General features: G+C 46.2%; 1 protein-coding gene across 1 annotated transcript; it reads left to right on the forward strand.

The window, feature by feature from the left end:
- The first annotated feature begins 3733 nt into the window (after positions 1-3733).
- On the forward strand, positions 3734-59442 carry GPR137B (G protein-coupled receptor 137B). Its single transcript, NM_001191481.1, has 7 exons — positions 3734-4232; positions 29322-29371; positions 34388-34610; positions 37745-37894; positions 41343-41471; positions 56970-57094; positions 58592-59442. The coding sequence occupies exons 1-7, from the start codon at positions 3864-3866 to the stop codon at positions 58704-58706; spliced, it is 1161 nt and encodes a 386-aa protein (NP_001178410.1). The 5' UTR covers positions 3734-3863; the 3' UTR covers positions 58707-59442.
- Positions 59443-60948: the final 1506 nt, after the last annotated feature.

Below are 60948 nucleotides of genomic sequence, written 5' to 3' on the forward strand. Positions count from 1 at the left end.
TGAAAGCTGTGGGGTGGAGTGGCTGATGCTAAGTCCAGAAGGCTTAAGAAGTGATTGTGGTTGTGTTAGTTACTCAGTCACGTCTGACTCTTTGCTCTTCTGTCCAAGGAATTCTCCAGGTAAGAATACTGGAGTAGGTAGCCATTCTCTTCACTAGGGGATCTTCCCCATCCAGGGATCAGACCCCGGTCTCCTGCTTTGCGGTCAGATTCTTTACCATCTGAGCCACCGGGGAGCTCCTTGGCAGGATCTTAAATTCTAGTTACAGGCAATCTGGAAACCAGAGACTTTCACTGACTATGCTAAAATCGTATCTTATCTTTTGCAACCACCACTAAACCAAAAGAGAGGTTATGTGGGTTCCTGACTTAAAATATCCAACTTTAATCACAAACTTCTCTTGTCTCTCATGGATGGTTAGGGGACCAATTGGAAAGAATAAGAATTGGGAGATTATGAGGGCCTGAGGACTCAATTCCTTGCTGTGTCATATGCATGCTATATTATATTTGTGTTAATAATATATTAAATAAATTTACCCAAGTTAATAATAACAACAATAATAATAAAAGATGAGATCATTCAGTTCAGTCACTCAGTTGTGTCTGACTCTTTGCGACCCCATGAATCGCAGCACGCCAGGCCTCCCTGTCCATCACCAACTCCCAGAGTTCACTGAAACTCATGTCCATTGAGTGGGTGATGCCATCCAGCTATCTCATCCTCTGTCGTCCCCTTCTCCTCCTGCCCCAATCCCTCCTAGCATCAGAGTCTTTTCCAATGAGTCAACTCTTCGCATGAGGTGGCCAAAGTACTGAAGTTTCAGCTTTAGCATCATTCCTTCCAAAGAAATCCCAGGGCTGATCTCCTTCAGGATGGACTGGTTGGATCTCCTTGCAGTCCAAGGAACTCTCAAGAATCTTCTCCAACACCACAGTTCAAAAGCATCAATTCTTCGGCGCTCAGCTTTCTTCACAGTCCAACTCTCACATCCATACATGACCACAGGAAAAACCATAGCCTTGACTAGATGAACCTTTGTTGGCAAAGTAATGCCTCTGCTTTTGAATATCCTATCTAGGTTGGTCATAACTTTCCTTCCAAGGAGTAAGCATCTTTTAATTTCATGGCTGCAGTCACCATCTGTAGTGATTTTGGAGCCCCCCAAAATAAAGTCTGACACTGTTTCCACTGTTTCCCCATCTATTTCCCATGAAGTGATGGGACCAGATGCCATGATCTTCATTTTCTGAATGTTGAGCTTTAAGCCAACTTTTTCACTCTCCTCTTTCACTTTCATCAACAGGCTTTTGAGTTCCTCTTCACTTTCTGCCATAAGGGTGGTGTCATCTGCATATCTGAGGTTACTGATATTTCTCCCAGCAATCTTGATTCCAGCTTGTGCTTCTTCCAGCCCAGTGTTTCTCATGATGCATAGAAGTTAAATAAGCAGGTGACAATATACAACCTGGACGTACTCCTTTTCCTATTTGGAACCAGGCTGTTGTTCCATGTCCAGTTGTAACTGTTGCTTGATGAGATCATTAGAGTGGGTCCTAATCTAACATGACTGGTCAAAGTGAAAGTCGCTCATCTGTGTCCAACTGTTTGCAACCCCATGGACTATACAGTCCATGGAATTTTTCAAGCCAGAATACTAGAGTGGGTAGCCTTTCCCTTCTCCCGGGGATCTTCCCAGCCTAGGGATCGAACCCAGGTCTCCCACATTGCAGGTGGATTCTTTACCAGTTGAGCCACAAGGGAAGCCCAAGAATACTGGAGTGGGTAGCCTATCCCTTCACCAGCAGATCTTCCCAACCCAGGAATCGAACCAGGGTCTACTGCATTGCAGGTGGATTGTTTACCAACTGAGCTATCAGGGAAGCCCTGGAGTTAGTATATAAAGAGGAAATTTGGATACAGAACACATATGAAGACGAAGGTATCTTTGCATAACTGTCACTCACTTCACTTGTTTCTTAATAGTGGTGGTTTACCCACTAAGTTGTGTCCGACTGTTGCGACCCAATGGACTATAACATGCCAGGCTCCTCTGTTCATGGGGATTCTCCAGGCAAGAATACTTAAGTGGGTTGCCATTTCCTTCTCCAGGGGACCTTCCCCACCCAGAGATAGAACCCAGGTCACCTGCCTTGCAGGTGGTCTCCTGCATTGTCGGCAGATTCTTTACCAACAGAGCCACCAGGAAAACCTTGTTTCTTCAACCCACCCTATACTGAGTCCATGGTGATGTGGTTAGAAAAGGCTCTCTGGAGGAAGTAACCAACCCCCTTACAGAAGAATAGGATTTGGCCAACTGTTGGAGTCAGGGGTGGAAAGCTTTCCTTGGCAACAGTAGTTAAGAGGTGTTAACATTCATTTAACACCTCTTAAGGGACAAGTCAATGAGGTGAGCTAGGGTAGGAGTTTGAACTTTATCCTCAGAACAATGACGGCAAGAGAGAAAGGGAAAGGAGAGAGTAACTAGAAAAGGAGCTTGACACCAAAGGCACCTGATGAAGCACCGGAAACTTAAGAGCAGGGTGCAAGAACTAAATAATTGGTTGGAAACGCACGGCTGGTCTATGTTCCACCGGTGCGGGGCCGGGAGGGGGAGGACGCTGTTTGAAAGAGAACACACGATTAGGAACAAAGTCGACTATTAACTTGAGATGAGAAAATAAATCACAAGATATTACTGGAGTCTTGGAGATACCGGTCTCTTTCTTCTGTTTACCGAAACCGCTTGCCTAGAACGGCTTCCAGAGGGCAGCTTGGCGAGCCAGCTCCACGGCACTCTACAACTCCAGCACCCCTAAGGTGATGGTAGAGAGGCCCCCTGGGGATGTAGACTGAGTCATGACCTCCGAGGAGCGACTCCTCTGCCACGGCCAAACGAGAGGGCTTGTCTGTCTGATGCGCAGACCGCCCTGCTGCACGGGTGGCAGGGGTTGCATCGGAATCAGAGGCGGTCACCCCCACTCTGAAGTCGGGGGGCTCCCTCCGAGGCTGCCCTAGCTGCTTTCCCGGGAGGTGAGGGGTGAGCATCCCCACCCCGCCGCGGGAGCACCGTGTGGGGCGCTCCCTGTGGCTCTCCGGGAGGAAAGAGCCGTGCTTACCACCGAGACCAGGCGGCAGTCATAGGGACCATTCTTTTCCTCACTCGGCGTATACAAACCTGACCTCAAAAACACAAACCCTGTCTTTGGCATTTCTGGATTTAGAAATAAACATCACTCCAGTATGAAAAAGGAAAAACGGCAGTGACTTCATTGCCACAGAGTCGTAAAGTTTTATTTTGAAAGTAAAAAAAAAATGTTTTTTGTAACGTTTGTCGCTGTTGAAATAAAATAACTTCTTGTTGCAAAACAACAAGTAACCATCAGCGGAGAGCGCGAAGCGCGGGCATCTGTCCGGTGGGCGACGCTGCAGCGGGTGGTTCTGCGGGGGCTACAGGCGGGCGGCGCGGGGGCGCGCGGGGCGGGGGGTGGGGCCGAGCAGGAGGGGTGCGGAGCGCGCGGGGCAGGGGGCGGGGCTCCGGGGGCCTGGCGGCCGGGCAGGGGGCGGGCCGGGGGGCGCGGCGCTGGGGGCGGTGTTCGGGGGGGGGGGGCGCGCAGGGCAGAGCCGGGGCGCGCGGGGCTGGCGGGCGCGCGGGGGCGGCGGGCGCGGCGCTGCCAATCGCAGACAAAGGCCGCCCCAGTGAATCATGTGGTGCCGGGGGAGGAAGTGCGGCTTGTTTTCTTTCCTCCAGTCGCCCGGCTCCGGGTTGAGCGCGATGCGCGGAGACCCCCGCGGGGGTGGCGGCGGCCGCGAGCCCAGATGAAGCCGGAGCGTCCGGGCCGCGCCGCAGCGCCCCTGGCCCGATGGAGGCCCAGCCGTGGGACCCCCTCCGCAACGACTCGCTGCCGCCCACACTGACCCCGGCCGTGCCCCCCTACGTGAAGCTCGGCCTCACTATCGTCTACACCGTGTTCTACTCGCTGCTCTTCGTGTTCATCTACGTGCAGCTCTGGCTGGTGCTGCGCTATCGCCACAAGCGGCTCAGCTACCAGAGCGTCTTCCTCTTCCTCTGCCTCTTCTGGGCCTCCCTGCGGACCGTCCTCTTCTCCTTCTACTTCAAAGACTTCGTGGCGGCCAACGCGCTCAGCCCCTTCGTCTTCTGGCTGCTCTACTGCTTCCCCGTGTGCCTCCAGTTCTTCACCCTTACGCTGATGAACTTGTATTTCACGCAGGTGAGTCGCGGGAGGCCGCCCCCGCCGGCGGGAGACACCTGGAGGGTGCTCACCTGGCGGGGGCGATGGCAGCCGCGGGAGCGGGTCACAGAGCCCTGGGGCTAAGTGTGTGTGTGCGGGGTGTGTGGAAAGCATTGATTCTGGGGTGGTCCGAGCCCTGTCCTACTGCAGGCCTTTGTCCCAGGTAACGCCGTCTCATTCCCGAAGGAGGAGAAGGGGAAGGGAAAGGAGAGTGAGGGCTGGCGGCCGCCCGTCATCCTCTGCCCGCAAGTCGGCATCACTCAGCGCGCAGGGCGCGGCAGCATCTCCGTGCACACATCAGACTCGGTACTGATGGGAGATGTGCCCACCAAGGAGACTGGCACTCCAGTTTCCCCTCTGTCCCCTCGTCCCAAAGCATCTGACCACCAGCCTGGAAAAACCGCTGCCACCTTGGCCTCCAGATTGGGGCCAGACGCTGGCTTTTTTGAGGACAGAGTGGGACGGCCCTGGTTTGGATGAAATGTTTGGAGCCTCCAGTATGGGAGCCCTGCTGAAGGGCAGCCTGCTCACTCATTCCACAGGATTGCTACACAGCCGTCGCGGTTGCACCTAGCTCCCGAGCTGATGCCTCGAGAGCTCAGGGTTTCCCTGAGCTCATCTGAGAGGCCCCGAGAAAAAGCCATAAGTTTCCTGGCGCCCTTTTACAGGCACTGCGGAGTCGATTTATGAGCAGATTGTTAATAAGCTAATGGGAGAACGTGCGAATTGACTTGGCTGCTGTGACGCTTGACTTAAGTACAGTAATTGGAAAGTGTCTTGCAAAGAGCGTGTAAAGTATTGTATAAACGTGTAATAGCACAATACTGTCATCAGCAGCAGCATCTCTGCTTCCCATTAGCTTTCCAAGCACTAAAATGTCCATTTTCACTAGGACCCTGTCCAGGGGGAAGGCCAACGATGATCTGGTAAGGGGAGTTTAAGAACTGTCGCTTGGCTAGACGCTTTGTGCCAGCAAGCATTACATTCCTTTTAATAGTGTCCTTATTTATTAAAAGAAAATGCTGTTGGGACTTCACCTTCCAATGCAGGGGGTGCAAGTTCAATCCCTAGTTGGGGACCTAAGATTCCACATGCCTTGCAGCCAAAAATCCAAAACATAAAACAGAAGCAGTATTGTAACAAATTCAGTAAAAACTTTAAAAGTGGCCCACATCCAAAAAAATCTTAAAAAGAAAAAAAAATGCTGTTGTTGGAAAAAAAAAAAAGGAAGAAAAGGTAGAATAAGAATTACTTTGGTGTAAAGGGAGCCTCTGATCAACAATTTGGAGGAAACACTTTTGGCTAAAAGCTAGCATAAGTAGCAATTGTAATTTTATCAAAAGGTATCTATAGATAAAGCAGTCTCCTCCGTCCAGTGTATTAGCATATTTTCCAGTCCACGAGTCGTGTATGTCATCTGTCCAAATACAGCTTTTAAATCCAAAAACCAGTTCAGGCAGTCAGCTACAGTGCAGACACTCTGACTGCTTTTTTTTTTTTTTTATTGGATCCAAAGTGGGTGATTCCAGTAAGATTCAGAAGTCAGGTATGTTGATGTTCCTTCAAGAACTGTGACAATGGTCTGATGGCATGTTGTGGTCAGGTCCCTTTTTGAGAAGGAAAAAGGACAACTTAGAGCACGGCCATGGCTGTCTGGTAGTCACATGCAAAATTTGCCCTCAGAGCTGGATTAGGCGCAGAGCCACACATTTTCTGCACCATCTGCTGGTTGGCGAGTAAATGCTGAATGAGGGAAAGAGTGACCAGGCCGACAGCCTCGCAAGCCGAGAGGCCACAAGCCACCACCCTGGCTTCTTGATGACTCCCAGGTCTTGTTTTCTTTATATCTCCAGGGTGGCTGGCAGGAGGAGGTGGTACTAACTGCTGGCATCACAGACACCCTGGCAGATGAGCTGTTCCCTGGCTTCCTGCAAATAGTCTGATACTTTCAGGGTGTTTTAAAGGGGTCGCCCTTTGACTCCCAGCTCCAACATCCCTCTCCCCCCACCCCTCTCATGTGCCTTCTGTTAGGCCAGGTCTTCAACCACTGGAATGGCCGGGGGAGCATTAAGGATTACTGCGGCTTAAGCCCCCTCTTAGAGCATGTAAATCAGATTTTGGAGGCTGGTGGGTAGTGGCTTACAATGAAGAACCCTGTGCTGTATGCTAGGCACGGTTCTGAGAGGTCTTATTTATTCTTCCCAACTACCCTCTGAAGGAAGGATGGATGGTGTCCCCGTTTTTCAGAGGAAGGCCAGGGAGGTTATATATGACTCCCTCAGGGTCACACAGCCAGTGAGCCCTAGAGCCAGGAATCACACCCATGTCTGTGACATCAGAGTGCCAGGCTTGTCCTTCATGGTACAGTATTTGAAACCTCTTACAGTGGGAAAGCATACCCTCCTCTGAATGTCATATCGTGTCCTCTGGGAGCTTGGCATCCAGTTGAGGAGATGCCAAGTATACCTCCAACACAGGTGAGTAATAAGTCAAGGGATTTAAGGGAGAGTATATTTCAGTTTCGAAGACTGCAGGAGATTCCTCTCTCCAGCTCCTGGTGGGACTGGTTCAGTCGTTAGCAGGCTCTGTGTGTATATGTCTGGCTCCGAGTGTCTGGGCTCTCCTTGAAGCCCCAGGCATTGAGTTGTTTCCAGCTCCAGGCCCTGCTGGGTCCAGCAGACTCCTGCTCAGCTCCTGCTGCTCTAGGAGTTTGCAGGGCCGAGGTTGGAGTGGAGACATATACTCCAGAATCTGTTCTTCTAGCTCAGTGCTCATTTGCTTTTTAAAGGTGTCTTAGAGGAGGCAGGACCCTGAGACCTGAGGTGCACAGGGGTCTCTGTGCATGAGGTGTGGTAAGCCCTCCGCCCACCAGGCTGTATGGTAGAGGCACCAGGGCCAGGGCTGCCAGCTTCTGGGCCAGTGAAGTCCCCTGTGAGGCAGGTCTGTCTGCAGAACTGGGTCAGAGGGTCCTGGCAGCTCAGTCACACCTGGGTGGGTATGTCCCCCAGCTGTCCCCCCCTAGAATTTTGGGCCTGGACCTCAGACTCCTGGGGTTCCTGGGTGTGAATGAGTGTGGTGGGCTCAGCTTCCCCCTGGTGCAGCCTCGTCTTAAGCCCTGAGGCAGACTCCTACCATTACAGGCTGGTTTGAGGAAGGAAAAGAAGTGAACCCTCCCATGGGAAGGAGGTGGTTTGATTAACAGACAATGACGTAGGAGCCAGCACCTACTGTGCCTTAAGAGTGTGGGTGGGAGGATGCAGGGGCTTTCCTGTGGGCGCCTGAGGCTCTTGCTGGGGGCCAGGGAGTCATGGTGGGGGTTGGATCTCATGGTGGGGGTCTGGGGGTAACGTTGGGGGTTGGAATTCATAGTGGGGGTCTGGGGGTCATGTTGGATGTTGGAGCTCACGGTGGGGGATCTGGGGGTCAGGTTGGGTGTTGGAGCTAATGGTTAGGGTCTGGGGGTCATGGTGGATTTTGGAGCTAATGGTGGGGGTCTGGGGGTCATGATGGTGTTAGATCTCATGGTGGGAGTCTGGGGGTCAAGGTGGGGGTTGGAACTCATGGTGTAGGCCTAGTTGTCATGATGGGTGTTGCATCTCATGGTGGGATCCTAGGGGTCATGGTGGGGGTTAGAGTTCACAGTGAGAGCTTGGGACTCATGGTGGCCAGGGAGTCGTGGTGAGCTTGCAAAGACCTGTGACTCAGGGGACGGAGCCTAAGGAGCCAGCCCTCCTTGGGCTCTCTGGGCAGAGCTGGGTTACTGACCTGCTGTAGGACAAGGGTGCTCCTAGTACCCTCCCTCCGGGTTGGAGCAGGTTAAAGGAGGTGCCGTTGGCACTGCATCCCTTATCCCCTCCTCTCCCTCAGTTGAGATGCTCTGTCTGCATCTTTTAATAGCCAGAGCCCAGACTCTGGCCAAACCGCAGTCCTGAAGGTCAGGCCCCAGCACTGGCTCGGCCCTTCATTACCCACTGTGTCACTGAAATGACTTTTCCCTCCAACCTGCAACCTTCATGTTTGTCGAATGGCAGTGGCACCTGGCCTCGCCTTGGGAAGAGGTTGGAAGTCACTGGTTCCTCACGGCTGCAGCTCCTGACCCCAAGAGCTGATGGGCCTGGGTGGTCCAGAAGCTCCACCTTCATTCTGCACACAGCCAACCGAGGCCTCGAGGATCCTGGTGACTTGTCCAGGGTCCCTAGCTAGGCACGCAGAGCCAGGAAGAGTGCTAGCTGCACACAACAACCCCCCGCCTCCCCTGGCCCCTTGAAATGCATCCTGGTCCTTATCTCTGCTGACAGGAAACAAGGAGGCATCTGAAAATCTAATCCGGGGACCCTGTCTTCACCTGCATCGGGAAAAGGGAGGAGGAGGTGGTGACCTCAGGCATGAGTGGATCTCGCTGTGGTTCTTGGCAGTCCATTTCATCACGAACGTTTACTGAATCTGTTGTGTGCCAGGCCCTCATCTAGGAGTTGTGAAGAGGGAAGCTTCTAGGCCTCTTGGTGATTATGAAGGAGTAAGAAGCTTAGGAACACACAGGGCAAGAGTTTGTTGGTCCCCAGGGATTTTATTTCAGAACTGGGGCCACACGGTCACACAGGGGCGGGGAATCCTCACGTCTGCACCACGTGTGGCCTCCTGACCCGTGCACCGGCTCCTTGTGGTCGCCGAGTGGGCTCGCAGCTGCCAGAGCTGTGTTTGTGGTATGTGTGTGTACACACCTGTAGTGTGTCCATGCACGCACGCACAGGTTCACAGGTTCCTTACTAGCGTTCAGTTTACCATTTACCACCAGCAGCCCCCAGGAAGTCAACTCCTAATTTTACTGCTAAAAACCCCCACCGCCTAAAAGCAGCTTTCTAATTTTACAGCCCAGTCTCCTCAGGTCTTTCCTCGAAGCCCTCACTCTTTGTTTTCTCTTCCCTGACTCTTGGCTGCTTCTGTGTAGTAGGGCAGCAGCATCAGGGGAACGAAATTTCACGCCTTCGGCCCTTGTGGGAAAAGTTGGCCTCCTCTCAGCGTATCTGAGGGGCTTTCCCAGTGGCTCAGCGGGTAAAGAATCTGCCTGCAGTGCAGGAGACACAGGAGAGGCAGGTTCGATCCCTGGGTCAGGAAGATCCCTTGGAGAAGGAAATAGTAACCCTCTCCAGTATTCTTGCCTGAAAAATCTCAGGGACTGAGGAGCCTGGCGGGCTCTGATCCAAAGGGTCGCAGAGAGTCGGACACGCCTGAGAGACTAAACACGCATACAGAGGCGGACGGGACTGAGAGCCTGAGTTTGGGTCCCCACACTCTAAAGCCTGTAGGGTTTTGCTGCATCCTTCTGCTTTCCTGACTCTCCCGCGGTCAGACAAGCAGGAACTAGCAGGGAGGCAGAAAGAGAGCACTGTGCTAAGGCTCTTGGTTGCTCAGGTGGGTTGTGCTGGCATGTCCAGCGGCAGTGCCCTCCCCACCAGAGGGCTGTGCTGGGCCCCATTTTCCGGTCCCCAGAGCCATCAGCTCGGGGGCGCGGGGTGAAGCACCGAGGGGCGGGACGATCGGAGAGCAGCATCGATGAAATTGACAGCCCCTCATCCGAATGACATCCCTGTCTTAGGTTTTTGAGAACAACATCGTATGTGATCCAAAATCTGCTGTCGTCCCCCGATTTCTGATTGCCTTGCAGCTCCAGGGCGAGGAGAGAAGCCTCTTGGTTGTGGGTCTGACGGGTCGATTTTCTCCAGACGGATGGGGTCAGCACACAGTGCTGACCATCCCTGGCACGTATGCGCCCCTGGAGGTCTACGGAGGCTTGTAAATATTTTACTTTTGATTTATCCCATGGCTGAAGCTTAGAGTCTGTTAACCTCTGAGGACAGATGACCCCGTGGTTGTAGTGTCTCGTTTCCTTAAACTTGGGTGTGGAAAGCACAGGAAAGGAAGTCGTGATGGTATCCATGTCAATATTTTAGGCCTTGTAGCTACACATGATCTCTGTTGCGTAATTTTTTTTTTTTTAAGACATCTCTTTAAACAGATTTTTTAAAAAAAGCTGTTCTAAGCTCGTAGGCCATAGGATAACAGATTGCAGGCTGGGCTCAGTTCATGGGACAAACTTTGGACAAGTCCAGTGTGTGTCACCTTGCTGTTTCGGGGGCAGGTCCTTCGGGCACTTTGGAAACAAGCCATGCCATGCCGTGGCTTCTTGTCTCCAGGTTACAGAGTGTAATTTACTCAGCGAACACATCAGTCACCTGTGCGCAGGTGTCCGGGGTCAGAGACAGCTGGATTTGTGCCCCCAGGGGCCACAGACTGTAGGGGAAGACAGAAACAAACAGAGCTGCATGCCACCCACGGGGTCCTCTCCCCGCCTGCAGAGCCTGGGGAAACACAGGTGAGGGGCCTTGGGCTGGACGTCTTATGATGTCCTCCGCTCCCCGCCTTTTAATGACACACCCACCAGCGAGGCTACATAGTGTGTAAAACACAGGGTAAATGTCTACATGGGCTGAAATCAGCTCCCTGGCCTGCACCCTGCCTCATATACCCTCCCCCGGCTACCCAGACCTAAGAGATGCCAGAGGTCGCACTGCCCGTCAGGTGATGTGACGGTCCGTGGGTGGTGTGTGACCAGGAGTGGAGGCACGTGGGCTGAATGGGAGCCTGGCTGGCCCCTGAACCCCGATCCTGAGTCACACAGTCTGCGGACATGAATTTGGAGATTCATTTCATTCACTCGACAAGTATGTTCTTAAAATTGGGGTGACATTCACATGCTGTAAAATTAACCATTTTAATATGTACGACTTAGTGTGGCCTTTAGTGCAGTGACATTTTTATGCAATGGTCACTGCTGATCAGTTCCAGAAAATCTTCATCACTCCAGAAACACCCTCCATGCTCATTCAGCAGTCAGTCCACTTTCCCCGCTCACCCCAGCCCCTGGCAAACACCCGTCTGCTCTGGATGTGCATGCGTGCGTGCATGCTAAGTCGCTTCAGTTGTGTTCGACTCTTTGTGACCCTGTGGACTGTAGTCTACCAGGCTCCTCCGTCCATGGAAGTCTCCGGGGAAGAATACTGGAGTGCGTTGCCATGCCCTCCACCAGGGGATCTTCCTGAATCAGGGGTCAAACCCGAATCTCTTATGTCTCCTGCATTGGCAGGCAGGTTCTTTACCACTAGTGCTACCTGGGAGGCCCCCTGTTCTGGATACTTCATATCAGAGGGTCATACACTAAGTGGCCTTTTGTGTCTGGCTTCTCTCACTTAGCATGATGTCTCCAGGGTTCATCCGTGTCATAGCTCCTTCTTTTTTAAGGCTGGATGGTATGCCACCGTAAGCATCTTCCACAGTTCACTTATGTGCTGATCCTTGGAGGGACACTTGACACATTCTTCTGAGGCCTGTTATTCCCTGCAGGCTGTGCAGACTGGGTAATGGTCACATGTAGTTCCTGCCTTCAGGGAACTTGACCTTGAGTGGGGAGAACAGACCACGTAAGTTCTGTCTCTGTGGTGCCAGCGGCCCCTGTGACTTAGTGACAGTCCTTACGGTGGTGACACCATAAGTAAGATGTTTCCGATGGAAGGTTGGGGCCTTAATTCACTCCATCATCTCTGTAATTCTGCCTGCAGGACACACACTTGACAAAGAACAGGTGGCTCTGCTACTTGTTGTCATTGTTTAGTCGCTAAGTCGTGTCTGACTCTTCTGCAACCCCATGGACTATAGCCTGCCAGGCTCCTCTCTCCATGGGGTTTCCCAGACAGGAATATTGGAGTGGGTTGCCATGTCCTTCTCCATGGGATCTTCCCAACCTGGGGATCAAACCTGCAGGATTTCCGGCACTGGCACTGGGGAAGCCCCTTGCTACTGTTAGTGTAAGTCACATCCTTTTACCCTCCTTTGTTCGCAGCTTCCTGGGATCCAGGCCACCACCAGGGATGCAGAGGCGGGAGGGCTGGCCCCAACCCTTGGGGCCCCTGTGAGTGGTGTCCCCCTCCCACGACACACTGCTCTTCACAGGGTTGGTGGCACTCGTTGCTTCCTCTTGAGTCGTCCCTACTTGGGTTGGGATGTTCTCAGTTCCCATCCTTGCTTCTTTTTTTAATTTTTATTTTCAAATTTTTTGGCCATGCCACACGGCATGTGGGATCTTAGTTCCCCAACCAGGGTTTGAACCCACACCGCCCTGCATTGGAAGCACAGAGTCTTAACCACTGGACCACCAGAGAAGTTCCCCTTCATTGCCTCTGATGGGATGTGAGTTTGTCCCCCTCTGCCCTGGTCGCTGTCGAATGTGTCTCTGTCTGGTATCCCGCAGTGAGTTGGGGGCAGCCTAGCTGCAGACCTGTGTCTGCTCCCATGAGCAATTTCTGTCACCACATTCCTTCTCTTGGAGGGGGTCCCACTGGCAGTTCTCTGGGCAGGATACTGGAGCGTCCTCTGACCCTGTCTAAGTCTGTTGGCTCCTACAACGGAACACTGCAGACTGGGGCAGCTTCAACACCAGATATTTCTTTTCTTTTTCTTTCTTTCTTTTTTTTTTTATAATCAATCCATTGCTTTCTTTTTTAATTTTTATTTCATATTTGAGGATAGCTGATTTACAATGTCACGTCAGTTTCAGGTCTACAGCAAAGTGTTTCAGTTATACATATATGTGTATCTATTCATTTTTCAAGTTCTTTTCCCATTTAAGTTATTACAGAATATTGAATAGCATTCCCTGTGCTATACAGTAGGCCCTAGTTAATTATCTGTTTTATATACAGTGGTATGTATATGTTAAGCCCAAACTCCTCTAATTTATCTCTCTCCTCCCAGCCTTTCCCCTTTGGTAACCATACGTTTGTTTTCTAAATCAGTGAGTCTGTTTCCATTTTGTAAATAAGTTCTTTTGTATCTCTTTTTTATTTAGATTCCACATACAAGTGATGTCAGATATTTGTCTCCCTGTCTGACTCAGTATGATAATCTCTAGATCCATCTATGTTGCTGTAAATGTCATTTTCCATTCTTTTTTATGATTGAGTAGAACTCCATTGTGTATACATACCACATCTTCTTTATCCATTCATTTGTCTGTGGACATTTAGGTTACTTCCATGTCTTGATGATGGGGTGCGTGTATCTTTTTGAATTCTTTTTTTTTTCCCAGATATATGCCCAGGAGTGGGATTGCCGGGTCATATGATAGCTCTGTTCTTAGTTTTTTAAGGAACCTCCATACTGTTTACCGTAGAGGCTGCACCAATTTACATTCCCACCAGCAGTGTAGGGGCATTCCCTTTTCTCCACCCTCTCTCCAGCATTTATTGTTTGTAGACTTTTTGATAGTCATCTAAGGACGGGGTGTAGCAGGGTCAGGTTCTAGCAAGGGCCTCTCCCTGCCTGCGGACGGCTGACCTCTCATCGTGTCCTCACGTGGTAGAGAGCCGAGAGAGGGCTCCTTGAGTTCCTTTGGTAAGAGCACAGCTCAGAGCCCTGACCTTCTAACACCATCACCCTGGGGGTTAGGATTTCAACTTGTGAATTTCCAGGGGATGCAAAGTTCAAAATAAATACCACCCTGCTCCCAGCAAGGACAAGAGAATTCTCAGAATTCTCCTTCCTTCCGAGGCAGAAAGTTATTTTCTGCAGGAAAAAAATAAACCTGAGGCTTCTTCGCTGTTAACCTATTTTGTAGTTATACATCATTTGCTTCGAGGATCAGGGTCCAGTGCTGAGACAGCATGATGCTGCTGTAGCCACACCAAAACCATCCTCCTAGAGCCTTGGGGTCTGGCTGGCTGGTAACCCATCTAGGCTTCCCGGGTGGAGAAATGTATCCCGCCATGCAATGTCATCTTATTTAAGCACATGTAGAACAATTACGGGCAGGGCCCTGGCTGGTAAACTGTGAACTGGGATGATGGCAGGAGCAATTCAGAAACACATAACCATGATGGTACCTTGCGTGGCCACAGCCCTTCCCATTCATGAGCCCCGGGAGGGAGATGTATACCAGGAAGGCTCATGGGCCTTGTTCCGTCTCCATCCGCACCAGTGAGGGGACCCGGGGAAGCCCTAGGGGTGGCTGGCCCCACATCCCTTCCCTCCTTTGCAACAGTGTGGGCCCATCCCCAATTGAAGCAAGACTGCCAGTCCCTGTGGGGCTGCCCTCTTGAGAATTTTGCGTCACAGTTTGAAAAGCAGAAGTCACTGTGAGGAACTCTAGTTCTGACCCTCTTATCTTACGAGAATCACTGAGGCCCAGGAGGGTAAAGAGAGTTTATCAGGGACGAGAAGAAAAGCAGGTTCAGGGAATTCCTGAAAGTCCAGCGGTTAGGACTCAGCGCTTTCACTGCCAAGAGTCCAGGTTCAGTCCTTGGGGAACTAAGATGCAGTAAGCCGAGTGCAGCCAACAACAAAAATGGCAAGTTCACGGCAGTCTGGCCAGCCCCACACCTGGACGCAGGTGTTTGTGTGGCGAGAGAGGCCACTGGAAAAAGCAGGGCAACTGAAGGCAGGTTTGGTGCTGTGTTAGGTGACTCTGAGCGTGTTTGGACGAGTGTACCCTCCAAGGCCTTAAGATGGTCACCAGCCCTCATGGGTGGTGCCTGAGGGCCTGACTTGGCCACTGTGGAGCCAAGAGCTTGCAGGGCAGCCTGGAGGGTGTTGCACGGGTAGATGGAGCCGCAGTTCAGTTGATGGGGACAGGGAGGCTCTGGTGAGCCGCTGGGGCAGGGCTGGAGGAGAGGGGAGCTTGGCTGAACCACTGGGAACTAGAGGAGGAGAGGCGCTTTCAGGAAGGAAGGGGGCAGGTGGAGACACCCTTCTCCACTGAGACCTCGTCCCTTCATTTATGAGGGGGCCCTGAGAGGGGTCGGGGGTAGGTATGAGGCTGGGCTCCTGCCTGCTTGGGGCTCCCAGGCTGACTGTGGGGGTGGGATGCAAATATGCATGAACCTAAGGAGGGCTGTCAGCTGCTGGCTCAGCAGCGCAGGACAGGACTGGCGGGAAAGCTCTCAGGAGGGCGGGTGAAGGCTGAGGATGCTTCCAGGGAGTTCTGGGCTTTACTGAAGCTCAGAGAAGAGGCAGCGCCATTGTTGATCCCGAGATCACATGTGAAACATCATTCTCAGTCATGTCCGACTGTCTGTGACCCCATGGACTGTAGCCCTCCAGGCTCCTCTGTCCACAGGATTCTTCAGGAAGAATACTGGAGTGGGTTGCCATTTCCTCCTCCAGGAGATCTTCCTAACCCAGAGATCAAACCCCTGTCTCCTGCATTGGCAGGTGAGTTTTTACCACTGAGTCACCTGAGAAGCCCCTCGCTTATGAAAGCAGATCACCTAAGAGGGGCTCTGTGTCCCAAGGGTCAGTGTGAGACTGGGCAGTGAGCAGGACTCGCTCCTTGAACCCTGCACTTGCCAAGTTCAAAGGCAGGAGGTGACAGGGTGAAGACCTGACCTTGGGAGCCAGTCACCTCCCTAGGGGCCTGTCACACCCAGCCAGGTGGGGACACAGAGCATGCCTTGGCTCCTGTGCCCAGAATGACATGATGTGGACAGCCATACTCCTTTTTCTGTCATGGGGTTCCATGGTTTTAAAATTAAAAAAAAAAATTTTTATTGATTTACAATGTTGTTTTAGCTATTGGTAGGAATGCAAACTGGGACAGCCACTATGAAGAACAGAGTGGAGATTTCTTAAAAAACTGGGACTAGAACGGCCATGTGACCCAGCAATCCCAACGCTGGGCATACACCCCGAGGAAATTAGAATTGAAAGAGAAACATGTACCCCAATGTTCATTGTAACACTATTTACAATAGCTAAGACATGGAAGCAACCTAGATATCCATTGGCAGATGAATGGATAAGGAAGTTGTGGTACATATATGCAATGGAATATTACTTAGCTATAAAAAGGAATGCATTTGAGTCAGTTCTAATGAGGTGGATGAACCTGATGCCATTATACAGAGTGAAGTAAGTCAGAAAAAGAAAGACAAATACTGTATATTAACATACATATATAGAATTTAGAAAGACGGTACCGATGATCCAACATGAAGAGCAGCAAAGGAGACACGGACATAAAGAACAGACTTTTGGACTCAGTGGGAGAAGGCGAGGGTGGGATGATTTGAGAGAATAGCATTGAAACATGTACATTACTATATGTAAAATAGATGACCAGTGCAAGTTCAATGCATGAAGCGCTCAAAACCTGTGCTCTGGAAAAACCCAGAGGGATAGGGTAGGGAGGAAGGTGGGAGTGGATTCAGAAATGGGGAGGGGGCACATGTGTACCTGTGGCTGGTTCATGTTGATGTATGGCAAAAACCGTCACATTATTGCAAAGTAATTCTTCTCCAATTAAAATTAATTAATTAAAAAAATGTGTTTCAAGTGTAGAGCAAACTGATTCCATTTTATGTAGATCTGTTCTTTTTCAAATTCTTTTCCCATTTAGGTTATTACAGAGTACTGAGTAGAGTTCCCCGTGCTATGTCATAGGTCTTTGGTGGTTGTCTGTTTCATATATCCTGTGGCTTTAAACACATGGCCAGTGTCCGCTGACGTAGAGACGTCACCCCTGCCCTTGAGGTCTCAGAGAGGAGACCTGAAATGCTGGACCCGTCTTGCTCTTCTTAAGGGATTGCTACAGAAAGGGAGACATCTGCATTTGGATTCAGCAGACTCCAGAAATGAACAAAATGCAGGTCGAGCCACCCTGCTCTGGTGAATGAGGATGCTCAGCATGTGGAAACACAGACTAATGACTGTCAGCCAGGGAGCCTGGGGCCTCAGGCTTTGCATAATTTCCCCAATATATCAGGAAGTGGGCAGCGCAGAGGGATCACGAGCACACATGGTGAATGTGTCAGTGGTTCCTAGCCTTTTTGAGTATGAAAGTGCCTTTTATGGTCAAGAGAGCATTTATGATCACAGTTTGGTAGTTGTGCGCTTAGAGTCGTGGTTTGAGAGCAAATGCCGGGACTAATAATAATCAGATCAGCAGAGGCCACACACGTAAACACTGAGAAGGTGTCTGATAGGTGAGCGCTCTGTGTGAATTCACCTCGTCCTCAGAGAAACCTATGAGATGGGCACGATTATTAGTTTCATTTTACAGATGAGGTTCTTGAAGCACAGAGAGGTTAGGTAACTTTTCTAAAGTCACACAGCTGATCACTGGTAGAGTCAGGATTCAAGCCCAGGGAAACCAGCTCCAGAGTCCACACTTCTTTAAAGTTTTTGTTTTTTTTTTTGGTGTGTGTGTGTGTGTGCTTAGTCACTCAGTCATATCTGACTCTTTGTCATGGTGACCCTGTGGACTATAGTCTGTCAAGCCGTTCTGTCCATGGAATTTTCCAGGCAAGGATATTGGAGTGGGCTGCCATTTCCTTCTCCAGGGTATCTTCCTGACCCCAGGCTCGAACCTGGGTCTCCCACTTCGAAGGTGGATTCTTTACCATCTGAATCCTGAGGGAAGCCACTTTTAAGTTTTATGTATATCTAAATATATCCTGCATGGGTTGCAGGATCTTAGTTCCCTGACCAGGGATCAAACCTGGGCCCTGTCTCTGAGCTGAGTCCTAACCACTGGAGTTACCAGGGAATTCCCACACTCTTAACAATCCTTAAATGTCTCTCTGCTGGAATGGACACACATCTGTGACCTACAGACAGTGGGATACTGCCCTTAGTGAGAACACGTGAACGAGAGCCACGTGTTTCAGCATCGATACATTGCAAACTCCTCATGACAGGTGAACAGACAAGTTGCAGAAGGGGATGGAAAGCATTGATTCAAACTGAGATGCCATACAAGACCGGACTACGTATTATTTATCCTCTTAAAAGTAGAAGCCTTCTGGCTCTCAGAATACCAGAGTGAGGTGGACATTCTCTCTGTTCTGAGGGATCAGAACCAAGGAGAAAGATGCTGGGGGCTTCAATGGTGTTTTTTCAATTAGAGATAAAATTCAGGACTTCTCTGGAAAACCAGTGGTTAAGACTTCACCTTCCAATGTAGGGGGTGTGGGTTCAATCCCTGGTTGGGGAGCCAAGATCCCACATGCCTGTGGCCAAAAATCCCAAAAAACATAAAACAGAAGCCATATTGTAACAAAGTCAATAAAGACTTAAAAAATGGTCTACTTCAAAATAAAATCTTAAAAAAAAAAGAGAAAAGGCCCTGGAGCAAGCAGAGCAGTGTCAAAAGAACTGAACTTCATGGTGGGTTCAAGAGTTTTGGTTAGATTATTTCTTTGTGTAGGTGACATGGTTTATGGCAAAGTTTAAACCTACCATAAATGTGTACCATTTTCAAATGAATTTTCATACATACACTTAAAAATAGTATGGGGGTGGCAGAGATTGGTTTAGACATGGGTCTGTTTGGTGCACACAGAGTTGCAGACCCTCTCAGTTGCTCTGAGAGTCTCCAGGGGCCTTCGCCCCCCGCCCCCCGGCAGGATCGCAGATGCAGGACCAAGTGTCCAGCCTGGGCCTGCGGTCTGGAGCCTGTTCAGGGTGGGAAGGTTGCAAAGTGTCCACCTACCTGTTTGCTTCAGGAAGTGGTGGTACCGCAATGGAAACTCTGTTGACATGGGTCATGCCTTGGGGAGGGGAGCGGGGGCTGGAATTTGTAAAGCAAAATGGCCACCTAGAGAAATTGTGAATCAAGTACAGGTCTGGAGGCATAGTGTTTCATTGAGCCGTCACGGCTGCTGCCTCTGGGGACAGAAGAGGTTACTTTTGTTTAGTTTCGCATAATGCACAAGGGACGCTGTCATCCCCACAGGAAAGAGCCGCAGACCTTCCTGCCAGAAAACAGCCGGTATGACCGGAGGAGAAATCACTGTGGAGCAGCAAAGGCCAGCTGGGGTTGGTAGGAGGAAAAGGCAGGCAGGCAGGACTTCAAAGGCTGGGAATAGAATCAGTGAGGCGGACAGGGGCTGTAATTTATGAGGGGAGGGAGGCCCAGGGCAGCGGCTGCTTCTGGAACCTTTGTGCTTCTGTCAAGAGAGTACGTCATAGGCTGCAGCTCTCTGGGCTGTCCTGCGTCATCTGAGAGGTGATGGGAAGGGCCTAAGGTTGCCAAGAGGGCACAGAGCCTGCATCTGGGTGAGGGGCTGGTGGGGGAGTGAGGAGAGTGGGGGTGGGCTGGGAACAGAGGTGAGCTCTCCCCCACCTCCCCAGCCTCCTTCAGGCCAACTTGGGGGTGATATTTCTGCTTCCCCAAACCTGAATTAAATCTTCAGAATGTCACTTGACTTTCCTGTCATGGACATCTGTTCTAGTAGGACTTTTAAAGGCCATGGAGATGATACTGAGACCAACAGGCATCTGTGAGAGGAAGATGCATTATTCCCACGACAGGATGGGAGTTTCCATGGAAACTGCTGCTCAGCTCCTCTCTGTCTTCTGCATCCCAGCCTCCCGCCTCTCCCTCCCTCTGCTCTGTAATCCCGGGGCCCATGCTGCTGATCTTAAACCTGGTTCTAGTGCCCTTGAATAATCTCTCTTTCATTTCACAAAGACATTTTTAAAGAGTGGCTGGCGCTCTAGAATAGACTCCCCACTCCCACTTCCTCCTGCCTCCTTCCGTCCAGCGTTCCCCACTTCCTCCTCCAGGCGCATTCCCATCTGCCAGAGCCAGGCCCAGCTCTCTGTAGTTATCCGGTCCCTCTTCTGGGCTGCACCCAGCACCCTGATGGTCCTGCACCCGGGTTTCCTTCTCCCCATTTGCCCACCCACGTGCTGTTCCCCCGCCCCTCCCCCGCCTGCTCCTTTCCTGCCTTTCTGCTACTTTATGTTGATTGAGACAAATTCACTATACAGTTCCCCATTTAAAGTTCAATGTTCACAGATTTGTACAGCCATCACCACCATCGGTTTCAGAACATTTTTAAAAAGTTGAAGTATTGTTGATTTACAAAGTTGTGTTGATTTCTGCTGTACAACAAAGTGACTCAGTTATACATACACACACACTCATTTACATACACACACACACTCTTTTGCATTCATTTCCATTATGGTTTATTCTGGGATGTTGAATGTAGCTCCCTGTCTGTGCAGTAGAACCTCGTTTATCCATTCTAAATGTAATAGTCTGTACCTGCTAACCCCAAACTCCCAGTCCATCCCTCCCACCCCCTCCCCCTTGGCAACCACAAGTCTATTCTCTATGTCTTTGAGTCTGTTTTGTTTCATAAAAGTTCGGAACATTTTTTGTCACCCTCAGAAGAAATCCTGGAACCCTTAGCAGTCACCCCATATCTCCCCAAGCCCCCAGACCCAGGCATCCCCTAGACTACATTTTGTCTTCGATTTCCACATAAACACCCACCTCTGTTTTCACAAACTTCTCTCTGAACCGCTAGCCAGCCCTTTGACTCTGGTCCCCTCGCACCCCCACCCCTGACCTTGAAGCACAGCTCCGATTTGTGATGGTGTCAATTCTACTGAAAAGCTTCTGTGATCTCTTACCAGGGATATGCACCTGCCTTAACTGACTTCAGGTTGCTGCCTCCTTCCTCACCTGGACTTGCATCCCAGCCTAGCCTGCTGCCCCCCTGACCTTTCCCAGGGAGTCCAGGTTCCCCTCAGATAGCCTCATCTCCCCATAATCTCACTTCCTCATATTTCACAACTCCTCACATCTCCTCATGTCTCCTCACACCACCTCATATCACCTCACACCTCTACACATGTCCTCATGTCTCCTCACACCACCTCACACTTCCACACATCTCCTCATTATACCTCTTCATGTCTCCTCACACCACCTCACATCTCCTCATACTTTCTCACATCTCCTCATACCTCTTCATGTCTCCTCACACTACCTCACATCATCTCACACCCCACATTTCCACACATCTCCTCACACCTCCTCATGTCTCCTCACACCACCTCACATCTCCTCATACCACCTCACATAATCTCACATCCCACATTTCCACACATCTCCTCATACCTCCTCCTGTCTCCTTACACCTCCTCATGTCTCCTCATACCACCTCACATCATCTCACACCCCACACCTCCATATATCTCCATATACCTCTTCACGTCTCCTCACACCGCTTCATGTCTCCTCACACCACGTCACACCCCACACCTCCACACATCTCCTCACACCTCTTAATGTCTCTCACACCACCTCACATCATCTCACACCCCACAACTCCATATATCTCCATATACCTCTTCACATCTCCTCACACCTCCTCATGTTTCCTCACACTACCTCATACCACGTCATACCCCACACCTCCACACACCTCTTCATGTCTCTCACACCACCTCACATCATCTCACACCCCACACCTCCACGTATCTCTTCATATCTCCTCACACCTCCTCATGTCTCCTCACACCACCTCACATCACCTCACACCCCACGCCTCCATATATCTCCATATACCTCTTCACGTCTCCTCACATCTCTTCACATCCTCTCACACCTCCTCATGTCTCCTCACACCACCTCATACCCCACTCCTCCACACATCTCCTCACACCTCTTCATGTCTCCTCACAGCACCTTGCACCACCTCACACCTTTCACCTCCACACATCTCCTCCTACCGCTTCCCATGTCCTCACACCTCACCACCTCACACCTTTCACCTCCACACATCTCCTCCTACCGCTTCCCATGTCCTCACACCTCCTTATACCTCTTCAGGTCTCCTTACACCTCTTCATGTCTCCTCTCACTCCTTAAATCTCCTTACAGCTTCTCATGTCTCCTCTCACCTCCTCACATTTCCTCAGGTTTCCTCACATCACCTCACACTTCCTCACATCTTCTCACATCTCCTCATACCTCCTCACACCATGTCTATCTCTGGTTGTGAGTTTGTTGAGGTCAGGGACCAGTCTTTCCATCTTTTCTTAATTGTTAATCTCAGATTTGGTGCTCAGTGTCAGTTGATCTACCACAAATACCATCAATCTGAGTGTGGGGAGAATTGGAATTTTTATCTGGTCTCCCTTGTCCCCAGCCCTTCTGATGGTCCCTGTCATCCTACCCTCCCATTTGGTGGGTCTGGTTTTACAGGGAGGAGCCTGAGCTCACCTTGTCAGTAGCAGTAGCTGTAAAATATGGAGGAATAGTTCATCCTTGTCTGCCCCCTCCCTCAGGAACCCTGTCCCCTTCCTAGCCAGCTCTTGCTGAGGTCAGCAGGAGCCAGCACAGACTCTAAGAGATGGACAGCCTGATAAGAGAGCTGGAGTCAGCCCAGGAGGGTTAGCTCTACTTCTGGGCACTAATCAATCTTTAATGAAGTTCTCTGGAGCATAGACAGGAAAGGGGGAGGGATAAGTAGGAGAGTTTGGATTTAAAAAAAAAAAAAAAAAAAACTTGGTCCAGACATTTATGTACTTTATTTAGTGAGGGCAAAAGTTAAATATATACTATGTGAGTTTGAAATGCCAGGAATTTAAATACAGCTTTAAGGGAACTTAGGTTAAGGGTTAACTTGAAGGACAGGACAGAGTTTTTAAATTTTTAAGTACAGCTTGAAAAGGCCCAGTTGAATTCAAGACATAAACATTTTTTAATTAAAGTTTTTAATAATTAATTTTTTGGCTGTGCTGCACAGCCTGAGAGATCTTAGTTCCCTGATCAGGGATCAAACCCATGCCCCTTGCAATGGAAATGCACAGTCTTAATCACAGGACCACCAGGCAAGTCCCAAGACATAAACATTTGCCTCTTAAACAGCACGGGTCCACTTCAATGTGGATTTTTGTCTGCAGTAGGTACTACAGAACTACACCATTGAATCCATAGATATATAGAAGCTGTCTTTATACTGAGGGCCCATGATGAATTCTACTCAGATTTTCACCTGTGTGGATGGTGAAGTGAAGTGAAGTCGCTCAGTCGTGTCTGACTCTTTGCGACCCCATGGATTGTAGCTTACCAGGATCCTCCCTCCACGGGATTCTCCAGGCAAGAGTACTGGAGTGGGTTGCCATTTCCTTCTCCAGGGGATCTTCCTGATCCAGGGATTGAACCCGAGTCTCCCTCATTCCAGGCAGACGCTTTAACCTCTGAGCCACCAGTGTGGACGGTGGGTGTTCCTAATTCCTTTGTTGTTCCGGGGTCGACAGTAATTGCCACAAATTACAAAGAGTGGACGGAGCTTTTACAAATCATGGTGGAGGCTTTTCTTTTGAGGTCATTATCTGTCACCCTTGCTTTTAGCTTCAAGAGGGTCAAACAGTTTATTAATATTGTGTATCAGATTGTGTCCTTACCTGGTAATGACTTTCCTCCTTCAGCCAGGGATGTGGATTTTAAGAGGGTATGCGTTTTGTGGGGTTCCCCCATCTTTTTACAAGGTGGAGCTCTGGGTCCCTTGTGGGGTAGAATGCTTGGCCTGGGGGGCCCCTTGGGCTCGGTGCCTTGATTGATTGGTGCCTGTGTTCATGCAGTTGAAGGCTGAGTGTGATTTAAAGTTACCATTGTTTCCTGTTTGTTGTGGCGATAGTGATGATGATGATGAAGGCTGCAGTGAACATTCCACCCATGTTTAGTGCCTTAAAGGCAGTGTTTCCCAAACTCTGTTTCCTGGAACACTCATTAGGAACACCTTCAGTGGCCAGATACCTTTGGAAAACTGCTGCATACTGTGCATTTCCCTTGAAGATTTACAATGTAGAGCAAAGCCTTTTAAAGGCTCTGGGGATTCCTGCAGGGAAAAGCTGGGTGGCCCAGCAGGTTCTAAATTTGTTTCCTAATATGACCTGTTTGCTTAGTCACCCTTGTGATTTCCCAGTTCTGTGGGTGCACCTTGAGAAGCCCAGCCTCAGAGTCATTTCTTAAAAGGAAAACTGTGGGGGCAAAGCATGTGGTGGTTTATAAAGTTCGAGTCCTGGCCCAGATATCTGATGGTCATGGCTGGGAACCCTGACCTTTACCGTGTTCCAGGAAGGAGCCTCTGGGGGTCCAGGCTGTCCTCCCATGCCTGACTCTCTTTTAGTTCATGCCCCATCCAGCTGTGGGAAGTAGACAAATGGCTTTTGTTTTGTTTATAGAGGAGGATGGTGTGCAGGTGGGCTATGCTTTCAGTTGGGAGGACTTAGCTGCTTTTGCCCCCAAGACCCAGTTCTGGCCAAGTGGTGGCAGTGAGCTGGGCACCCGATGAGCCGTGAGTTGACTGATCCACACATGTGCTCTTGTGCCGTCCTGGTGGCACCAGGAGCCGTCTCTGTGAGATGAGCAGAATGAGCCGATACTCCCAGCCCAAGGCTGAGCCTCTGACCTGCAGATCAGCCTCCTGTGCTCTGACCACCCGAGCCCACAGCCTTTCTGTGGACATCTCCTCTTGTCCTTCGCCCTGTCCAGGTCTTGCCTTGCCAGTAGGACCATAACCCTGTTGAAGGCAGAAGGGGTCAAATTTTTCTTTGATCTATGACAGCACTTTGCACAGAGCTGAGTCCATAGCATAGACCTGTGGGTGGTTTTCAGGAGCCCAGCGATGGCCCTGGTATGAGAGTCAACTGAGTTACCTGCCACCGAGTAAGCCCCCCAAAGTGTTAAAATATTATTTGTGTGTTTCCTTGGTAAGTTCAAACACTAAAAAAATACTGTACTTTCAATATCATATGACATCACTTATGCGTGGAATCTAAAAAAAAAAAAATGATGCAATTTCACTTATTTACAAAACAGAATAGACTCACAGGCATAGAAAGCAAATGTATGGTTACTGAGGAGATGGGGATAAATTAGGCATTAACAGGGATTAACAGATACAACTGCTATGTATAAAATAGGTAAACAATAAGGACCTACTGTATAGCACAGGGAACTGTGTTCACAATCTTGTGATACCTGTAATGGAAAAGAATCTGAAAAAGAATATATATATATATGTGTGTGTGTGTGTGTATGGTGACTGCAGCCATGAAATTAAAAGATGCTTGCTCCTTGGAAGAAAAGCTATGACAAACCTCAACAGTGACATGTGTGTGTGTATAACTGAATCACTTTGCCGTACACCTGAAACTAACAGGAAATTTGTAAATTAGATATACTTCAATTTTTAAAGTGGTTTAAAAATGCTGTAGTTTCACATCCTCACTCTGATATCTGTGAAGAATTATCTTGTATTTAAAAGCAAGATCCTCAAGTACTATGTACTATGAACAAGTACTAGTAGCATTTTTCTGAGAACACTGTTATGGGTTGCACGGGTCAGGATTTTATTTTGTAACAGAACTTTGGAGTCACTGACTAATCTATGCCTTATTCCTAAGAGAGGTTGTTTTTATAACATTTCTCTTTATGGACTGAAGAGAAATACCAGAGGTGATGTGACTTGCCTAAAATCCCATGGGAGCAGAGAAAGCTGAGCTAGGGGCCTGTTTGACGTAAGGGCGGTGTACTCACGTCATCTTTTTGTGTTATCACCAGGCACTTTATTTACGATGTGAACTCCTAGTTCCTACCTCCTTCCAAAAAGGATCTAGGACAGAGACAGAACTCATGTCAGAAACAAAATGATTCTTCTGTAAGTCTGGAATGCTCTCCTGTGACAATCTGAAATGTGTTTCAAAAAGTGAGGTGTGGATTTGCTTATTGGAAGGTCTATAGGAATATCCGCAGTCCCTTCTCCCCCAGATGTGGATTCTGCGGATTAGAGTTCTTGATTGGTGGCGCATTAGTGTAAGTTTAAGACTTGGGGAGGGGGTCCTGCCCATGGACTCGGAGCGTCTCCCGATCTCTGTGCTTGACACCCCTACCTGGACTCTTGCTGTCACCTAATTACTGTGATCACCTATTTCAGTGTGTTTGAAATGAATGATCGTAAAGCTGTTTAAGAATATTGGGTCAAGGACTTCCTTGGTGGGCCAGTGATTAAGACTCTGTGCTTCCACTGCAGGGGGCTCGGGTTCAATCTCTGGTTGGGGAGCTAAGATCCCACATATCGTGCAGCAAAAAAATAAAGATGCATAGGATTTCTGCTGGCCAGATGGGGAGAGGGCATTCTAAGCAATAAACCATAGGTGGTTCACCAATTAAAAAACACAAAAAACCTTTTTGATGTTTGGCTACCTTTAAAAGTAAGAAAAGAATATTAGGTCAGGCAATTTAATCTCTTTAATAGTTCCTAAGAGGTAGTCCTTGGGCACTGTGGTAAAGAATCTACCTGCCAATGCAGGCAGGAGACTCGGTTTCCATCCCTGGGTTGGGAAGATCTCCTGGAGAAGGAAATGGCAACCCACTCCAGTATTCTTACCTGGAAAATTCCGTGGTCAGAGGACCCTGGTAGGCTATAGTCCATGGGGTCGCAAAGAGTAGGACACGACTGAGCGAATGAACGCACACACACAGTCCTTGGGCTAGGCAAATCTGAATTCCTCGAGGTGGGCACTGGGCCCCAGTCCAGGCCCACTGGCTTGGCATCTCTGAAGGTGGGGCGCCAGGATGTGCATCTTTAGCAAGTTTCCTGGGCAGTTCCTATAAGTTGGAGAATTACTACTGATGGTCCTCAGAAGAGTATCTCTAAAAAGATTCCAAGGGGATTGGCTGCTTCTTTGGCACATGGGTTGTGGGAGTTGGCCCCTAGAGTCACCTGGAGGCTCGCTGCCCCTTGTGACATCTGTCTGCACCCCCAGACACACTACCAGGCATTTGGATCCACTGAAGGCTTCCCCTAGATTACGTTCACATACCCCTCTAGCAAACTGATTCTCACTGCTTGCTCCTCAGACAGGATGACCGTATCAAAGCCCTGTGACCGCCCCCCCCCGCCCCCACCACCCCACCACTGCACCCTAGAGCTGCCTGTCCCCTCCTCCCCTGTTGCCAGGACCATGCCCTCACTCCCCATCCTTGTCCTTCGCTCCTTACCACTCAGGCATAATTTCTCCCCTTTAGACAGGTGTTTAGAAGTGGAGGCACTTAGCAACTCTCTAGGGAAGTACCGGGGCCCCACGGACTGAGGATCGGGACTGAGGATCCAGAAGGCACATAGTTCCAGCAGATTAGTGAGGCGGGGCGGGGCCAGAGGGCGGGGCCAGTGAGTTCCCAGAGGGTCACGGCAGCCCTCAGGGCCAGCATGAGGCAAGGTGGGGACCAGGGCCTGTGTTAGGAGCTCCGTGGAGAGGGAGTGCCTGGAGGCAGGCCATCTGGTCCCCTCCGTCCACAGCACGAGCATCTCTGAATGAATACCCTCACTTTCCCATGCCCTTCCTTTCCTTCTCTCTGTTCTGCTCCCATCCCCGCAAACACCAGGGGTCAGGAAAGCAAATATATGAGCAGGTGTACTGCTGCCCCTCCTCACCCCTAGCCGGACCCCGACTGGTGACCCCCTCAGGCTCCCTCGCACACACCGTGGGAAGAGCCTTGTGTCTGGTGGGGCTGGAGCCTGGGCTGACACCTGCATTCTGTCTTCCCTTTACTCTCTCGCCTGGCACGGGCTTTACCAGGCCAGCTTCTGCCCCCTGGGTGGAGCACATTAACAATTGTGCAGTGAAAATCTGGAGAAATTCCCACAATGTTTCATCCATAGACAACGATTGAGTTTGACACTCCTATAGTCCAGTGGGCTGCCAAGTTTAAGGCCTGAGTTGATGGACACATATATTCAAACCACATTCTTTTGGTACCAATGAAAATCCTGATAAAATGTGAGAGTGAGTTGTTTATCTCTGGGGGAAGTATGAGCTCAAATGCAAATCTTAAAATAAGAGATGGTTCTAGGCAGTGGTAGACCAGTAATACTTTTTTTAAAAAGCCATTTAACCATTTTTAAATATTTTTGCTTTTAAAATTTAAATTAAAATTTAGGCACAGCTTAAGGACTTCCCTGGGGAATCTTAGTCCCTTTGCCACATCCTCAGGTTGGGAAATCTGTTGTGGGGCCTAGAACTTTCTTAACAGTACAAGATTAAAAAAACTAAGACCTTGGCATTCAGTCCCATCACTTCATGGCAAATAGATGGGGAAACAATGGAAACAGTGACAGACTTTATTTTGCGGGGCTCCAAAATCACTGCAGATGGTGATGGCAGTCATGAAATTAAAAAAATGCTTGCTCCTTGGAAGAAAAGCTATGACCAACCTAGACAGCATATTAAAAAGCAGAGACATTACTTTGCTGACAAAGGTCTGTCTAGTCAAAGCTGTGGTTTTTCCAGTAGTAATGTATGGATGTGAGAGTTGGATTATAAAGAAAGCTGAGCACCAAAGAATTGATGCTTTTGAACTGTGGTGCTGGAGAAGACTCTTGAGAGTCCCTTGGACAGCAAGGAGGTCAAACCAGTCAATCCTAAAGGAAGTCAGCCCTGAATATTCATTGGAGGGACAGATGCTGAAGCTGAAACTCCAATACTTGGGCCACCTGATGCGAAGAACTGACTCATTGGAAAAGACCCTGATGCTGGGAAAGATTGAAGGCAGGAGGAGAAGGGGACAACAGAGGATGAGATGGTTGGATGGCATCACCGACTTGATGGACATGAGTTTGAGCAAGCTCCAGGAATTGGTGATGGACAGGGAAGCCTAATGTGCTGCAGTCCATGGGGTCACAAAGAGTTGGACATGACTGAGTGACTGAACTGACTGACTGAGGACTTCTCTGGTGGTCCAGTGGTTAAGACTCCATGCTTCCACTGCAGAGGGTACAGATTCCCCTGGTAGGGGAACTAGGATCCCACATGCATCACAATGTGAGCGACAAGATGCTGTATGACTCAGGGAACTCAAATCTGGGCTCTGTAACAACCTAGAGGGGTGGGATGGGGAGGGCAGGGGGAGGGAGGTTCAAGCTGGGGGGACATAAGTATACCTATGGTGATGTTTGGCAGAGACCAACACAGTATTGTAGAGCAATTGTCCTTCAATAAAAATAAATTACAATTTTAAAAACAATTTAGGCACAACCTAGAAAATGTTTAGCTTCACGAACTTTATTACAAAGTAGACATTTCAGTTTTAGAGACAGTGACCTGGGCATGAAGGGAAAGAGAAGTTCCAAGCAATGATATTAGTTTGTCAGTACAAGTATATTGTGGCCCCAACTTGCCTTATTTTTTTGTTTTTCTTTTTTGTCATTTCAGGTGATTTTTAAAGCCAAGTCAAAATATTCTCCAGAATTACTCAAATACCGGTAAGTACCTGCTGAGGCAATTCTCTCTGTGGCTGGAGGTAACCGCGTTTCCAGCCAGGATTTTCACACATCACTTCTCTGTGACCTGCCTGCTTGTCAGGGGTCAAGTTCACTGCTCACTGGATCACCACCTACCAGGCCTTGCAGCATACTGGCCTTGATTAGAAACAAAGTCTAGTAGGGACTTCCCCGGTGGTCCGGTGATTAAGGCTCGGTGCTGCCAATGCAAGGGACTCGGGTTCAATCCCTGTTGGGGGACTAAGATCCAACATGCCATGTGGAACTGCCAAAAATGAAAAAAGAAATGAGAGTCTGGTGTGTTTCCTTCCAGAGAGCAGAAAGGGAAGTTAGCCGTGCACATGGCATTTAAACCTTTTGGAGGCACTTGGGATGGGACGGGCCTCAGCAGAAGGAAGAGGGGCTCCCTGAAGATGCCTGTGTGGCCAGGCGGCCCCCTCCCTCCCCCCGCCCGGGTGCAGGTGCAGCTGAGATCTGGGTGGGGCTGAGTAAAAGAGGCTCATAATCTGGACTAGAGGAGGCCTGAAATCATAGGCTGAATTTATTGCAGGAGGTGGACTTGCATATTTTTCCTGTGGGCAGGGTCTGTTACTTGCCCCAGGTTTTTAAAGAGGCCTGCTAACTCCCCTGTGGCTTGAATGATCAGCCTCGGCCAGAATGGGAAGGGAGACAAGGTGTCAAGAAGCCATGAGATAGTCGCCACACGAGTCAAGGTGTCTCAAGTCCCTGCCCGGGAGAGCTCGACTATCCAGACACACATTTCTGGGAAGGAGACTTTGGCCTCTTACCTTCTTGAGTCAAAGTGAAATTTTAATTATTTTATTACTTTACAAATATATAAAACTATATTCCTATTATATTTAAACACATTGAAAGGGAAAGTGTTAGTCGCTCAGTCGTGTCCAACTCTTTGCAACCCCATAGACTGTAGCCCACCAGGCTCCTCGGTCCATGGAATTCTCCAGGCAAGAATACTGGAGTGGGTTGCCATTCCCTTCTCTAGGGGATCTTCCCAACCTAGGAATCGAACCCAGGTCTCCTGCATTACAGGCAGATTCTTTACTGCCTGAGCCACCATTTAAACAGGTATCATCTTAAATTCACAAAGACTGTTTATATAAAGTTCTGAAAGTGTATACTCTGATCCCCCTTTGTATCCCAGGAAGCTGGAGTTCAGGAAGTTAGGTGACAGCGTACTCAGGCCGAGATACAAGTGATGAGACGTGTGTGCTGTTTTTGTTTTTCATCTGATCCTGCTGTCTCCCTTTACTACTTAAAAAAAAATTGTCGAAGTGTAGTGAATTTTTAATGTTGTGTTAATTTCTGCTGTGCAGCAGAATGACTTCTTTTTCATGTCCTTTTCTGTGCTTTATCACAAGATATTGAATAGAATTCCCTGTGCTGTACAGGAGGACCTTGGTGTTTCTCCATCCTGTATATACTAGGTTGGGTCTGCTAATCCCAGACTCCCAATGCTTCCCTTCCTCTTAGCAACCACAGATCTGTCCTCTTTGTCTGTCCCTTCACTGCTTTCTGAGAAGTTCAGTTCATGTTTCTGCCAGACTTGATTCTAAGAAGGTCAGTTTAAAGTAACAGTGCTTTACAGTCAGCCCTCCGTTGTGGGATCCAAGGATTCCACACCTGTGGCTCCAGAGGATCATATCGGGAGGCACGATATGCCTCAGATGACATGTACTGCAGCACTCTCAGTCCGGGACTTGAGTATCTTTGGGTTTCGGTGTTGGCTGTGGGGGCCTGAAAGGTGTCCCTTGCAGATACTGAGCTATGATTGTGTTAGGAAAACCTGGGAGGGGTAGGAGGGGGAACATTAAGAATTGAGCTTGGATGTGGGCCTCAAAGGAGGCTGTTTGGAGTGTGAGTTGATTTGGGCAGAGGCAGTGGTTCGAGACAAGAGCTTCGGAACTTGGTTGAACAAGAGCTGTAACAGAGGCTGGAGGAGGGAATGTTATTTCCCGAGGAAGAGGATGCAGGGCAGAGAGACACGGACACTGTCACTCTAGGGGATGAACAGGAGGAAGACAGACCAGGGGCCTCCAGAGACAGGCTCAGATGGGAGAAGGATGGAGCTGGGGTCACACCTTTGAGGTCAGGGAGAAGATGGTAGGAGGAGGTGGGGCCAGCAGGGGGTACCTGCAGAGGAGGTGATGAGGCAGGAGGGGACACCTTTTTCTAGAAGTTGCTCTTGAGGGTGAGGATGAGGCCTCACTCTCCCCTGGGTGACATCGGAGGAGAAGCACAGGGTCCCTTGAGTTCTCACGGCAGTTCTTGGAGGCTGGAGAGGAGGAGTGAGCTCTGTGTTACAAATGTGAGGGCACAGCAGCCCTGAGTGGCTGAGGACTTGCCTGGTGTCGCATCTGTGACCTTGCTCTCTGGGTCACAACCAGCAGATGCAAGCAGAGCAGCTGAGGCGAGGAAGGGGAGCAGAAGCTGAGTGGGTGGCCAGGGCCACACTCCAGCAGTGTGGGAGCTGCACCGTCTGGGTGTGAGCGGGGCCTGCTTGTCTTCTGCTTTCTCCGTTCCCAGTGCCCTCTCACTGTCCCATAGAATTTTCACAGTGAAGAAAGAGGAGTAAGAATTTATATCCACCATAGTGGTTAAGACTTTACCTTCTGATTCAGGCGGTGCGGGTTCGATCCCGGGTCAGGGAGCTGAGATCCACAAGCCTTGTGATCAAAAAACCAAACATAATGCGGAAGTAATATTGTAACAAATTCAATAAAGGCTTTTGGGCTTCCCGGTGGCGCTAGTGGTAAAGAACCCACCTGCCAGTGCGGGAGACGTCTCATAAGAGACACGGGTTCAGTTCCTGGGTCCAGAAGATCCCCTGCAGGAGGGCATGGCAACCCACTCCAGTATTCTTGCCTGGCGAATCCCATGGTCAGAGGAGCCTGGCAAGCTACAGTCCATGGGGTCACAAAGAGTTGGACAGGACTGAGCATAGTATTTAAAACAATGCCCAAGAGGAGTCCTTTGGAAAAGCTGAATGTCCATATTATGCTTTTTTCCGGAGCTTCATTGCCATCACATGGATAGAATGTATGCATAACACCAGCAAGGGGTCAAAAACAGTAGGGCTGATTCCAGAGGTTCTAGATGTTTCCAAATTGTGTTCTTCACAAAAGCACAGCAGATAATAATAGAACAAGAAGAAACAGGGCTTTTGAGGAAGCAGATTGAAGATTTTTAGTGACTCCCAGTTGGCCCTGCCTCTGTCTCTCTCTAAGCCCCTGATTCCCTCCATCACTATGGGAACGTGTAGAGAGCTAATGAAAACCTTCATAATTTAAGGTTTTTGACTAATTTACCATGAGTTGCATGTTGTGCTAATGCCCTATGTCCATTCTCTCCCCTTGTCTCAGCAGCCCTTTGGGCAGATGCAGACATGTTCGACTTAAATGGTCTGTTTTGTTAAGTTTAAAAAAATAGTGTAGGATATGACTTAAAAAAATTTTTTTTTTAATTTTTAAATGATGATTGCTTTACAGTGTTGTGTTGGTTTCTGCCATACAACATGTGAATCAGCCACAAGTATACATATGTCCCTTTCCTCTTGAACCTCCTTCCCATCTCCCCATCCCATCCCACACCCCTAGGTTATCACAGAGCACTGGGTTGAGCTCCCTGTGCTACGTAGCAACTTCCCACTAGCTATCTGTTTTACATATGTTAATATATACATTTTAATGCTATTCTCTCAATTCCTCCCACCCTCTCCCATCCCTTGCTGTGTCCACAAATCTGTGCTTTATGTCTGCATCTCTATTCCTGCCCTGCAAATAGCTTCATCAGTACCTGAATGGTCTATTCTTGAGCCAAGAATAGACTCGAGTGATTCTTACCTGAAGTAAACACAATATGGACAGTCCTAGAGAGAAACTTGAACTGATTTCCATATTGGTAAATGTGAGAAGTGTCTCTCTAGACCTTGCACAGGTCACGTAGGCAGCATGCAGCTCTGAGAAACTGCAAGTTAAAAATGGCCGCCACCACTACCCCGAGGCTAGTGCAGGGGTTCCCAGCCTCCAGGATCTAATAGTGCCTGATGATATGAGGTGGAACTGATGTATTAATAATAGAAATAAAGTGCATCATAAATAAAATGCGCTTGAATCATCCCGAAACCATCTCCCACCCTGGTCCATGGAAAAATTGTCTTCCACAAAATTGGTCCCTGGTACCCAAAAGCCTGGGGATAGCTGTGCTGCTAGTGAGTGTTCCATGCGAAGGGGCTGCTGCCCAGACTTGATGACTTCTGAGGGGTAAAACCCTTTTAAAACATTATCTCACTAATCCTCAGGAAGAGGCTGCAAGGTCGGTGTTATTGAGGCTGTTTTCTGGTGACACTAGGGCTCACCCAGGGCCACCTTGCCCAGGCTCTCAGTGTGCAGAGTGGCTGGTGCTTTCCCCGAATCCCAGCCCAGCCTCGGAGCCCGGCTCTGCTCTACCATCCTCGTGAGCAGCGCGTGCATCAGCCCACATCCACACAGCCCCTCTGACCCTCGTAGCCTCCCGGGGACGGGGACGCGGGGCTCAGGTAAAGGACCCCCCCGAGGGTACTCTTTGTGGTTGATTTGTCATTTAAATCTGGCGGCCCTCCAAAGTCCGAACCTTTTTCATTGCAGTATACATGTTGATTTACAGTGTGTGCCAGTCTCCAGTCTCCAGCCGAGTGGCTCAGTTATACACATGTATACTTTCTTTTTTTCTATTCTTTTCCATTATGATTTTTCATATGATATTCGGTAGAGTCCCCTGTGCTATGCAGTAGGACCTTGTTTATCCATTCTCAATATAATAGTTTGCATCTACCAACCCCAGACTCCGAGCTCTTAAGTGTTAACTTTGGCATGTTCTGCTTCTAGTATTTAACCAACAAACAAAAATCCCTCAAAAATCCACAGTTTCCTCGGGGATTGATCAGAATGTACAGGAAGCCTGTGGGGAAGGCTGCCTTCAGCCTCTCTCTCTCCTTCCCAGGTTGCCCCTCTACCTGGCCTCGCTCTTCATCAGCCTTGTTTTCCTGTTGGTGAATTTAACTTGTGCGGTGCTGGTGAAGACAGGCACCTGGGAGAGGAAAGCGATCGTGTCCGTGCGCGTGGCCATCAACGACACGCTCTTCGTGCTCTGTGCCGTCTCCCTGTCCATCTGCCTCTACAAAATCTCCAAGATGTCCTTGGCCAACATTTACTTGGAGTCTAAGGTAAGGCGGACACATGGTCGAGATCCTGCCATTAGCCTTATTCTCGAAAGAGTTTTCTGGGATTTCCCTGGGAGTCCATTGGTTATGATTCGGCACTCCTGATGCAGGGGCCACAGGTTTTTATCCCGTGTTGGGGAACTAAGATCCCACATACTGTGCAGTGAGGCTCACCTCCACCAAAAAAAGTTCCCTGGTTTGCAACAGAAAACAGAAATCAACCAATGCCTCTCCCACCTGACCTCTTGCAAATGATTAGCTGTGGTGGTGTTGCCAAGACACAGAGCCGTGTAGTTCATTGAACTTTGTGAGAAGAATTGACTCCAGGTGGCTCGAGGTTTACTGGGGTGTGCAGAGTTCCTGACAGAGAGGTAAATCTCTGGTTTCTGGATACAGAGGTTTAAGTGAGAGTTTAGAGGACCCGTGGCATTAACTGTGCCACTAATATTGTTAGAAACACACAGCTGGTATTCCCTTTGTTCCTAGCCCTTTTATAAGCACTCTGCATGTAGGTAGGACTGTAACCGTCAAAATTCAGGGGGAATAGGTGTCACCTACCTAGGGAAATGGAGGCACGGGATGTCAGAGTCTCAGCCCGGGTCACACAAGCCAGGAGACGCAGAGCCGCGGTGTGGCCGCAGCAGCCTGGCTCCGGGCTCGGGGGTCCGTCCTCTTTACCACCGGGTCGTGGCGCAGAGACACTCAGATCCCGGCGCACCGCTGCCTTGACTGTGCCCCTGTGAGGGACCCTTAACAGGGGAGCTGCTCCTGGGGTTCGGGACAGCAGGCCTCTCACGGTGACAGTTCGGAGATGGAGTCAGACCGTGTGTTGGGCCGCACCCCGTAGGCCTACAAGGCCAGGGCATGCCCAGGTTCAGTACTGAAGAAAGCCTGGAGTCAGCGATGGCTTAAGGGATCGGAGATCTTACACGTCTGAATCACGGTCATGGAGCAGCATTCCACATGTGCAGCGGACGGCAGCAGGACGGTAGCGGGCTTCGCTCCAGTGTCGGGGGTCAGGAAGGAAGACGACCAGTTGTAGAGGGAATTGATATCAGGTGTGATCAGTGGCTCAATGGTAAAGAATCTGTCTGCAATGCAGGAGATGCTTGGGACGCTGGTTTGATCCCTGGATTGGGAAGATCCCCTGGAGGTGGGCATGGCAACCCACTCCAGTATTCTTGTCTGGAGTATCCTATGGACAGAGGAGCCTGGTGGGCTACAGTTCATGGGGTCACGAAGAGTCAGACATGACTGACGAGACTGAGCACGCATGGGCTCGTTAGTTACCAGGGAAACCAGCAGAGGGGCATGACACGCACCACCACTTTGATAAGAAGAGTCACCAGCTGGGCCTGGGGGCAAGCCCATAGGAAGGTCAGTTGTGTGAATGGGTGTAGGAGAAGCAGGCACTGGTCGGGCAGGGCACGTGCAGAGACCAATGCCCCCAGCCCTGGAGTCCCTGTTTTCTCCTTTCCTTCCCCCAGAGTTACAGAGAGGGGCAGATGTGCTGCCTGGTATGGTGGTTCTGCAGTGCCCCTCACCAGCCTGGTCCCCAGTTCCCCCTCATTAAGGAGCCTGGTGATGTGCGGAGGTCAGAGTGGATGCTCTGGGCTCCCACTGGCCATGGGACCCTGGCCCCACCAGCATGTTGCCCACTGAGACTTGGTTTTCTCACATGTAAGGTAGGGTGATTCACAGCTCCTCTGCTTTTGAATTTCTTTGGCACCCTAACCCTTGCCAGGGAACCCATGTGGTTGTAATGTCACTGGTCTGAAGACCTGAGCACTCTGCTTCTTAAGATACTTGGTCTTCAGCAGCCATCAGTAGATTAAAATCTGTACCTCCAACTTCAAAATTACAAAGCCTTCTTCATCAAGGTATCCTGTGATACCTTTGCCTGAGCTCTTGCAAAATCTGAAAAGTTAGTGTAGCAGGGTCCTTTTTTCATTGATAAATGTTGACAAATTTTATACTTGACTTTGCCTTAGCTTTATTATTTACACTGTCTCCCGTATAAGGTCTATTCAAGGCTTTTTGAAAACAGAATTATGGGGACTTCCCTGGTGGTCCAGTGGTTAAGACTCCACGCTTCCAGTGCAGAGGGCTCGAGTTCAATTCCTGGTCAGGGAGCTAAGATGCCACAGACCTTGTAGTGCGGCCAAAACAAAACAGAATTGTGGTTTTAATAGGAGGGGTCACACTTTGTCAGATTGTCAGATTTAGGTCACCTCTGTGCCAACAATCTGATGGACTACCATTGGCAAAATAAAATAATAGCTTAGATTTAGTTAGTGACTTCCAAACTCAAAAATGAATTTCAGTTTTTTGGTTAACTGTTTTTAACACCAGGGCTTCCCTGGTGGCTCAGTGGTAAAGAATCCACCTGCCGGTGTGGGAGACACAGGTTTGATCCCTGGGTCAGGAAGATCCTCTGGAGAAGGAAACAGCAACCCACTCCAGTATTTGTGCCTGAGAAATCCCATGGACAAAGGAGCCTGGTGGACTACAATCCACGGGGTTGCAAAAGAGTGGGACACGACTTAGCGACTAAATGACAACGGCAGCTGTTTTCAGTTAGCAGTCCTTTAGCTAACTTTGGACACTGATAGCTTCATTAGTGGGGGCACAGATGACCAATTTTCACACAATCCCAAGCTCTGAATCACATTGGGACTCCAGCCTTCCCAGCCTAGGACAGTTGGGTCTTGAAGACATGCTCCCCACCCAGAGCCACTGTCCCCAGCTCCACTGTCCCCAAGCTGCCATCCCTCTGAGGTGGTTTTGTTGTCTCCAAGCCAGGGGGCAGGCCCTGGGCTCATAAGCTCAGAGCATCCTTGGAGCTGAGCAGCGGCACTTAGAGATTTAACCAAATAAGTCATCTGACTGTCTTGCTCTTCCAAGCCTAGGTCTTAGGCAAATAGTTCATGTTTTCAGGTTTTGAAGCATCTCTCTGAAGAGAATTGGAAGTTTTAGGGTGGGTGTGGAGTGAGGGGAGGCTTGCAGTTGGGTTGAAGGTCTGAGAGTGGAAGAGAAGCTGGGAGGGTTTAGGAGTTCTGAACAGAGGCCATGCTTGGGAGGGGACTGTGGTCTTGGGCCTGGATTGGGGACCCCGCTCACGGTTCCTGCTTTTCCAGGGCTCCTCCGTGTGTCAGGTGACCGCCATCGGCGTGACCGTCATCCTGCTGTACACCTCTCGGGCCTGCTACAACCTGTTCATCTTGTCGTTCTCTCAGAGCAAGAATGTCCATTCCTTTGATTACGACTGGTACAATGTGTCAGACCAGGTCAGTGGGCGCTGGAGCCTTGCTTTGACAGCATGCCGTGTGGCAGAGAGGTGTCAGCTCCTTGCTTTTGCTGCTGAAGAGCTGGGTGACCTTGGGAGTCACTTAACTGGGTGGTGTCTACATCCTCATGTCAAATGCAATCACTGTACCTGCCTTGTTCCAGCTCACACGTCTTGTGAGAAAATTAGAAAACAGACACACTTCTCCTTGCTACTTTCTGGGGCTTTTGTCAAGCAGTACTTAAAACTTTTAAGTGTTTTTATATAAATGTAATACGATTTTATTAAAGGGTGAAATTTGCAAAGATAAAAATGAATTGTATTCAATTCATTTAGGTTAGAAAACACATAAAATGATGAAATGGTTTTTGTTTTTTTTTAATGGAGCAGTAAGCGAAAGAAATGTAGACAAAAGTGACCAAGGATATTAAGGGGTTAGAAAGAGCCCATTTTACATCTCAGTATGAAACTCTTTCTTTTTTATAATGTTTCTAGAAATTCGTAAACAAATGAACAAAGGTAATGAAATATAATATGGCATCCATGTTCACAAAAGCTCAAAATATAAACGACTGAGAGGGGAATTCCCGGGCTGTCCGGTGGTTAAGACTCTGTGCTTGCACTGCAGGGGACATGGGTTCAGTCCCTGGTTGGGGAATTAAGATTCCACATGCTGCATGGTATGGCCAAACAAAGAGAAGGAAAAAAAAAAAGAGAATTAATCAGCATTCCCTAATTTGAAAAGTATCATTTCTTTGTCTCCAGCCCTGAACAAAGTGCCAGAAACACAAAAATGAACAGACCCATCCTTCCATGTAGAAGTTTATGTCCACTGAAGAAAAGAGCCACACAGAGAAGCCATTACAGCAAAGAAATAGAAGCTTCTAAAGTAGGAGTTTACTGGGTTGAATTGCAAATTCTCTTGAGATTTTCCTGGGTAAACACTGAATATCCAACTATAGACAAATCCACCTCTAAAATCCCAACAGTGCTCAAACCTTGAATTAACACTCTGGAGGAAAGAAGAAAACAACCGTGCTAAGTTAAAACCGATGGGGGGGACTTCCTGGTGGTTCAGTGGTTAAGCCTTCACCCTCCCAGTGCAGGGGACTCGGGTTCCATCCCTGATCGGGGAACTAAAATCCCACAGGGTGCAGCTCAAATAGATAGATTCTACCAAAAACAACAACAACTGAGGGCAAGATGAAATCCATAAGAGGCTCGTGCCAGGCGTTAGACTGGATTCAAACCACAACAATCATAATCACCAATCAAACCAACAGCACAAATGGGGGGTGGGAGGAAGGTGGGCAGGGCGCTGGTGAAGAATTTCCTGTTGTGAGAAATCAAATACATACAAATCTAAACGTTCAACAGTGATAAATTAGAGACTTATTCATGATACCCAGAGGACTTTTATCATGGTAACATGTAGGTACAACTGACTAATCATTTCTAAGTGCACAGTTGAGTGGTATTAAAGTACATTCACAGTGTCATGCAACCATCACCACCATCCATCTCCAGAACGTCTTCATCTTCCCAAACTGAGACTCTCTCCTCATTAAGCCACAAGGATTTGGTTTTAACAAAATACTTATTTCAATGCTTCTTTCAAGTAAGAGCTTATAAATACAATGAATTCAAAATATCACAAATTTTTATCACAAACAACACAGTTCTGTTGTTTTGGGTGGCTATTTGTTTATAGATGTCAGGATCTATGTGTCGCAGCCAAAATAATCTAGGAGCCAGCAGATGGCCCCAAGATGCAGGTCATGTGTGTAGAATGGTGGAGCACACAGCACACTTCTGAGACATGTGGGTGGAGTTTCAGTGCAGCGTTTGAGTCATCTTTCTGAAGAGGCGCGAGATTGGTTTTGGGTACTGTACTTTAAGGCTTCCCCGGCAGTGCTAGCGGTAAAGAACCCTCCTGCCAATGCCGGAGACCTGGGTTCCATCTCTGGGTCAGGAAGATCCCCCGGAAAAGGGCACGGCGAACCCACTCCAGTATTCTTGCCTGGAGAATCCCATGGACAGAGGAGCCTGGCAGGGTACAAGTCCATGAGGCCACAAAGAGTTGGACACGACTGAAACGGCTTAGCGTGCACGCGTATACTTTGAGCACAATGTGGTGGAGAAGGTGAGAGGGTTCCGTGTAGGGACCGGCCCTTTATGGTTTGATGGCGTTTCTGTCTTCCTTTGAAATGCCGGCCTTTCTGACAGACTTGCCCAGAAATAGCCTCACACACCCTGCCTCTGGCCTTCAGAAAGGAGCGCACTGCTACACCCCATCTGCTCAGCTGTCTCACTGGTCCAGGAGGCCAGCATCCTGGACTGGGAGGCTTTTTTTTTCTAGACAGTCTAGCTTGCTGTAGGCTTTAAAATGTAAATATAGGATGTGGTTAATGTGAAGAGAAATAAAAAAAAAACTGACACATTTATTCCAAGGATTAGACTAAGGCTACGATTGTGATATGCTGCTCTTGAGAACTGGGAGGTGGGGGACTTCCCTCATGGTCCGGTGGCTAAGACTGCATTCCCAATGCAGGGTACCTGGGTTCGATCCCTGGTGAGGGAACTAGATAGATCTCACATGCTGCAACTAAGAACTGGTGCAGCCAAATAAATATTAAAAAAAAAAGAATTGGGAGAGGGACTTCCCTGGTGGTCTAGTAGTTAGAATTCCATGTTTCTAATGCAGGCGGCACGGGTTTGATTCCTGGCTGGGGAACTAGGATCCTGCATGACACACAGTGTAGCCAAAAAATGATTTTAAAAAAGAATTGGGAGAAGGCAGCAGAACAATATCATTATTCGGTTGTCGAAGAAAAGTTAGCTTAGAGACTTCATTTGGATGTAAGGAAGATTCCTGGAGGGTGAAGGAATGAAGCATCAGAGACTGGCAGTTACTGTCTTTGAATATTTCGAAGAAGATAATTGTCTCTCCTGGGACTTCCCTGGTGGTCCAGTGGTTAAGAATCTGCCTGCTAACGCAGGGGACATGGATTCAATCCCTGGTCCCAGAAGACCCACCATGCCAAGGGGCAGCTAAGTGGGTGTGCCACAACTACTGAGCCCACAAGCCCCCGAGCCTACGCTCTACAAGAGAAGCCACTGCAATGAGAAACCCGAGCACCACAGCTAGAGAGTAGCCCCCACTCACCGTGACTAGAGAAAAGCCCATGCATTAATGAAGACCCAGCACAGTCAAAAACTAACTAAATAAAATGTTTTTAAAATTATCTATCCTATATGGTTTAAATAACTACCCCCCCAACCACCAAGGTCTGGCACAGTAGCATTAATAGTATCTGATTTCAACGTGCATGTTTTAGGGGGAAGAAATTACACTGTATTAGATTTAGTCTCTGTCATATTAGAACTGAATCAAACTTGTTCTGTCCTCAGTCTGGTGACTCTCCATTTTCTCCCTCTCTCCTCCCCAGGCGGATTTGAAGAATCAGCTGGGAGATGCCGGATACATAGTGTTTGGAGTGGTCCTCTTTGTGTGGGAACTCTTACCTACCACCTTAGTGGTCTACTTCTTCCGAGTCAGAAATTCTACGAAAGACCTTGTAAGTAATCCACTTTGTATTTGCAGAAAGTGAGTGTGAAAGTCGCTCAGTCGTGTCCGACTCTTTGCGACCCTATGGACTGCACAGTCCATGGAATTTTCCAGGCCAGAATACTGGAGTGGGTAGCCTTTCCCTTCTCCCAGGGATCTTCCCAACCCAGGGATCAAACGCAGGTCTCCTGCATTGCAGGAGGATTCTTCACTTGCTGAGCCACAAGGGAAGCTCAAGAATATTGGAGTGGGTAGCCTATCCCTGCACCAGCAGATCTTCCCGATCCAGGAATCGAACTGGGATCTCCTGCATTGCAGGTGGATTCTTTTGCAGAAAACATCTCCTAATTCTAATCACAAAGCCTATAGTTGGAATTTTTTCTTAGATTTTTGATAGATTCTTCCATCTTATTCTAATATGAAAAGTTCCTTTGTTTCATTGAGACTTTCTTTTCCATTCATTATCTTTTGAGGGAAACTTGTTTTTCAGTTTAATTTTACCAAAAAAAGAAAAAAACACCCAAAAACATTGCATCTCGAATCCTGGAGATAGTGATTAACTTTTTTCCTAATGAAACAGCTGCCTCACTAGTCTTTGAGCCTTGACTTGCTATGAACCAAATATAGAAGCTTTTATTTTAGCCAAGGAAAATGGAGAATGGTAACTCAGCTCTTCACCCCTGTGTTGTGCTGGATGGTGATTAGGGGAGGGGGTGGTAGGGAAGACAACTTTATTGTGAAGAATGCTTAAATCACTCCCCCAACTCAGTCGCATTTCTGGTCAACCAGCTTCATATAAATGTCCTTATGGGAGGGGGCAGAAAATGCAAAACCTGGTACTGTGAGGGAGCTCATGGAAGCTTTGTTCCACGAATTATTCCACCCAGAGGAACTAGTGGTAGAATCACTGATCTGTGAAGCCCACAGAAAAGTACGTGTGTGTGTGTGACTTTCTCGGTCATGTCTGACTCTTTGTGACCCCAAGGACTGTAGCCCTCTGTCCATCCAATTCTCTAGGCAAGAATACTTGACTGGGTTGTCATTCCCTTCTCCAGGGGATCTTCCCAACCCAGGGATCGATCCCAGGTCTCATGCATTGCAGGAAGATTGTTTACTGTCTGAGCCACCAGAGAAGCCCACAGAAAAGCAGAATAATGGTTTTTGGTCAACATAAGCACAGCGTGGGTGGCAAGGAAAGCACTGGTTTTCATGACCAACTTGTGTTTTATCTTGTCTCTTTCTTATTCATCTCTGGATAGTCACTGGTGAGCCAGGAATAGGAAAAAATAAAAAAAATAAAAGTAAAACTGGAAGGGGGTGGTTGGTGGAGAACTACAGCCTGACCCATAAGCCCCTGAAGATAGAGTGGCAGTGGGCACCATTTTCCGGTTCTGAGGGTCAGTTTCCTCTCCTTTTGCCATTTTTACCTTCAGAACAGCAATTCGATGCCCCCGCTGACTATTCCTGGCATTGGAAACACCTGGAGGCTTCTATAAAGTCAGACTCAAATTCTTCGGCATTGGTAGCAGAGAAACATGAGGAGAGTGGGCACTGGACTCTAGGCTAGAGTCCAGTGCCTTATTTTTCTTCCTTTTCTGAAGAAGTTGAAGTTTCTGGAAGGAGCCTCTTAACAAAAATCCCTCTTCTCTCTATGCTTTTCCTTGGCTTTCCACAGCCTTCTTACCACTTCTTAGTATGTCAGAGGCTTAGCTATACTCCCAAAATCCAAGGCAGTCTGAAGGAGAGACTGGACATCTGGGTCCTAAGGAGTGAAAGTCTGTCATTCAAAGTACTATTTTATTAACAAATTATTGACCAGAGATGCATTAATATGTCTTTTGTTACCCAAACATTATGGACCAGAGACAACATGTTTTTAGAGAGTGATACAGTTGACATCACTGTGCCAAGTTGTTAGAGCTTAAAATTAATCAAAGGTTCCTTCTATAGCTTATGATTGTCATTATCATTCACGTTTTGCTTCATTAGATTTTTGTTCCAACCCTGTGTATATTATAAGGCTTCCCTGGTGGCTCAGACAGTAAAGTGTCTGCCTGCAGTGCCGGAGACCTGGGTTTGATCCCTGGGTTGGGAAGATCCCCCAGAGAAGGAAATGGCAACCCACTCCAGTACTCTTGCCTGGAAAATTCCATGGACTGAGAGGCTCCTCAGAGCCTGGTAGGCTGCAGTCCATGGGGGTGCAAAGAGTTGGACATGACTGAGCAACTTCACTTTATGTATATTATAAATGCAAATTTATTACTGTAAAATTTTCAAAATGATGCATCTCGAAATTTTGAATGAATTTTTTGGTGAATTTTATGCAGATCCTTTCTCTGATTATCTGAGTGACCTGTATACTAGTGTCTTAAAAGATGATAGTTCTGCAAAATACAGTTCTGATTCAGACATTGTGAATGTTAGCCCAAAAGAAGACAGAAAGCCTAAGTGATTGGTTCTGATAAGGAAAGAGAAAATGAAGCTCACGGTGCTGGAGGAGACTTTACAGGTGTGACAGGTGTAATTACTGAATATAACAACCCACAAAGTGCTAGTGAAATAGCAGAATTAATTTTTGGCTGGCCAAAATAAAAGTCACCAGCCACAGGCATTAGTTTCTACAAAATTCCTTAGTGAATAATGAGTTAAATAAAGACAGAATAAAATGGATAGTTCATCTGTCCTCTCAGGTCGCATTATCCAGGGAAACATGCAGCCTTAACACACCCTCTGTGTATATGGAGTTACTTGGCTCTTGTGTTTGAATATATCTACTGTTTAGGGTATTATCTAGAGCAGTGGTTCCCAAACTTTTTGGCCTCAGGATACTTTACACTGATACATTATTAGTTATTATTTGTTTATTGAGGTATAATTGATATAAATTAGTTTTAGGTATACAGTGTAATGATTTGGTATTTATATATATCGCAAGATGATCACCACAATAGGTCCAACTAATGTGTCACCGCACATAGTCTACAAAATTTTTGTGTATGTGATAGGAACTTCGAAGATCTACTCTTTCAGCTACTTTCAAATATGCAGTACAGTATTAACTATAGTCACCATGCTGTATGTGAATCCTCATGACTCATTCATTTTTATAACTGGAAGTTTGTATCTTTTGACCCCTTCCACCCATTTCACCCACCTCCTTCCTATCTCAGGCAGCCACCAATCTGTTCTCTATATATCTGTGAGCTTGGTGTTTGTCTGTTTTTAGATTCCCTATATAAGTGGGATGATATGCTATTTATCTCTTTTTACCTTTTTCTAGTTGACTTATTTCACTTAACATAGTGCTCTCAAGGTTCAACCATATTTTTGCAAATAGCGAGATTTCATTCTTTTTTTAAAAAAAGTATTGTAGTATAGTTGATTTACAATGTTGTATTAATTTCTGCTGTACAGCAAAGTGACTCAGTTATCCATATATGTATTCTTTGTCATATTCTTTCCCATTGTGGTTTATCAGGAGGTTTCATTCTTTTTATGACTGAATAGTTTGTGTGTGTGCATATCATTTTCTTTATCCATTCATGCATCGGTGGACATTTGGGTTGTCTCCATATCTTGGCTATTGTAAATAATGCTTCAGTGAACATGGGGATGTGTATATCCTTTTGAATTAATATTTTCATTTTCTTCAGATAAGTATGCAAAAGAGGAACTGCTGGATTATGAGGTAGTTCTGTTTTTAATTTTTTGAGGAACCTCTATAGTGATTGCATTAATTTATATTCTCACCAACAACACACAGTGATTCCCTTTTCTCTGCATCCTCGCTAACACTTTTCTTTTTGATAGTAGCTATTCTGACAGGTGTGCAGTGGTTCCATTTGTTTTTGCTATTGAGTTGTATGAGTTCTTTACATATTTTGTATATCAACTCCTATCCTTGACTTGCAGATATTTTCTCCCATTTGGTAGGTTGCCTTTTCATTTTGTTGATGGTTTTCCTTTGCTGTGCAGGACCTGTTTAGTTTGATGTAGTCCCACTTGTTTATTTTTTATTTTGTTTCCTTTGCTTTTGGAGTTAGACCCCAAAATCATCATCAAGATGAATATCAAGGAACTTACTGCCAATCCTTTTTTCTAGTTTTATGGCTTCAGGTCTTACCTGCAAGTCTTCCATCCATTTGGAGTTAATTTTTGTGTATGATGTAAGATTATAGTCCAGTTTTCCCAGCACCATTCATTGAAGAGGCTGTCCTTTCCTTCGTGCGTGTTCTTGACTGCTTTGTGATAATTTAGTTGACCATATATTCATAGGTTTCTTTCTGGGCTCTCTATACTGTTCTGTTGATCTATGTGTCTGCTTCTATGCCAATACCATACTGTTTTGATTACTATAGCTTTGTAAAATAGTTTGAAATCAGGGGGCATGATGCCTACTCCAGCTTTGTTCTTTTTGTTCAAGATTGCTTTGGCTATTTGGGGTTACATTGATAAGTTATTGAGCACACCAACAAGCTAGTTTGGAGGTATGTATATGTGTAATTTTAAAAAATATTTGTTAATTAATTATAAATAAACCCATAATGTGTTACCATAATTTTTTTTATGAAGAAGAACTATATTCTCCAAAACAAATTAGTGAGAAGAGTTCAGTTCAGTTGCTCAGTTGTGTCTGACTCTGTGACCCCATGGACCACAGCACGCCAGGCCTCCCTGTCCATCACCAACTCCTAGTTTACTCAAACTCATGTCCATTGAGTCAGTGATGCCATCCAACCATTTCATCCTCTGTCATCCCCTTCACCTCCTGCCCTCAATCTTTCCCAGCATCAGGGTCTTTTCAAATGAGTCAGCTCTTCGCATCAGGTGGCCAAAGTATTGGAGTTTCAGCTTCAACATCAGTCCTTCCAATGAACACTCAGGACTGATCTCCTTTAGGATGGACTGGTTGGATCTCCTTGCAGTCCAAGGGACTCTCAAGAGTCTTCTCCAACAACACAGTTCAAGTATCAATTCTTCAGCGCTCAGCTTTCTTTATAGTCCAACTCTCACATCCATACATGACTACTGGAAAAACCACAGCCTTGACCAGACAGACCTTTGTCAGCAAAGTAATGTCTCTGCTTTTTAATATGCTGTCTAGGTTGGTCATAACTTCCCTTCCAAGGAGTAAGCGTCTTTTAATTTCATGGTTGCAGTCACCATCTACAGTGATTTTGAAGCCCAGAAAAATAAAGTCAGCCACTGTTTCTACTGTTTCCCCATCTATTTCCCATGAAGTGATGGGACCGGATGCCATGATCTTAGTTTTCTGAATGTTGAGCTTTAAGCCAACTTTTTCACTCTCCTCTTTCACTTTCATCAAGAGGTTCTTTAGTTCTTCATTGTTTAAATTTTGTGACTTTTTAATGTCTGGCTTAATGGAAGACAGCTACATTCTCCTATCTGCTTCTGTTGTGATATGTTGTTTTGAAGTACATGAAGAAAATCAAGCCTCAAATTTTAATATAAATGTATTTTTTAATATACACCCAAACTCAATGAGATATGATTTCTTAAGATTTCTTAGCTGCAATTTGGAATCTAAAACTGTATCAGTGAACTTTTCATGTTGTTTTCTATGTTAACATCTGTTGGTTTACCTTGCACTTTGATATTTGCTCAGCGTTCAAATGATCTTTCGATGAATTTGTCAGGGAGAAAGTGCTCTTCCTGTCCTATTCCTCTGCAATCTTCTCTCCTCCCCATCTACCTTGCACTTTGAATGGATCTTTATATCCATGCATGGTTTTGTCGTGTCATGTATTGGTCATTTGGAAAATTTTGGTTTATTGAGTTATGCATATCTTTCAAAAGTTGTATTTCCATTATACAATACAAGAAAAATATCTCATTCATTAATCTCACCACTGATCATCAGAAAAAATCAAATATTCGGAACCTGTCAACCTCATGGTGGAGAATACAAGGTTTCCAAAGCTTTCATGTTTGCTTAAAAGGTGAAATTTGATCAGTGAAAACAGTCACATGTTTTCCTTGGATTTACAGCTCAGTTCATTCATTTTTGAGAGAGTGTCTGCCAAATGTCCACAGCTGAAAAGCCATGGTTGTCATGAAGCTGTTGCAGGAAGGAGGACCCCTTCCAGGGCCCGAAACTGGGCTCTTATCTAACACTGGGCTCTGGTCTAACACTCGGAAATGAATTGTCCGAGGAGACACATGTGCTGACAAAGCAAGAGATTTTATTGGGAAGGGCACCCGGGTGGAGAGCAGTAAGGTAAGGGAATCCAGGAGAACTGCTCTGCCACGTGGCTCGCAATGTCGGGTTTTATGGTGATAGTTTCCGGGTGGTCTTTGACCAATCATTCTAATTCAGAGTCTTTCCTGGTGGCGCACGCATTGCTCAGCCAAGATGGATGCTAGCGAGAGGGATTCTGGGAAGTGGACGGACACACGGTGTCTCCTTTTAACCTTTCCCGAACTCTTCCTGTTGGTGGTGGCTTATTAGTTCCGTATTCCTTATCAGGATCTCCTGTCATAAAACAACTCATGCAAAGGGTTACTATGGTGCCTGGCCAGGGTGGGCGGTTTCAATCAGAGTGCTTCCCCTAACAAAGCTGTCATGTTGCATGAAAAAAGTAACTATAACTCGGAGTTGTACAGGTTCTTTTTCTTGTAATAAAATTTCAGTAGTCAGTTTTTCCTGCTTTGTTAAGTGAATCTTTTTTGAACTGTGACTGTGTAGTGGTGAAGAGCACAGTAACTGCTAGTACAGTTGGTGTCACTGCTTTGAAATGTGCTCAGGCAGCACCAGTTTTGCTAACTACAGCTTTTGCATCACTGGTGCCAGTGTCAACACAATAGAAAAGGTAAATAGCTTCTTTATATGATAATTATGCAAATAGGTATGACCTTGCTGATCCTTGAAAGCATCCCGGGAATCTCCAGCAGTTATTGGGCCACACTGATAACTGCTCATCTACAGTAGTGTGTTAATGAGTGAAAATGATTCTTTACTCCCTAAAGGACATTATCTCCTGATTCATCCTGAGAGAGTGAATTCAGCATGAACAATGTAAAATCATAAATAGGAAGCCCTTCCTATTTTTTATATTGTAGTCATGAAGTAATTCTCATTAGCAGGTAAATCTGAGTGTCAGGTTTGGCTTGGTGAAGCACCAGTGTTCATAAAATACCCCTGGGCAAGACTGCCAGGGTTAAAAGCATTATTACATACAGTATTTGGTAAAAATAGCTAACAACTGTATAGCACTTATATGTGCTAGGCCTTGTTCTAAGCATTTTAAATATACTTTAATTCTCACAATAACTCTGTAAAGTAGATGAATATAATACTCATTTTGAGATGAGGAAACTGAGGCTCAGAATCATGGCTGGTAGGGGACAGAGCTCCTATTCAAACTGAGGCATCCTGGCTCCCAGATCCATGATTTAAAAAAAAAAAAAAAATATGTATTTTATTGAAGTATAGTTGATTTACAGTGTTTCAGGTGCCCAGCAAGGTGATGTGGTTATACAAGTACACATGTATTGTTTTTGAAATTATTTTCCGTCATAGATTATTACAAGATATTAACTGTAGTTCCCTATGCTATACATTAAACCTTTGCTGCTTATCTATTTTTTAGTTAGAAATCTAGCATTCTATTTATACTAGTTCCAACAAGTGGAATCAAAATGTCATAATTTTTTTAGTTAGGCAAAAATTCATAAGTTTTCTAAAATAGATATATTATGCATATTTATATCTATGTATACAAAAGCTTTTCTACTATACCTGATAAAGGCTTGAGAAAGAACATCAAAAAAAGAAGAGATGGAGAAACTGGAGAACATAAACTAAATGAAATGGGAGCACTGAATATGAAATAGAAAAAGTGAAACAAACTAGATAAAAGTAAAAGATCATCATGTAGTCCAGATGTTTTTAAGCATGACTGCTCATTAGAAACATATCTGGAGCTCTGGAGAAAAAAAGCAATAACTGAGCATTTGTATTTTTCAAAAACATTCAAGATAATTCTTATATGCATCTGGATTTTAAAAAGTAGTTATAGGTTTTTCTCTTAGATCCTAGTTTTGGTGACAGAGAGTTCTGTTATTTTTCTGTTGACCAATCATGATACAGTGGTATTAAGTGAGTAATAGTTAAATAATCACAATAGTAAAAGATCTTTATCAGTTTTCACAATCAATAGCCAGACAAAAAATAAAAGATAATTATAATTGTAAGCCATAATGGGAACATGACTAACGTAAAAATGTAAAATAATTATGTACAATTTGGGAGCATCAAGCAGAGTGATGTGGTAAGTGCATACATACACATGTTTTCATCCACCCAGCCAGTCTATGTCTTTTCGTTGGTGCGTTTAATCCATTTATATTTAAGGTAATCCTTAATCCTTATATTTAAGGTAATTATCTATATGTATGATCCTGTTACCATTTTCTTAATTGTTTTGGGTTTATTTTCTGTAGGTCTTTTCCTTCTCTTGTGTTTCCTGCCTAGAGAAGTTCCTTTAGCATTTGTCGCAAAACTGGTTTGGTGGTGCTGAAGTCTCTTAACTTTTGCTTGTCTGGAAAGCTTTTGATTTCTCCATCAAATCTGAAGGAGAGTCTTGCTGGGTAGAGTATTCTTGGTTGTAGGTTCTTCCCCTTCATCACTTTAAATATGTCATGTCATTTCCTTCTGGCTTGTAGAGTTTCTGTTGAGAAATCAGCTGATAGCCTGATGGGAGATCCCTTTATTTGTTGTTTTTCCCTTGTTGCTTTTAATATTTTATCTCTGACTTTAATTTTTGTCAGTTTGATTACTATATGTCTTGGTGTGTTCCTCCTTGGGTTTATCCTGCCTGGACTTGGTTGACTATTTCTTTTCCCATGTTAGGAATTTTTCAGCTATTATTTCTTCCAATATTTTCTCATGTCCTTTCTCTCTCTTCTCCTTCTGGGACCCCTATAATGTCAATGTTGGTGTGTTTAATGTTGTCCCAGAGGTCTCTTAGACTGTCTTTTCATTCTTTTTTCTATATTCTGTTCTGTGGCAGTGATTTCCACCCTTCTGTTATGGATGGAAACACCCATAAATGACCTCCAGGTCATTTATCGGTTCTTCTGCCTCAATTATTCTGCTATTGATTCCTGCTGCTGCATCGCTTTAGTCGTGTCCAACTCTGTGCGACCCCGTAGACGGCAGCCCACCAGGCTCCCCTGTCCCTGGGATTCTCCAGGCAAGAACACTGGAGTGGGTTGCCATTTCCTTCTCCAATGCATGAAAGTGAAAAGTGAAAGTGAAGTCGCTCAGTCGTGTCCGACTCTAGCGACCCCACATGGGATTTTCTAGGCAAAAGTACTGGAGTGGGGTGATTGATTCCTTCTAGTGTATTATTCCAGAGAAGGCAATGGCACCTCACTCCAGTACTCTTGCCTGGAAAATCTCATGGACGGAGGAGCCTGGTAGGCTGCAGACCATGGGGTCGCTAAGAGTCGGAGATGACTGAGCGACTTCACTTTCACTTTTCACTTTCATGCATTGGAGAAGGAAATGGCAACCCACTCTAGTGTTCTTGCCTGGAGAATCCCAGGGACAGGGGGAGCCTGGTGGGCTGCCATCTATGGGGTCACACAGAGTCGGACACGACTGAAGCGACTTAGCAGCAGCAGCAGCAGCAGTGTATTATTCATCTCTGTTTGTTAGTTCTTTAGTTCTTGTAGGTCTTAGGTAAACATTTCTTACATCTTCTCAATCTTTGCTTCTATTCTTTCCAGATCCTGGATCATCTTCACTATCATTATTCTGAATTTTTTTTTTTTTTTTCTGGAAGGTTGCCTATCTGCACTTTATTTAGTTGTTTTTCTGGGGTTTTATCTTGTCCTTTCATCTGGGACATAACTTTCTGCTTTTTCATCATGATTAACTTTCTGTACTATGGTTTTTGTTTTAGCTTCTGTGGGACTGTGTTTCTTCTTGCTTCTGTGTGCCCTCTGATGGATGAGGCTAAGAGGCTTGTGTAAGCTTCTTGATGGGAGGAACTGGGAAAAACTAGGTCTTGCTCTGGTGGACAGGGCCTTCCTCAGACCAGAATCAGTCGCTCAGTTGTGTCCGACTCTTTGCGACCCCATGAATCGCAGCACGCCAGGCCTCCCTATCCATCACCAACTCCCGGAGTTCACCCAGACTCACGTCCATTGAGTCAGTGATGCCATCCAGCCATCTCATCCTCTGTTGTCCCCTTCTCCTCCTGCCCCCAATCCCTCCCAGCATCAGAGTCTTTTCCAAGGAGTCAACTCTTCACATGAGGTGGCCAAAGTACTGGAGTTTCAGCTTTAGCATCATTCCTTCCAAAGAAATCCCAGGGCTGATCTCCTTTAGAATGGACTGGTTGGATCTCCTTGCAGTCCAAGGGACTCTCAAGAGTCTTCTCCAACACCACAGTTCAAAAGCATCAATTCTTCGGTGCTCAGCCTTCTTCACAGTCCAACTCTCATATCCATACATGACCACAGGAAAAACCATAGCCTTGACTAGCCAGACCTTTGTTGGCAAAGTAATGTCTCTGCTTTTGAATATGCTATCTAGGTTGGTCATAACTTTCCTTCCAAGGAGTAAGCGTTTTTTAATTTCATGGCTGCAGTCACCATCTGTAGTGATTTTGGAGCCCCCAAAAATAAAGTCTGACACTGTTTCCACTGTTTCCCCATCTATTTCCCATGAAGTGGTGGGACCGGATGCCATAATCTTCGTTTTCTGAATGTTGAGCTTTAAGCCAACTTTTTCACTCTCCACTTTTCATGAAGAGGCTTTTGAGTTCCTCTTCACTTTCTGCCATAAGAGTGGTATCATCTGCATATCTGAGGTTATTGATATTTCTCCCGGCAATCTTAATTCCAGCTTGTGTTTCTTCCAGTCCAGCGTTTCTCATGATGTACTCTGCATATAAGTTAAATAAACAGGGTGACAATATACAGCCTTGACGAACTCCTTTTCCTATTTGGAACCAGTCTGTTGTTCCATGTCCAGTTCTAACTGTTGCTTCCTGACCTGCATACAGATTTCTCAAGAGGCAGATCAGGTGGTCTGGTATTCCCATCTCTTTCAGAATTTCCACAGTTTGTTGTGATCCACACAGTCAAAGGCTTTGGCATAGTCAATAAAGCAGAAATAGATGTTTTTCTGGAACTCTTGCTTTTTCCATGATCCAGCGGATGTTGGCAATTTGATCTCTGGTTCCTCTGCCTTTTCTAAAACCAGCTTGAACATCAGGAAGTTCACGGTTCACATATTGCTGAAGCCTGGCTTGGAGAATTTTGAGCATTACTTTACTAGCGTGTGAGATGAGTGCAATTGTGCGGTAGTTTGAGCATTCTTTGGCATTGCCTTTCTTTGGGATTGGAATGAAAACTGACCTTTTCTAGTCCTGTGGCCGCTGCTCAGTTTTCCAAATTTGCTGGCATATTGAGTGCAGCACTTTCACAGCATCATCTTTCAGGATTTGGAATAGCTCAACTGGAATTCCATCACCTCCACTAGCTTTGTTTATAGTGATGCTTCCTAAGGCCCACTTGACTTCACATTCCAAGATGTCTGGCTCTAGGTCATGATCACACCATCGTGATTATCTGGGTCGTGAAGTTCTTTTTTGTACAGTTCTTCTGTGTATTCTTGCCATCTCTTCTTAATATCTTCTGCTTCTGTTAGGTCCAAGCTTTACTCCAATTGTCTGATGATGGGTGGGGTTGCACTCCCTCCCTGGTAGTTGTTTGGCCTGAGGCGACCCAGCCCTGGGGTCTAAGGGCTCTCTGGTAAGGTTAATGGCAAACTCCAAGAGGGTTTATGCCAAGGGGGACCTTCTAGTGACCCCCATCCCTATGGTATGCCCCTGCCAGCCCACGCCTTCACAGGAGGCCCTCTAATACTAGCAGGTAGTTTTGGTTCGGTCTCCTGTGGGGTCACTGCTCCTCTCCTCTGGGTCTTGGTGCATGTACAGTTTTGTTTGTGCCCTCCAAAACTGGAGTCTATTTTCCCCAGTCCTCTAGAAGTCCTATAATCAAATCCTGCTAACCCTCAAGGCCAGGTTCCCTGGGGATTCCCAGTCCCTATGTTGGATCCCCAGACTGGGAAGCCTGATGTGGGGTTTAGAATCTTCACAACAGTGGGAGAACTTCTTTGGTATTATTCTTCTCCAGTCTGTGGGTCACCCACCTGGAGGGTATGGGATTTGATTTCATTGTGATTGCACCCCTCCTACCATCTTGCTGTGGCTTCATTGTCTCTGGACGTGGGGTATCTTTTATTGGTGAATTCTGGCATCCTCCTATTGGTGGTTCTTCAACAGCTAGTTGCAACTTTGGTGCTTTCACAGGAGGAGATGAGCACACGTCCTTCTACGCCACCATCTTGAAATGGAAGTCAGGTCCATGATTTTAATTCTGTCCTACACTGTGGCTTTGCTTAGCATAATAAGGTTTGGAGAAGAAACTAAATTCCTAATGACTCAGTAATAGTCCTATTACTATCTGTAACTTTGACCCTGATGCTGGGAAAGATCGAGGGCAGGAGGAGAAGGAGGCGATAGAGGATAAGATGGTTGGATGGCATCACTCACTCAATGGACATGAGTTTGAGCAAACTCCAGGAGATAGTGAAGGACAGGGAAGCCTGGAGTGCTGCAGTCCATGGGGTCACAACGAGTTGGATGTGACTTAGCAACTGAATAACAATCTGTAACTTCTGTAATTTGACAAAAAAGTCAGATATTCTTTTGGGGAGAAACTTGTAATTTAATTAATACTCACTGACTTTTAAAAGAGCACATCCTGCAGGTGGGGTGTTTTTAAAAAATGTTCTCTACCATTTGTATCCAGAACACAGTGGTATAAACAAGCCTCTATACTTGACATCACTAGAGCTGGTGTAACAGTGTACTAGAGGTGTGGCTCTTTGGATCCACATCAGAAACCCAAGGGGTGCTTGCTTGGTCTAAGTATTGATGCTTAGGCCATGTCCTGGACTCAGCTGAGAATCTCTCAGGGTAGGTTCTGGGAATCTACATTTTAAATAATTTAATAAGCACCCCAAGTGATTTGAATGCACTGTAAAGTTTGAGAATCTCCATTGTATATGTGTGTGTGTGTGTGTATATATATACACACATATATTAAAATACACATATATTTTAAACAGCTTTATTGAGATATAATTTCCATTTAACAAACTGTTTACCCATTTCATATAATTAAATGGCTTTTGATATATTCAGGTATGTGCAATTATCACCACCATAGAACATTTTTTATCACCTCAGAAAGAAACATCATACCCTTTATCTACCATGCCCCATACCCCTGTCCCTAAGCAACTACTGATCTACTTTCTGTGTCTACAGATTGCCCTATTCTGGACTTTGATAAGAATGAGATCATATAGTATGCCACTTTTTGTCACTGGCTCTTCCACCTGGCAGAATGTTTTCAAGGTTCATCCACATTGTAGTATGTATTAGTACCTCATTCCTTTTTATGGCCAGTATTTCACTGTGTAGATATGCCACAGCTTGTTTATCCATCCATTGATGGACATTTGGGTTGTTTCCGTCTCTAGACTGTTATGAATAATGCTGCTATATTCATTACAGGTTTCTGTTTGAACATAGGTCTTTGTGTGTCTTCATTATGTATCTAGCAGTACAATTGCTTGGGTCATTTGGTGATTCTAGGTTAAACTTTTTTGAAAAACTGCCAGAGAGTTTTTATTCCCAATAGTGAAGTTTCCTCCACATCCTCCCCAGTGCTTGGTTATCTGGCTTTTTGATTCTGGACACCATGATAGATATCTCATTTTGGCTTTTAATTTGCATTTCACTGATGACTACAGATGTCAAGCATTTTTAAAATGTATTTATTTGGCCATGTGTATATCTTCCTTGGAAAAATGGCTATTCAGATCCTTTGCCCACTTAAACATTTTTTTCAATTGGAGGATAATTGCTTTACAATATTGGGTTGGTTCCTACTACTCATCAGCATGAATCAGCCATAGGTATACATATGTCCCCTCCCTCTTGAACCTCCCTCCCATCTCCCACCCTTCTAGATTGTCACAGAGCACCTGATTTGAGCTTCTTGCATTGAGTTGACTTTTTACTATTGAGTTGTAAGAGTTCTTGTATATTTTAGATATAAGTCTCTTGTAAGAGACATGCTTTGCAACTATTTTCTCTCTGTGTGGCTGTCTTTTCACATTTTTGATGGTATCTTATGAAGCAAAAATACTTAATTTTGATGAAATCCAGGTTATGTTTTTTGGTTTGTTGCTTATTTTTGGTGACATATCTAAAAATTCTTTGCCAGGTCATGAAGATTTGCCCCTATATTTTCTTCTTAGAGTTGTATAGTTTTTAACTCCTATGTTTAGGTCTTTGATCCATTTTGAGTTACTTTTTGTATGTGTGTGTGCGGTAAGCGTTTCATTCTATGTATAGATATTCTTGAATTGCTACAAATAGTAAAGTTGAAGGTGTTCCACCTCGTATAAGTTCTGCTTTGCTTCCTATGTTTGGCTAGATTAGTCTTAGAAAAGCAGAAATTCACATATAAATACCCATCCTATAATAACCTTTTTTCAAACTCTCTTGGTTAACTTTTTTTTTTTTTCTTGGTTAACTTTTAAATGGACCACCATTGATATGGACAAAGATGCCAAACAAAAGCCAAGTTGAATCCACAGATGTGGAACCCGCGTAGACTGAGGGCTGACTGTACTATGTCATTTTATATGAGGGATCTGAGCATCCTTGGATTTGGGTATCCGTGTGGGGTCCTACAAGCAGTGCCCTGTGGGTAACTGTGATTTTCTTAAACGGTAAACTCAGCTTGGGGACAGAAACAGGAGAGGCAGATTGTATAAACTGGCTAAGAAACTCTTAAAATTTCATCATTTCATTATTTTAATTCATTGCTGTGAATGCCCACATGATTATACAGGTTTAGATCTTATTTGGGACTGTCTAGTTTGGCTGACTGGGGTATTGTCTGGTTTTTCTGTGAGAGATTAAAATAGTGATAATTCATTGCTGTGGGGTTTCCCTGGTGGCTTAGGCTGTAAAGAATCTGCCTGTGATACAGGAGACCCAGGTTCAACCCTGGTTCTGGGTTGGGAAGATCCCACAGAGAAGGAAATGGCAACCCACTCTAATATTCTTGCCTGGGAAATCCCATGGACAGAGTTGCCTGGTGGGCTACAGTCCATGGGGTCACAAAGAGTCAGACAGGACCGAGTGACTTAACACAACACAAATTAACTGCTTCAAGCAGAACTCTGCAAGATTTTGTCCATACTGATAAGAGAAAATGTTAATACTCTTAAATATAAAAGCAACTGAAATGAACACTCCAGCTGAACAGGTGCCTGCACTCAGCTGAATACAGCATCTTTAGTCTCCTGCAAGAAAGGGATGTTATTTTTCTTTGCCTGTGCGAGGCACAGTGACTGAAAGTACACTGAACAATTAAACTGTCCCTCCAGACAAACCCTGGAATGGTCCCCAGCCATGGATTCGGTCCCAGATCTTACTTCTTTGACAACCCTCGAAGATATGACAGTGATGATGACCTTGCCTGGAACATTGCCCCTCAGGGACTTCAGGGAAGGTAAGACCCTACCTAGTTCCTGTTAAGGGGCATGGCTAGGGGGCTGAAGGCCAAGCCAATGAGATAGATTCAAACTAAATGGGGGCGGGGGGAGGGTGGTGCAGAATGTCTACTTAAAACCCTGGAGCTGGGAGGTGAGGCAGACAGAAAAAGGAGGGGGAAACACCTGTGTAGTGAGATTAATTGCAGCCAGAGTCTCCCTCCAGGGACCATGCGCTTTACCATGACAGCCCAGGGACGTTTCAGCCACACTCCACTGCCCGGTGCTCCTGTCCCCTCTTTCACTCTGGGGCTAAAGCGCTGACCTCATGCTTGCCAAGCTCCTCTCTTCTCTCTGCTGGTCCTTCCAGAACCACTCCGCTGTTCGTATGAAAGGACAGCTTCAGGCCAAGTGGGGTTTTTTGCAGTGAAAGCCAGTCTTATGTAATCCTTTGTAAATTTAAAGACCTACCATTAACATTTTAAGGTAAATTCTTTTCTTCCTGGGGTAAAATGATAATGAGAGGATATGCTTGGTTTTCTGCTCTTTATTACCAATAGTAAAATCCTTAGAAAACCTCATAAGTCTGAAAGGAGCCCTTATTATAGGCACAGGAGAATTCAGGAAAAGCTGGGAGAATACCTTGCTCTCTCAGTGGATCAGGGAGTGGAAACATCCGGTCAGATAGAGGAAAAGACGGTGATAGGGAAAAAGAGAGTAGAGCCATCCATCCAGTCAGAAGGTCTAAAGAACAGATAAGGAAGGGAGAACTAGAAGGTGTCAAAGTCCTAAGGTCAGGACTTTTTTCCTGAGGTCAAAGGTGTCCTAATTCTCTTCCCTAAAACTGTCCTCTTATCCAGTCACCCCCCTGCAGTGCCGGCTCCCTATTTATGTCCCCCTGTATCTGCTGGAGCAGCCCTAACCCCTCACCTGCCAGTCTTTCCATTATATAGAGGAAAATAGTAATAGGAACAACAATAATTCAATGTGCATGATTGAGTGGTGACTGTATATTAAGATACTGTATGTTCTAAAAGTTTTACAGGTATTAACTCACAAAAGCCCAACAAGTTAGTTCCTAATATTACTCCCATCCTAACAGATATTAACACTGAGGCACAGAAGTTATTTGTCCAAAAACACATTGGTAGTGAATTGCAAAGAGTCGGACATGACTGAGTGACTGAACTGACTGAACTGAGTGTATCAGACTCTCCATTAGGATTCAGATACAATTTGTGGCTAAAGCATTGTGATATACATAGTGATTGGTATTACTGTGTATCAGTAATACTACTCTTCCAGGCTCTGAAGAGTTGAGGTGACTTTTTTGGGAGGTCTTCTAGCCACTGTGCACAGCTAACACGGTTGTGTGGGAAAACTAGCTTCAGGAAACTACTTTGAAAAGCTTTAGGATTATCTATACAGAAGCCCACTTCTGTCAACCTAAAATAGGCATGTCATCAGCAGTCAGCATAATGTTTCAAGTCACTGAAATCTCTCTTTTCCTTTTCAAGTTTTGCTCCAGACTACTACGACTGGGGACAACAAACAGCGAACAGCTTCCTGGCACAAGTAGGAACTTTACAACCAGACTCAATTCTGGATCCTGACAAACCAAGCCATGGGTAGCATCAGTTAACAGTTTTACGGAAGATATGCCTCAGTTGAAACGTTTCAGAAAGACTAACTTAATGACAGCTGAATTTTTAGGGCATGTTTCCTTAAGAAATAGGACTTGAATTTGTTACAGGTTTCTGATGGCTCCATAGGACTAAGCAATAATTTAGATCGATAAAATCTTATTTTAGTACTAAAAAGTGAGCCTGGCTGCCTATTCCATGAGTATAATTTAAACTTTAAAAAATTCTGTACTTTTATAAAGATGTATTTTATATAACTTAATGCTAAAATATACTAGGATTTTTTGAGAATATTATTGCAATATACGTCATAGTTTGCACAGACTTTTATGCATAATTCACTTTAAAAGTATACAGTATATAGTCTGATGGTTTTTTTTTTTTAAAAAAGGCTTTTGGACTAAAGTATTCCTCAGACCCTTACCTCGTCAGGTCACTAAGATTCTGTTAGATTCTAAGTATAGTTGACGTCTAGGAAGCTAATTGCAACTCACGTGTTGAAATTTATAATGCAGCAGAATGTCAGCAGACTACACGGTAGGTAGTTGGTTCCTTACAGTGTTGAAAAGCACAGATGGTTGGTTCCTCAAAGAATCTCTTAAATTTTGCCAAAATGTAATCTTCCTTTCAACAGGGTGCTGATGTACACACTTCAATACGTTGATAACGTTAAAAACATGGATAGAATTGACTTACACTATTAAACCTTCCCTTCTGTATTCAGAGATTTTTGCATAGTTTGTCAGCCCAGTGAATCTAATAGCCATTACCTCGAAACTTCAGTAAGACTGCACCTTTTCCAGCTTACTGAACATTTGTGACTGAACAAAGAAGTTCTTAAGAGGGGATGAATAACAGGTATCCCTGCATCTTTGAGCCAGAACATCTATGCGGAATTCTAACAGTTTTATTTTAGTTTCCAACCATATTAAAATTATACCCTTTGTTTTTAAATAGCTCTGAAAGCAGCCTACTGGAAGCTGCTTGTTTAAAAAGGTATTAATAGTAGCATTGCAATATCCTATAGCATGATGCCTGCCTTTTAAGTCATGGGAAAGGGCATGTTCCAGACAGCTCCTTGTAAGTTGTCTTTCATCTAAGTGAAGCACAGGTCATAAAAATAGTTCCCCAACCATAAGTGCCATTCTAAAGATCTCCAAGACTCTCTCTATATATATGGCCTGCAGGTATAAAACTGCCTGTAATTAGACGCTGTACATGGTTGTGTCAGGGAGGTTAAGTACTGAGGAAGTATTATTACCAAAGAGAAAGTACCATATTTTGGGACAGAGGGAGGGGCAGGTGAAAAGGAACTTAGTAAGTTCTGTCCTCATGGAGACCCATTTCTGATATCTTACTTCCCAGTTTGGCCTTCAGAAACAACTCATCTCTGGGCATTGACTTCATAGGGATCAAGTCTGCTTTTCTTACCCTGATGGTATTTAAAATCAGAATTTCAAGTTTTCAGGGGGTCACAATAGGGTTTTTCTTGTGTATGGGATACCTTCACCCTGCATAATCACACAACAACTTCTTTGCTTTCCAATATGTGGAAGAATTTGGGTTACATATTTAAAATAGTTACTGCCAGGGAAAACTCTACAGTGAAGCAAAATTTGCACTGATAATTCAGGTTGCCTTAAAATATTATAAGCTGTTATTCTAAATAGCTTTAAGAACACCCTACTTCTCATACTATTTTCGTTAATGATACTTAGAATTTAAAGGCAGACTCAGAAAATGCTTAAAAATCCTCTAAGTCATGCTTTCAGGAAGTACTGCAGTTCTTCAGTATGAGGTCATTGAAGGGTAGATATATATTTTAAAACAGTACTAAAATCATACAAGTCCTATACTCATCCTATGACATACAAATATTTTATTATTCTGTTGTTATTGCCAGGAAGATTGAAATACTCAGCATTAACTGATATTCTGTTTTTATGATTAAGCTGCTAGTATTATTTGAACTATTATTTTTATTGGAAAAGATAAAAATGTCCTAAGTGCCTGTTTTTCTCTTCCCTTTTAAAAGTAATGCTAAAGTACAATTGTAAACACATCTAGAATATAAAAAACTGTGATTGTAACAAACTCTCTCTCATAGTAAATGATCACTTTTACTCTGAAATGTTGCATGTATGGTATGGAAAGGAAAATTAAGTTTCCCTTAAATTTCTATTTACTTGTGCTGCCAAGTACACTAACAGCCCTACTCCTAGGTGAAATAC

Source organism: Bos taurus, chromosome 28 (assembly GCF_002263795.3).
Source record: "Bos taurus isolate L1 Dominette 01449 registration number 42190680 breed Hereford chromosome 28, ARS-UCD2.0, whole genome shotgun sequence".
NCBI classification, from domain to species: domain Eukaryota; kingdom Metazoa; phylum Chordata; class Mammalia; order Artiodactyla; family Bovidae; genus Bos; species Bos taurus.

Coding starts and splice junctions, on each gene's coding strand:
- GPR137B (NM_001191481.1), top strand. CDS start 3,864: ATGGAGGCCCAGCCGTGGGACCCCCTCCGCAACGACTCGCTGCCGCCC. Junction 34,611..37,744: donor ACATTTACTTGGAGTCTAAG/GTAAGGCGGACA, acceptor CTGCTTTTCCAG/GGCTCCTCCGTGTGTCAGGT. Junction 57,095..58,591: donor CCTCAGGGACTTCAGGGAAG/GTAAGACCCTAC, acceptor TTCCTTTTCAAG/TTTTGCTCCAGACTACTACG.